Source organism: Bidens hawaiensis, unplaced genomic scaffold (genome assembly GCF_021521415.1).
Source record: "Bidens hawaiensis isolate Kalapana, Puna unplaced genomic scaffold, B.hawaiensis_p1.1 tig00000369_1, whole genome shotgun sequence".
NCBI lineage: Eukaryota > Viridiplantae > Streptophyta > Magnoliopsida > Asterales > Asteraceae > Bidens > Bidens hawaiensis.
The window spans coordinates 1,423,745-1,495,833 of NW_027491028.1; the positions used below are offsets into that span (position 1 = coordinate 1,423,745).

The window sequence follows — 72,089 nt, forward strand, 5'->3', positions numbered from 1 at the left end:
AAATGGTTAAAGTTAAGAACCCAAAATTTTCAATTTAAAAAAAAAAGGTAATGGGTTCAAGTTTCACTCGTGACAAAGAAAATAGGGGGTTCTAGAGTACATTAGTGGGTGGGTTGTGTTCGGTTTTTTTCTAAGAGTGAGATAGAGATGATCAGGCATGTTAGTGATCTGTCACTAATCCAAATGGACGTTAAAAAAAATAAATGTAAAAATATGAGAACGATTGTAAAATATAAGACAAATGGAACTATGGAAGTGAAGTTTTAAAAAATAATAATAAAATGAAAAAAGACAAATGGAGGTGGGTTTGGTTAGTGCACATGGCGGGTGCCACCGTGAAAACGGAGAATGATGAAGATTAAGGGCCGTGATTTGCGGTGTGATAAGTCCCCAAGTTTTTCATATCGGTGCACATGCAATAAAACAAAATTGCTTATTTTCTTCTACCTAAATTATTAAGATGACAAGCTTATAAAATCTCCTATTTTGTCTTCTTTTTATTTTATTATTATGTTTGATCCTCTTGTTATTGTTATTTTTTAAACAAAACAATATATCAAATATTTGTATCTATAATGTATTCATTTACATATATATTTTATTTTCTCTCGATCAAAATTGATAATTTCTAGTTTGACTAATGGCATAACTTGTTGTCAGTTTGTATTTTATTTCAATGTAAATTCTACTCTATAAAATATAAAATATCTATTTATTATAATAAAAGCCTACAACTTTTGCCACTTGTCAATACCATAGCCCTCCTCACCTTTTTTTCAACCAATTTTCATATATGATCCTTATCTTTTAAATAATTTCAATATATGACATTAAAATTATAGGTTTATTCCAACTAAATCCATTACTACATATAACATGTATTCTTCATATGGATTGACAAGAGATGATTAGTGAAATTTGAAGTGTTAACTAAAGTGTTTATTATGGTTTATATTCAAAATAATAAACAATAAATTAATATTCGATTCATAATATGTAGAATAAGAACAATCGACTTGGACTAAATTTTGATAATGTTAGCGGCTAAGGCTTAGCCTTTAGTACATAAATATACATATGATTTTAAAACTAAAAGTTTTCGGGTTGACCAGAAACCTAGAATTCAGACCCAAGAACCAACCTGAATTACTTCGGTTCAGGTTCGGGTTAATATTTTCTTGGGTTCGAGTTTCTCGGGTCATGTTATGTAACACCCCGGCCTCTCGTACCACCGATATTGTCCGTTCTGCCCACGAAGAGCTCACGGATTTGTTTTCGGTTGCCCAAAACGCGTTGGTGATTGAAGAGGCAGGACATTTACTTATGAACCAAGGATCTCTCTTGTCCACGGCCGATGTGGGATAGCCTAAAAGTGAGACGATGTTGTGTTTGTCAAGGGTGTTACAAACAACCCCCCTTTGGACTCATCGTCCTTGATGAGGCATGTCCTATCATCCCGAACGGCACAAGAGTGGCTCTGATACCACCTGTAACACCCCGGCCTCTCGTACCACCAATATTGTCCGCTCTGCCCACGAAGAGCTCACGGATTTGTTTTTGGTTGCCCAAAACGCATTGGTGATTGAAGAGGCAGGACATTTACTTATGAACCAAGGATCTCTCTTATCCACGCCCGATGTGGGATAGCTTAAAAGTGGGACGATGTTGTGTTTGTCAAGAGTGTTACATGTTAGTTTGAGATTTGTGTATTAATTAGCTCTTTACAATCACAAATGTAGTTGAAAAGGAAGTTTTGACCTGTTTGTAACATATTTGTTTAATCTTAGTTATGTAATTTATGTAATTTTTAATCTAATTGTAATTGTAATAACAATATATGATCAATTTGTTGACTATATTTCACTTAATGATCAAAGTTTAAAATTTTCAATAATTATGCGTGTAATACACGGGCCTCAAACTAGTATTCAAATATTATGAAGAGTTCGGTTTATTTATATATAAATTTAGTTAGAATATCATGTTTTTTTTCTTAAGTGAATTTTTCATATGTATTTTTGCTGTAAAAGCTTGTAATCTACGGTAAAGGTTTGAAGAAACCATGAGTCTTTTGTATAAATATGCTAAAAGGTTATTGTCTCAAATAATACATGTACCGGATCTAGAACACATGGTGTGCGGTTTGACCACGGGACAAGCAATCTAAACAAACTCATCAAGAATGTGGGTCGGAAGTTACCTTCACCATAGTACCATACTGTATACTATTCTACATGTGCGAAGCACATCGTGCTCGAACATCAGTATAAATATCATGAAATCAAGAAACACATCAAATTACTCTCTCTCTCTCTCTCTCTCAAATACTTACTCTTATGTTTGAGGTTGAGTACATTAGTACAAGAAGAAATACCCTATCATGTGTCGAGGCTAACATTGTTTCATTTACATGAGTATATATGAGTATAATTATATGGCTTTTGATCATTAGTTACAACTCGTAATTTTGAAAAGTAAGGTGATTCATGCATTTGCTCTTCCTGCTTACCGGTGCATTTGAAATACTTGGAACGAGGTGATTTTCAACCATAAAAAACCTTTTAACTATTCGCGTCATTGAGTAAAAAAATTTCAACTTCTTACGGATAAAAAATGGCCAATTTGGATTACTTAGATAAATAGATGTGGACTAGCTTTTGTTTGTAAATGTCTCGTTTCTTTTTTGATGTTTTGATTTGGGTTGGACTGTGGTATGTTTCTTTGCTATGCTCGGTTTAATCGAAATTTGTCTTTAAAAAAATACAAATATACGTATAATCCCAATGGCAATTTTGTCGCATATCTAAAAACATCTTAATAATATAATATTTTAACTTATACATAGTTTAATAACATGTGATTCACCTACAAAAATCCCAAATACCAAAATGTGTCAATAATAACTTACTAAATTTTTAATAATTTTACAGGTTAAGTTAAGGTCAAAGTCAAACTTTGGCCATGTGTTACTCCTTAACTATTTTCAACCTACGTTTCTTCTAGTCAAAACCACACCAATTCATTTATTATATTTCACCTAAATAATTAGTTAAATTTGCATAAACGTTAAGTGCAAGTCTGCAAGTATAGTTGGTATACGTAGTTGATGGTAGCTAAAAGTTATAGGTAGTTTATAAATAAAATGACTTTTTAACAGCGATCTTGAGTACTTTATACTATTTAAATAACTATAAATATATTAACATAAAAGGTTTTTATGTGGTGCTTATAGAGGTAAGGTACCAAAAAGACCCAAATACACTTAAGTATTACCCGCGGGTCAATAGGAAGCCTCCTACGAGACACCCGCAGGTTGTATGGATCACCCGCATAACTGTGTAAAGGAAGAACGTCTTCATACCACACGCGGAAGCATCCAGGCACCCTCAGACGTCATCCGCGTGATAACACATCTACCCGCCAAGATGACCGGAAAGCAATGCTAGCAGGACAACTATAAATAACTAACTACTTTCTAGAAGAATAACCACGATTGTTACTTGAAGAATACGTGACCCGTTAACCAATAAATGAAGGACACCTGGCCAGGTTGTTATAACCGTGCACATGGCCAGGGATCAACTCGTCCTACCATAAATACTGAAATACATAGTTATGTCTTTCCTAAATGGCGAGGTCCGAATCTCGTAGATGAAAAAAAAATGCCATTACTAAAATATATTAATTTATAAATTATAGCCAACAAATTAGGTTTGATAAACAGAGTAATTAGAAGTTTCAGTCTATAAAACTACATCCATTAGGTGAATCAATTGGGTAGTTTTAGTCGTCCAAATTTGTTAACTCTTTTCCATTATAACCTTATGAGTTCAATAAATAAAACTTTAAAATACATTTGTCTATGTAATTTCATATACAAGCTTAAGCTACAAAACAATTATTCATCATTGGATGTTGAAATACTACACACATGTGATTATATATATATTGGGATGGCTACATTGTCTCATACCATTGTCACATAGCACATTAGCAAAGGAATAAAACTGACTTTTAATCTTTTCATCAACTACCAAGAAAATTATCCCCACAACATATATACCATTTCATCATATTCACAAATCACAATGAGGAGAACAACCACCTTCCACTTTGAAGAGGATTATTATACCATTTTCATGTTTGAGTTCAATCGGAGCTCATTTGATACCTTTCTTATGACTTTCTAGTTTTAGAAGACTATGTATTTGAATCCAAATCCATGTATCAATTGTTTGAATCTGGTAACCTTTTTTCATAATAAACCCACTAGTTAGATATTTACGTGTGGAGGGTGGAAATGGATAGATTGCCTACGAGAAAAAGTGTGTGCCCTCTATGTGAGATGAGTGGGGAGACAGCGGACCATATTATGACAGGTTGTGGTGTCTCGTCGGTAGTTTGGGATCATATAAGTCGGTGGTGCAAGTTTCCCCCTATTTTCGGGTTCACGGTTAGAGACCTCCTTGAGCTCTACAAGATCATTAATGTTGTTACTATTAAAAAGGAGGCGTTACATGGGATTATCATTATCGCGTGTTGGAGAATTTGGAAGGCGAGAAACGAAAAAGTGTTTGAAGGGAAAGCTGTTAATGTGAAATAGATTATATGAGATATTAAGGCTAAAGGCTTCCTTTGGTTTAAGTATAGGTCTAAACATAATTCTTTAAATTGGTTGAATTGGTGTAAATTTGACTTTATGTAATCCATCGGTTTTAGGGGTTGCCCTCCGGCTTGTGGAGGCAGCCCGTGGGTGTTTTTGGTTTGTTGGCATTGTCTATAAGAGTTCACAGTTCAAAAAAAAGGTATTTAACTTTTAATAGCATTATTATTTGATTTTTAATAGATAAATTATAAATAGTTAACCATCATGGGATGATAATTACTAGACAGTACACACAATAAAAAGTATAGCCCCCCTCCGTGTAGCCCAAATTGTTAAGGACACGTAAGACTTGGAACAATAATAAAAACTATATCAAAAGATGTTTGTTGCTTTTCAAATCCTTAAGAATCAATAACCACTAGCAACGTAGTGGATTTGGATTTCATTGATTTGCTAATGTTATCTGGTTCTTGTCTTCATATAAAAAACTCCATATCAATCCCCAAATATATTCTACACCCACTTATAGAGTTATACTTCTTGAACATATGAATACTTTGGTTACTCAAAGCCTTCTCCAAATACATGTTTTCGTTTTTTACAATTCAGAATATTTTTTTCGGCAATACTTGTAACGCATGTCATCGATTTTTAGGTACAAAAAAGGTCTAACTTTTAAGATCTTATTAATTCATGTAATGTACTTTGGTTTTTGTAAATCGTATTTCACCATGCTAGTACTTTTTTAGTTATACTGGCATTTAAAAAAAATCAATTTGGTTTATTTCATAATGAGTTTTGGAAAGAAAACTAAAACATGCTTAAATGAGTCGCTAAAAGTAACATAATTTGACAACTGCCCGATAAAGACAGATAACAAGTTTAATTTTCTTGAACACACACAAACATATCTCTAGCCATCTAAATGAACCAAAATGAAGAATAAGTAAAGGGGAAAAAATTAATTCTCAATTTAAACTGGCAACTATCATATGTAGACATTAGCTTCGAGAAAGACACTTTCACGTACACATCCTAGGCTCTCCACGATTGGATCCCGTTCTATATGTCACTAACGAATTGACATCTAAGAAAAATGTGCTACGCATATGTAATTGAGCCGGGGGCAAAAAAGGCAAGTAGTGGAGAGCACATTCACCTCTCTAACCTGCAATTTTCCAATAATCAATACCATGTCTTGAATTGGCGTCAATATGAAATGTCCAACTTTGATTGTGATTCAATTTATTCAAACGAACTTCATCATGGAGTTAACATCTATTGATTTTTCAATCATGCATTGTCAAATCGATTGCACCCATAATTTCCTTGAGGCGACAACAAACTAGCTCCATTCATCCTTCGAAGACCTGAAAATGCATCCCTCAATCATGCTCTCCAATCAGATTCTTCCAGATGTTCAACACGTGAGAGTTTTCCTTTTTCCATCAACACTCCAATGGCCATCGCAACTGTTGGGAAAAATGGTTTAAACTTTAATCAATCTTAATGTTTTGATAATGACTTAATTAAGAAATTGTATGTCACACACATATCCCTTACCATTTGATTGATCAACATTAGTCACAATTAAGCAACGTAAAACTTAATCATGACTACACATATCCAAGATCAAGATTTTCAACTTTATGTCTACCAAGAGTTAAATCAAGATTTCTACACCAACATGAAGATGAAGAAATTACAAGATTGATCTATTAAAGACAAATTAACAACTTAGTTAAGATAGGTTGTTAGTTTTTTATGAACTTAGGTTAAGTTTATAAATAAATATATATTTAAACATAATTGTTTAAATATATTGAAGATTTAAAATTCAAATATTTGAAAGATTTATTCCACTCATAGTAAGTTTTTATATTCTTCATGTGTATGACAACCAAATCTACCAAAGAGGCAAGTCAAACTCAAAGTTGGAAAGCGTTGAACTTTTGATTAAGTTTATAAAGTATGTTTTACCAAATTGGTGAAATTCTTGGGTTGTGTTTTAAGAAGTGAGAAGTGATTTGGGAATGTTATCACATGTGTTGGTGAACATTAAAAGCCAAAATATCAAGAAAATGACCACACGCAAACGTTCATATTGTAAACCCAATGTGAAGTTGATTGGGTGTCCACGGTCGCTAGAAGCGACCGTTGGGCCACCTGTCCCTTAGCCTTGTCTCTCACATGATTGGCTATAAATAGAAGACTTATTAAACTAAGTCTTCACCCCTTTTCTCTACAAAAATTACATACACACTTCAATGTTGATCTCTTCCGCCATTCAAGTCTAACCGAGGTTTAATATATAGAGAGAAAATTAAAAGTGTATAGCAAAAATAAGAGCTTTTTAAAAGCTATCATCCAACCATATTACTTGTAATTTGAGGGGTCGACACTAGAGGTTGTCGTAGTGTTTTGACAAGTGAGGATTCATCATTAGTTGGTGATTTGAGAGGGGAGCACAATATCTTGATATAGTATTGTTTTGTATTGGGTTGGTATAGAGTTAATTAGTTGTTACGTGAAAGCTCACTATCTTGACATAATGAAATTCGAAGAAATTTTAAAGCTAAGTACTTTGTGCGTTTGGTGAAGAAGGTGATCACTTCCTTTGAAAAGTGATACGTTTGTATTGGTGATCCTTACCATTAGGGAGACGACTAGTGAAGAAAACTCTTGATTAAGGATAAGCGAGATGACACAAGGTGAATTAGTTAACATCCACTTAAACCTCTATTAATCTAGTTGTGTTATCTCTAACTCTTAACTCTTCACTTATGTATGTTCATTATTATAATTTGTGAAGAGAGTTTAACACAGTCATTAGCTTGTTAAAATCATATTAAAAGATAAGAAAAACTATTCACCCCTTAGTTTTCTACAGCAACGATGCTACCCCTTGAATCATCTGCGGTGTTAGACAATTCTTAGTCGATTCCATCTTGAACAATCTAAGGGACACTTCTTTAGGGGTATGAATTTTGAACCAAACATCTTTTCATAAAGTCCTCTTTCCGAAACTCACTTTTCTCTTGAGCATTCTTGACGCGTGCAAATATATATATAGGGTCTGGATCCTAAGATAACTTTTTAAAATTGGAAACTTTAAGAAACCATATTTTACACAAAAAACCCTTAAAAATATTTAAAAAATTATAAAACAAAACAAATGAAAATTTCTAAACAGTAAAAAAAACCAATACGTTTATCTAGCATCCTAGTTTCATAAATAAAAATTAAAAAACACCCTCTCGGTTTTGCTAAATTATATATAAATGATAAAAACGAACAAAGTAATCTTGATTTGAGTTTTTTATTAACTAAACAACATATAATGAAATAAAGCAAGAATAAAAAAAACAATCAAATCAACAAAACGACCTAGACTGTGAATCCACTCTACTAATATGATAAAATAACATGGAATGACAAAACGTCATGATTAAAAAATAAGTGTTAGATTAAGGCGATCTAATACTAACAAATGATCATCAAGACGGGTATTCATTCAAGATAATAAATATAAACTAAATTGTTTGTCAAAACAACCAAATATCATAATCAAAGGAAATCTAGCATAAAAAAACATTCCAACCACCTAAAATCATGTTAAACTTGATAAACTCATTAAATCAATATTAACATATGATTCTTTCAACTGGCAAGCAATCACTATTTCATGAAACATATTAACACTCTTCAATTATCCACTATCAAGTAAAAGGTTCCATACTTGTTGACATTTAAACAACCAAATTAGTTTTCACTAGATATTCTTAACATAGAGATGTAAAAAAATCAAACACAAGCATTCAAAGGTTACAAACAAACACCTAACACATAGTTTTCCAACATAAATGGTCAAGCATTTGTAAAATTGGTAAAGTCGTTCAAATCTAACAAGCATAAGAACCATTGATATCAACTCATAAGTTTTCTATAATCTTGAAAGACCATCAAATTACCAAAATCATGCATTATTAATATATCACATTAGCAAGAACATCAATATTGTCTAGATAGTAAGATTAATTAGCCCATGAGGCTTGACACACCTCAAAATAAGTTTACAAAACATGTTATTAACCATAGAAATGCATACCAAAATCAAGCAAGAATTGAATGATGGATCTTGTGTTGTTGGAAGCCTCCAAGAATCCTATAAAAATTATTCACTTGGTTGATAGAGAATCCCTAAAACTCCACACTTGAAAATGAAGGAAAGTGGAGGTTTATAAGTTGTATGGACAAAGTGAACTAACATGCATATAAGATGCATGGCCATGCAACTGATTTTAGAAAGTCAGTGTTATGCTTTCGTTTGACCAAAATCGCAATTGCCATATTCGGTTAAAGTCCAAACCACTTTCTAAGAAGGTTGGCACGGTTATGCACTTCTGTTATGATTCTCGCACTAGCTCGGCACTGGCACGTGCACTGCCATGCATATCAGGTGCACGATTGTGCAGGTGTCTAGCATGGTCATGCATTCTCAACTTTTTGATATGCATTGCTAGTATGGGCCCATGCACTAGCATGTCTTGGTTTGTGCACGGTCTGCACCTCTCTGGCATGGTCATGCACATATAATATTGGCATGCACTTCCATTGCATGGTGGTGCAACCTGGGCGGAATCAGATTTTTGCCACGAAACGTCATCTTTTCGTTATGTCTTGTCGAGTGGACATTTGGGCCTGCAAATTCGTAAATAAATTAAATAAGAACAAAATACAACGAATTTGTATGGAAATTTCTATAAATATGGGACTATTTTTTATGAATAAAGTTGCACACTTTGTGTCACATCAATTCTACTAACTTCTACTAACTTGCCTCCGAAAGGCTTTCTCGTTCTATAGATATCACTCTATGTTTCTATAACTGCTTCTCAATCTTACTATGGTTGTGAATTTTCATGTTATGAAAGAGTTATCCTTGGTTCTCAGCCTCCATCGCCATTTGGCAAGAATTACAAAGTTCATACCTTAAGGCTCTTGAATCCCAAGTACTAACCCACACATATCCTTTCGAATGACCAACTTGTTTCAAGCCACAAAATGTATCTTCTTTTATATCTCATTACATCCCACAAGAAGTTCCTTTTGATACGATCCAAGGCATCTAAAGCCTTTTTACGAACTTTAAATATTGAGATCTGGTATATGAGGAAATTATCAAAAACCGATTTAACTATTATTATCCACCCCCATCCCCCTCCCCCCCCCCCCCCCCCCCCTAAAAAAAGGAAAGAAAAAAAAAACCCTATTCTTAGCTTTCCATAAGCTGAGCTTTGGACCTCCCAATTATAGGCTTTAGTTGTTTGAAGTTTCATATTAACTTCTATATGCAACTACGGATAAAAAAAGGAAATTTGCCACGCCATAATATGCAAGATGTTAGCTATCCTACGGACTTTTGGCTATTCCAAATAGATCAAGTAGACATTACTAGTGTAGAAGTTGACTTTCAAGCATTAATATATGCAGAAGCACCCAAGGATTCTTGAGGATAATCATATTGTTAGCCTACCAATTCCCCAATAAACATGGCATTAACGACATACAACACATCGGAGAAGGCCATTGTTTGGCAAAGACACACCTTTGGAGACAAAGTTTTACTTGCATTATCGCATTCAAATCTTCCGTTATTAAGATAAATAAGAAAGTGAATAAATAACATGTCCCGTTTCCTTACCTCCTTTTGATGTTAAAATTCTTATAGGGACCCAAAGATCACAAACAACCAATCTTTTTATTCAATACAAACATTGTTTGCTTTTGACCTTCTTAACAATGACTGAAGAAAAAATAAACAAGCGCCATTAGCGTAATTTAGTATCAATCTGAATTAGATGATTAAATCATCTCCAATTGAGAGAAGAAAAAACTCAAAAAGAAAAAAAAACAAAGAAAGCCGGTAATTGCGGATGTGTGGGCGCTTTTGACTTTTCAACATAAGATGGTTTTCAGATGTAACCTTCAAATAAGTTAAATCATTTTTATATATTTTTAATTAAAAGCGTAAAAAGAAAATAAGGTAATGCGCATTCTAGCACCTTTTGTTTTGTTTTTCTTGGGGAAACCGTTGATTGCGGTTATTAAAATAATTGAACGTGGTCTACTTTTTTGACCATTTTCTTTTCTTTTTCCAAAGTCGATTTTCTAGTTCTGTCCCATATAATATAAAATATGCTAATATTATATTGCTTCCGTGACCCATTTTAATCATTACGATAACTGAAAAAAGTGAAGAAATTTTTGCCGGGATTCTAATTCGAACACCTAATTTTGAAACTATTGAAAATGATGAAACGATAAAGAAAATTTTATTGATATTGTAGTATTTGAAGGAAGTACCATGCTTGCAAAATCATTTTTTAGTTAAAATGTAAATATTACTATTTATTAAAATAAAGTTGTCAAAAATGTAAAAATTTATATGAATATGTACATTAAATATTTTGCTTAAGAACTTAAAAATATGTTACTTACGTTTAAGAATTAAGTATTTTTGTAAGGTCACATTATTAATCATAATAGCGAACATATATGATTAAAGTGGTCAATTTATAGGGAATGAAAGACGTACATGAGTGTATGAGACATTATAGGTATCATTTCATTATTGCATTTTTAATAAAGTAATTATATGCATACACACCATTAGTGTGGGGCTAACCTATTTAATAGAGGCACATACCTTTTACAGGAAATGTATTGGGTTCGGACCTGAGCAAGACGAGTAATTTAAGTCTTTATGATAAGGTGTAAAAAAGTATGAGTAATGTTTGTCATTCAGTCCATGACTTACGTGTTTAAATATTTGCAAATGCAAGTTAAAATTTCTTTTATATGGAAATAAATTTGATGTTAAAAGATGCAACAAAAATAAGTATATGCATACATGCCTGTCACATATCACTACTATAAAAAAAGGCCTTTAATGACCTGCTCACAATGACATGCATCAATTTATGACGTGTAAATGGGCCTGTAATAAAAAAAAACGTCATATTTTTAAAAAACTAGAGGATTTATGACTTTTATTTTCGTAAGTCATTAAATCAGTGTCATAATTTTAAAAAATAACAATGCATGTCATATTTGAGTGTCATCTTGCAATCTCAAATAAAATAACTTAATATCGTATGTCTCAAAAGTAGCGCCCAGATTAAATAGTCTCCATTCTCCCTTCTCATACTTCCTCCCTTCTCCCCCAAAATTGACGACCACCGCCGCCGCCGCTGAAGACGATGGTCCTCCACCACCACCGCCTATCTAAGACGACGGTCCTCCACCACCATCGCCTTGCTAAGACGACGGTGTTTCTCCTTCAAGACAGCGCAACACAAGCTAGGGTTTCGAGTTAATCTACAGTGAGGTATGTGCCTTCAAATGTTGTTAGGGTTAGGTTTACTGTTGTTAATTGGGTAGGGTTTCATCAGTTAATTAGTTGTTTTTGCTGAAATCAGTTAATCGGTTAGGTGTAATGCTGAAATCTGAATTTTTTTGTTGGTTTTTGTTGGTTTTTGAAACCTGAATGCTTGTTTTGCTGAAATCAGTTAATCGGTTAGGTTTATTTGCAGCCATAACTAACTAACATGCTAAAATCAGTAATACGGTTCTTGTTGACTTCGGGGTAAGTTGTTGATATCTTGCAATCCATGTTACAACTTGTATGACGACAAGAAAACCTTGTTAAACCTCATGTTGTATGGTATAGATTATTATTATTTTTTGTTTCATAGATGGCAGAACATAACTTATTAATGCAAGAAAACTTCTTCATAAATGATATACGTGCTACAGTCTGGTAATATATTTTTCGATAACATGTGTTGTAAATTAGTTATTTGCTTGTCCGGTTATTGATTGATAATCGTACAATCGGGAAAATTACCTTACCTTACCTTACCCACATTTATTTTACTTTCAGGATTGGTTTTTTCCGTCTGCGTTTCGACATGTGAGAATCAACATGTCTTATGCATTTTGTATCCTTTCCTTTGGGCATGTCCAATGAATCAAATAATCATGTAAGTGTAGACATATTATGGGTTTTTATTATTGACCACCAACTGTTTGTTGAAATGCTTCAATGAATTGAATTGAATTGTATTTCTAACTTATATATGTGTTCTAAGTGTTTGTTGAAATGCTCCAATGGGTTGTTTCTGTTTGAAAGTTTGTGTGTTTCTGGGTTAATTGATTGCATTTTCTGGTTTTATTTGAGTCTAATTTTGCAGGGAAACCATGTACATGCTCTTGAGGATTCTGTGTCCTTTAGGAGAAAGCCAAATCCCAGATTGAAGAAAGAATTTGTGATTCACAAGCAACTGTGTTCAATGAGGAACAGCAGATCATAACTCAAGATGCTGCTGATTATAGTTCAACTGTCAATTTTGTTGAACCCCTAATTGAAAAGACTGTAGGTGTTGATGATGTGAAGAACAAGGAATTGCTAAATAATACTCAGAATCTCGAAGATGATGTTTCTCCTTCTGTTTCAGAGGATAGTAGAACATCTCAAATGGGAAGACCATTGTTGAAGGTTATTACTCATAACACACATAATTTGATTCTTTATGAAACGATTAGTAAACTGATGTGTTTGATTCTGCTGCAGTCAAAATTAAACATTGACCATGAAGTTTTGCAGCCGAAGATCAGAAGGAAAACATGGTCACTCCAAGAACCAAAAACTCAAAACACAATCGAGTCCATTGATCAAAAGAAATCAGCCCCGAGATCTTTGTACACGTTGATGAAATCCGGTTCAGTTAAAGAACCTTGCAAGTTAAACACCCTGGTGGTTCGAAAGACTGAAAGCACAAAACTTGGTCCAAGTGCTCATTCCACGCCCAAACGCTCCGCAACGCCTATGAAAACGCCATCTAAGGTATTAATATTAATCCTGAATAATATTGTTATGATTTCTTTATTTACCTAAAACTTATGTTAATTAATATTGTGTTGCAGGTTACAAATGTGGCGAATAAGCAACAGTTAGCAATCCCTTCTGTAAAACAAAGGTAAATGATTCAAATCATATTGTGAAATTCATTGTTTTTATAAAAATTAACCTTTTTGGTTTTTGTACATTTAAAGGATGGAAACACCTGTTCATCCTTCAGCTGCTGGAAGCAAAACACCTGGTCAAAAATGGCCCTTTTTCTCAGATGTATAAGTTATATTATTCAATAATCATCCTTCAGTTCCAAAAGTGACGAAAACATTTTAATGAATATGGATATATTTATATTTTTTGTTGGTTGGGGGAGGCAAAACTGAGTACATGGATGCAGATTTTGATGTTGTTCGAGAAGAATGGTCGAGTTATGCATCACAGTTTATTTTCCGGCAGTCATATATGTATGCTTTTGAATATTTACAAATATTTTTGTTAACTTGGGGATATTTGTAATATTTTGACTTACGATGTGTAATATAGATATATAATTTTGATGTTATATTTGTGTAATTAATGTAAAAATTAGTAATTATGCAATATATATATATATATATATAATATTTTTTTTTAAAAGTATACGATGACACGCTTAAATGCTAGTCGTAAATTGGTGTCATAATGGTGAGTAAAGAAAGCATGTCATACATGTACGTCATAAAAGCGTGTCACAAACGGGTGTCATTAATGCGTGTCATTTAATATGACACACTGGAGCGTTTCATATTTTGTTTATGACTAGGGCTTCAACGACGCGCATTTGCGTGTCATCCATACCCATTAATGACACGCAATGCGTGTCATTAAAGACCTTTTTTCTAGTAGTGTATAAAGTATATTTGTATATATATTTTTCCAAAGCGTTCGAATATATGAGAAACCACACATGTATATGTGGATGGGTTTTGCAGTGGTAGTGTATGCGTCAATTTATGCGTACATGTAACATCCTCATCATGTGTAGAAGCATATTCTTGTTGATGGCAAGTTTTAGGTGGATACTTCATGAGTATGGATATCAAATACTTTTATTGAGCAGGACCATCTCAAAACAAACCATCATTAGCCTCGTCTTAACGAGGGAAGATTTCTCCATACAACTAGCTAAATGCAAAAGTATAATGAAAATATGAGTAAGTGTAGTGTGAGAGCACGTGACGTAACTCAACCCACTTTCCACCCTTTTTTTATTTAAAACTAACTTTAAAATACATGTAACACACGGAGTGATCTAAATAATAAATACAAATAAAACAATACGTAATGTATATGGAAAAATATATTACATTTATGCTTGTATCAATACTATGTGTACAGAAATTAATTTTATTTGTCACAAAATGTTTTTTTCAAAAAAAAATTAATTTAGTAAAATAAAAATAATAATGCACCTGCAAAAACATATTGAGAATGTTGTATATATTAGAAATTTCATTATCAGTATCATATATGTATAATTAAAAGGTTTTTGGTTATGAACCAATTTCGGAGAATACTTCTTATACAATAATAGCTTTGATTTACATCATGAAAAAGATTTTGGTAAGTTTGAGGGGGTTTCTCGACTTTTCCATAATGACAACATAAAAATAACACGTTAACCTGTTCAATTTTGTGAATGTTTTACTTCACTTGAGCGTAATTTTGTATGACATACTTCATATACAACATTACTATTCAAGAAAAAGTTAATGTTTACACAAATGTTTAAAATTTGATAAAATTTAGAAGTATTGATAGGTCTGGACTCTGGAGGTGGCATGTCGGCAGTGTTCGTCATTTTTTCTTAAATTTTAATAGTTGTAAGAAAAAAAATACTCAATTTGCCAAATCCTGAATCTTTTAATTATTTTCAAAAATGTCATTGAAAATAATTTTGAAACCCAATCACATTTAAAATTATAACTTTCATTTGTTTTACATATTCAAGTCAAAACTTTGAACCCGTAACAAGTGTGACGATAGATCTATTTGCATTCACAAACTTTTAAAAATATTCAGATTACCCATTTTTTACCCGTAACAATTTGAGCAAAATGTAGTTAAATTGTACTAAACAACCTATTTACCAACTTTTGACCCGTAACTATCAAATTTAAATTCCACAAAAAACCTAAAACGATCTTTGATAAAAAAAACCAAAAAACTATATATACTATCATTACATTTTAACATATATTTAGTTTACTAAATTAACCAAAAAAAATAAATAGATAAATGGATTGATTTATAATTTATAAATTTATATGACAATTTACAATAATAATAATAATAATAATAATAATAATAGATAAGTGGATTGATTTAAAAAAAGGATCACCTTTAAGCATATATTTATAATTTAATGATTAAAAAATTACTTTGTAAAATGATAGCATATTCGAGTTTTGTTTTTCTTTACAATCTTTTACGATATACGTAGTACAATATGTTAATGATAACATTTGAAATTATATTCTTTCAATCTTTGACAACATGTTGTTGATTTTTGGATTTCATCAAGTATTTTGGAATATATAATAAAATAATATGCTAATATTTATTTTTATAAAAATGTATAGATATAATATAAATAGAGTGTAAAAGAAAAGTGAATAATTATTGATCTATTACATATATTAGAGTTAATTAAAATCTTAGTTTTGGAGAGGGGAAATTGTCACACCCCAACCTAAGGCTAAAATGTCGGGGCGTGAGCTGATTGCTCACAGCTCTCAAGGTACTATCATGCAATAATTTAAAAGTGACAATATCTATTTAATTTAATTAAATATCCAAATAAATTCAAATACAAAGTACAACTCATTTAAACAAACAATGAATACAAATCTAAGTTTTGATTATAATTCTTCTAACTTAATTCTTCAAGAAGGGGGTGTTTGAGATTCCTTATTTTAATTCCTTATAACTTTTTATTAAGTTAATAAGTTATAAAAATGTAACTTATGGAACTTTTTTTCTCACAATATAAGCAATCCCAAACACCTTATTACTTCTCAAAAAGTTCATAAGATATAAGTTGATGAAAATAAGCAATCCCAAACACCCCCTAAGTCTTCACAAAATCTTTCAACCAGTTCAAACAATAACCTGCATATGCGTATAAAATAGAAAGGTTTGTCAACAACACATGTTAAGTGAGTAAAACACCAGTTTAAGACACTACAATAATAATATATAATAAATAAAGAAAGATGTAAATTGTTCATGTGAGATAAACAATTTAGTCATAGCATGTATACAAATTCAAACAAATATAAAGAAAGGGCTAAACCATTGCCATGCGTCGGGCATTAGTTACCAAGATGGGTTGTCGGTGAAACCATTGTCATGTCTCGGACGCCGGCCACTACGACTGTCGTATGATCATAATATAATGTGAATATGTTGGACCTCTCCGAAATGTATTCAAATAAAGCAAGTAATAGATAGCAAGTTAGGCATAAACTGATATACACACAGGGATTAACACAGTTGCGGTTTTGAATACTAGATAACAGATAAATACTGTAAATACGCATATGTCTCCAAAAGATTTAAAATAAGTAAAAAGGGGGAGTGATTACTCACTTTAGCAATTAAGCAAGAGATAAAGATTCGTTAAGATATCAAGGGAGATCAAGCTCTTTAGGAAATATCGACGAGATATCCTAATAAAGAATAATTGAGGAAATAAATATGGATTGTATAACGAAGCTATAACTAGATAGAGACTAGGAAATTGATGATCGAGTGTGTTCTTGCGAAAGTTATATATTACGTTAATTTATTATCAGTTTTATTATCACTTTTATTTAACATGGGTTTACCATAAATAATTTGATTTTAATTACTTAAAATACACAAAAATACTTAACCAATTATTTATAAGATTTTATAGTTTATATAAAGAGATTTGCTTTTTAGATATTTCATTAAAATGCATTTAATATAGTTATATATATATATATATATATATACTATTAATAAAAATTTCTTATTAAATTATTATTGTAATAATGATAGTAAAAATAAATAGTAATGTTTATATACAATATGATCTTTTGTAAAATACTTGAATCTATTTATTTAAACATTTTAATTAACAAGATTATATCAAATATGTTTCTTTTAAATTACAACTGTTTAACCATTTTTAATAACTATAACACACACATACACACACACTCACACACACACACACACACACACACACATATATATATATATCTACATATATATGGTTTAACCAAGATTCGGAAAATGATTAGTTAATGTGTTGATTTATAAAAATATTGAGTGTTTAATATATATATATATATATATATATATATATATAATTTAATTTAATGGATTTATAAAAACATAATGAATTTTAAAAAAATAATGTCCAAAAATTCAGGCTGGGGGTGGCTCGAACATGCGCCCCCAGCCAAGCAAACCCTTAACGCGCACACCTACGGTGTTGTTTTTCATAACAAGAAATAATAACAGATAACTAAACAGACGCAAGATCCAGTTCTTAACATAAACCCTAAAATCAACAATCCGCTTTAATGATTGTTAATAAATAAATCAATTAGGTAGAGGGTTAATGATGTGTGAATCAAGAAGAAGCTAACCATATATTTAATTACCTCAAACAACGATGAACAGAGGGTTAATTAGATGAAATCACAGACGGCGGGTCGAGTTCAAGAACAAACATGAGCAACTGATTAGAATGCAACTGAATGTGGGGGTTTTATTGGCGATCTTGGTATCATGGTGAAGCTGTGTCTAATTAGATTATAATGAACGTTAGATGGTATATTGATAAACGAGTTATGACAGCCTGAACATAAGATCAACACGTATATTATTTGATTTTGTTTTCTTAATTAACAGTGTCGGTAGGCCGAAATAGGCATGAGGATCATGAATCACATATAAATTCCAAGTTTACAACGATAATTAAGCTTCAAGCAACTAAACGGGTAACGGGTTTGGGTAATTGGGTAGACGGATTATGATATATTATTTGCAGATCAGCCCCTAAAGTATTGAGATGGATTCAAACAGTGAATAAAGTTTAGTTTAGGGTAAAAATTGTATGTAAATCAAATTTATTGTTATATATTTAATAAATATAATAACAATTAAAGATAAAATAATAAATACTTGATTAGCGTGATATTTTATTGATAAAATTTCCCGAACATCGAAATAGGTCGGGTAAACGGATAAAAATAATAACCTAAAATATGCTTATTATCGGGTAATCAAGTATGTTACAAATTATAAACCCGTGAAAAATTTCAAATGTAATTCCAAACCCATCTCATACCCTATTGGGATAGGTATTACCGTTCCATATATTTTAACTTTCGAATTTTCTCATTGGGTTCGAATTTATTACCACCCCTAAAAAACAATAAAAAAAGAATTAAGGTTAAATAAACATAAATAATATTATAAAATATAAAACAACTAACAACTAATAATTAACTAATTTTTATTCCATAACTATAGAATTACCATACCATTAAACAAGTTGTCTCACCTTTAACCAACTATTAACATTTATGAACCGTTACTCGTAGTACAATTGATAGTTGGTGAGAGTAAAATTCACAACTCGTCCACTCATCAAACTATTCTTTTATAGCACATTAAACCCTATAAATTATGATTATTCACTCTACTTTTCATTTCACCAATAACTAGTCAACGTTACAACAAATTCCATGACTCATACATGTATCATGTATGAAAACTTTTACTAATGCTTGGCCAAACGCTAGCATTCACTTAGTACTACGGTCTCCACCCACACCATTGACAACGCACCTTCCTCCTCGGCCATCCATGATTCGCGTCTCTCGTTTGATACACGACGGTTAACGTTGTTGCTTCCGTTCGCCGGGTTGTTTGGGTTCATAGTTATAATCGGGTTGTTTGGGTTCATAGTTATAGAGAGAAAAAAAATATATGCATTTTTTTAGAGTTTAAATTGATACATATATTAAAAAAACATGGTATGTAATTTAAAAAATAAATAAAATAAACGGTAATAATACCGTACAACGATAAGAAAACTAACACCACGAGTGAGCTCACGAACCCACTTGATCAGTCTTGAAGAGGTAATACGTAATCACATATTTATGTTACCTTGTCATCTTTTTTTTATTTTGTAAATTCCATATAAGTATATAACAATGCATGTGACCATTTACTTGTCCCATATTGGGTTGTTATATTTCATCATACATTAGCAATTCATGAACTAAGATTATTCCAAGTCATGGCCAATCTTAAAGTGAAACAACACAATACTTGTGAGTTTCACACATAGATAGTGTGATCTCAAGACCCTCGAACCGAACACCAAATCTCTTTCCTCAAACATGTGGGTTTTATTCCAATAAATAAATAATTTATGGTTGTTATAATAACACTAATTTACAACTACCCTTCACATTGACTCATCTCCTTTTTGTTTGGCTTGGATCCGTAATTAATGGTAGGTAACCCAATTTAGCTTGACAATTCCCTATAACTTTCTCCAAGAATAATATCTACTATATCAATATTCTTCTATCTTCACAAAATGCGTAAACAGTTTTTTTAACAGCTAATATTCAATTTTTACGGGATTTAAACCCTCGACTCCCAAATAAAAACAAAAAATAATATCTATTCCACCACCAGATATCATATCATTAGACCAAATACACCATTTTATACGTAAACACAAAATATATATTTAAAATTCGTTTTGTATTATAAAAATGAGAAAAAACCGCCGAATTTTTGAGTAAATGAAAGCCAACAAGCTCACATGCGTTACTCTTTTTCGCTCACCTGTTCATACTAGAAAAAACCATTAATTCTTCAATTTTCCCAATAATAAGATTTTTATAAATATTTAATAAACAAAATATTTAATTTAAAGCAAATGCATTAATTAGTCCTATTTCCATTCATCTCCTCCATATATATACACAAACCCATTGTTCCATCTTCTTCAGTTCTTCACAAACTCTCTCTCATAACTTCCTCTCTCTATCTAAAACCTGGTGAATTACACCAGCATTGCATTGCCCAAACAAACAATACCCCACTTCAGTTTGGTTTTTGTTTAAATGGGGAAAGTGGTTGCATTCTCAAAAATGGCAGTTACTCTGTTCTTGCTTCTTGGAGTTGTATCTTTGGCTTTAGCAGGTGGACATGACTATGGTGCTGCTTTAACCAAAAGCATTTTGTTCTTTGAAGCTCAAAGATCTGGTTATCTTCCTGGGAATCAAAGAGTTAAATGGAGAGGCAATTCTGGACTCTATGATGGCAAAGCCAATGGGGTAATAATAATAATAATTTATTTTTTTAACATATAATTTCAAATTAATATAGAAAAGTAGTATTTACGTTAACACAGAAAGCAACAAGTTGCGCTGCTAGCTCTCTTTGAATTGTAAATTAATAATAATAATAATAATTTATTATTATTATTATTATTATTATTATTATTATTATAATAAAAATAAGAAATTTAATTTTTAGTCAAAGTTGAACTTGGGTTTTTGAGATTTTTGAAAATTTCAAATTGGGTATTTATTTTTTTTAATTTAAAAATTTGAAATTTTGAAGGTGGATTTGGTCGGAGGGTATTATGACGCGGGTGATAATGTGAAATTTGGGCTACCAATGGCGTTTACGGTAACAATGATGTCATGGAGTATATTGGAATATGGGAATCAGATGAGTGGGAGTGGTGAGCTTGGTCATGCTATGGATGCTGTCAAGTGGGGAACTGATTATCTAATTAAAGCTCATCCTCAACCTCATGTTTTGTACGGAGAGGTAAACTAGTACCAATGTTTGATTTTGTGTTTTTTGTTTTGTTGCGACAATGTTGTTGAGTGTTTTTGTTTGGTTTCATGTTTTGATTGGTGTGTTGTTAATGTAGGTGGGAGATGGTAACACGGATCATTTTTGTTGGCAAAGGCCGGAGGATATGACCACGTCTCGATATGCCTACAGAATTGACCAAAATAACCCTGGATCCGACCTTGCTGGAGAAACTGCGGCTGCTATGGCGGCGGCTTCAATCGTGTTTCGCCGTTCTAACCCGGCTTATTCTCGAGAGCTTCTCACACATGCTAGCCAGGTCTTTTACCACTTTAAGCTTTAGTCATATAATATTAATTTCATATAAAAAAGTAGGGGTTAGACAAGTTAAGATGACATGAGTTTGTGCTTGTTTTGCGCTGAACTCAGCTTGTTTATATTATTAGAGCTCGAGCTTGAGTTTTAGTCCGCGTTTAGTTTATTTTGAGCTCTGTTTTAGACTTAAATTTATTTGTGAAAAAAGTTACATGCTAGAATTGATTAGTTTATTGTTTTTTTTTTAATTTTTGTTTATTTTTTAGGTGAGTTTATAGTTATAATTATTTTAATACTTACATTGTTTGTTATTTTGGTCAATACTTTCTTTCAGTAAAATACAAAATACATAATTAAAATGACGTTATATAAAAATGTAAGTTAGAGGTCTGTTTAAACTAGCTAGCCTAGTTGAACTTATTAAGTAAAATTTGACGTGGCTTAATTTTTCATGTGGCTAGTGCGTAAGTTAGCAAAAGACAGGCATGCGTTAGTTAGCAAAGTAGTTGGTGTGAAAACAGTTACTGTTATTAACTTTATTACTAGGCAGCTTTTGGCTGTTTTAAGTTAGCAGAGGTAGCTTGGTGTGTAGGTGTCCACTGTTCTATAACGTGCCTTTCATAGAATATATCATTTATTTCTCATTTAATGCATATAATATTTATTTTATTAACATTATTACCTCCCTTTAAATAGAAATATAATTTTAAGCTATGGAGTTGATATCCAACATTTAATGCATCGGTTACAAACCCACAAATAATTAAATAAAAAATATATTTATATAATTAAAAAAATTGCATGTTAATTTATTCGGCGCACATGTTGGGTCATAAAAGTGTTGGTATAATTGCTATCCAACACGACACATTTATCACTTATTGTCGGTGGTAGTACTGTACAACACAACACTGCATCAAGTTCTTTTTTTTTTAATTTTTCCTATTTTACCCTTGCAACTTGTCACTAATTACATCTCTTTTTGTTTTCAGTTGTTTGATTTTGCCGACAAATACAGGGGCAAATATGACAGTAGCATCACCGTGGCTCAAAAGTACTACCGATCTGTCAGTGGTTACGCTGTATGTGATGATCACAATCTTTCTTAACTATAACTACCAAACTTAACTGTTTCACTTTGGAAATTACCATTTTACCCTTTGACAATGTAAATATTGGATTTGGGCAGGATGAGTTGCTTTGGGCAGCTGCTTGGATGTACAAGGCAACTGGCCAAGAGTACTACTTGGATTATCTTGGTCAAAATGGGGATGCCCTTGGTGGGACCGGGTGGGCCATGACCGAGTTCGGTTGGGATGTTAAGTATGCCGGTGTTCAGACTCTTGTTGCCAAGGTATTGTTTGTTACGGCGGTGTAAATAAACTTACTCGAGCTTGAGATTGCATAACTTGAACTTGTGACATCTAACTTAAAAAAAGCTTAAGTTTAAGACATATGTTCACGAGTAGCTTTTGAAACTCAAGCTCGACTCTCAACAAATTTTTAATTATTAATATTTATTTCATTTATTTATTTACATTTTGTAATTGCTTTATAATTTTAATTAACGCTTTTATATCGAATATATTTAAGTGTATTGAGTATTTTAGTTATCATAAATATGTGAAGTTTTATTTTATGTATCAAATAAATTATATAAATGATAGGCGTGTTTAGGATTTGCGATCATAGTGAAGCTTGATATGTAAAGCTTCAGGTCGAGCTTGTTTATGAAATAAGCTCCAATACATGCTAGAATATAAATTCGAGCTCATTTAAGTTCAACGTGTTTACTCCCTCGTTGATTATTGAAATGTTCATAAAATTATTCTTGCATTTCTGTAACATAATAAAAAAGGGTATATTAACGATTTGTTATATGATTGATTTGATGCAGTTTCTGATGAGTGGCAAAGCCAACAGCCACGCTCAAGTGTTCGGAAAGTACCAAGAGAAAGCCGAGTCTTTCATGTGTTCATGTCTTGGCAAAAGTAGTCAAAATGTTCAAAAGACTCCTGGTGGTTTAATTTACAAACAAAGATGGAACAACTTACAGTTTGTCACAAGTGCATCTTTCCTACTAACAGTCTACTCTGATTACTTAACATCGGCTCGAAAAGACCTACATTGTGCTTCAGGCAGTGTCGCCCCATCAGAGCTACTAGCATTCGCCAAGTCACAAGTAAAAATATTCACCTTTTTTTTTTTAATAATCTGAATCATTATGATTAAAAAGTGTCTAAAAGTTTGTAACTTTTTTAGGTGGATTACATTCTTGGTGACAATCCAAGGGCGACAAGTTACATGGTTGGATATGGGAATAACTACCCGCAACAAGTTCACCATAGAGGGTCATCTATTGTGTCGGTCAAGGTTGACCCGTCGTTTGTTAGTTGCAGAGGTGGTTATGCAACATGGTTCAGTAGAAAAGCAAGTGACCCGAATCTTTTGACGGGTGCCATTGTTGGTGGGCCTGATGCTTATGACAATTTTGCTGACCATAGAGATAATTATGAGCAGACCGAGCCTGCTACTTATAACAACGCACCGCTTCTTGGTATTTTGGCTAGGTTTCATGGTGGTCATGGTGGTTACAACCAGCTGCTTCCGGGTAGGTTAAAGTTCGGTGTGCTTGATGTTATTGTTCTGGGTTCTTTTGATTAAACGCATTCGGTTTTGTTTGCAGTTGAAGTTCCTCTTGCTAAGCCTGTTGCTGCTCAACCAAAGGTTAATCCAGTTAAAGAATCACCTTTTGCAGGTAAATTTTGAATCTTTTTTATGGAATTTTATTTAAGAATCTATTTTTATTTTCTCTGATTAATTTTAGATGAAATTCTTGGTTTTTTTTTTTACCATTTTTTATAAATTCTGATTCAAGATTTTATGTTATTTTTCTTTATAGCTCCAATTGGCATTGAACAAAAGGCTACAACTTCATGGGTTGCAAATGGGAAAACATACTATAGATACTCGGCTATTGTGACCAACAAGTCAGGGAAAACGATCAAGAACCTTAACTTATTCGTCTCTAAACTCTACGGTCCACTATGGGGTCTAACCAAAAGCCCAAGCGGTTCATACGGGTTCCCAACATGGGTCAGCTCATTAGCAGCTGGCAAAAGCATGGAGTTTGTGTACATCCATTCTGCTTCGCCCGCACAAGTTTCCATCTCTGGCTACACACTGGCATAGTTCAAGCGCGAATGTGGCCATTAAAGGAATTAATTTGAGGTAGATTTTTTAGGTGTTAAAGATTGATGAAGCCATACAAGAAGCTGCTAAGGGGAGTGGTTTTATAGTTGTGATTTTTAGGTAATTTAAAGTTTTTAAGGCGTGTGAAAGAATGGAGGAAGAAAGGAGTGAAGAGAGGAGTTTAAAGAAGTGCTCATCCTCTTTCTCATCCTCTTGATTAGCATAGGGTATGAATGATATAGGCTAGAGTTGTCTGTTTTCACTTCAAGTTAGCTTTTTTAAGTTATCTTCACTTGTTTTTGGTGTGTGTTTGTGGTGAAAATTTGGAACATTTCAAGTTCTAATATGCACATGGATTATGCAACACAATTTGTGTTCTTGTTCTTTATTTGTTAATCGTTATCACTTTAATTGATGATAAAGTCTACACATAATAAGAAAGACATAGCAAACAGAAGAGTGACTTGGATTATTGATGGCATTCATGATTCTTCTTGTGTTCAGTAAATTGTAATTAAAAACATAATCATATAAAAACATAAATCTTTGTGATCAAGATGGGGTTATAGATGAAGAAAGCTGATTTAAGCTGAACATCTCTTGTTTTTTCACTATTCATATGAGATTATAGCAAAGCTTAAATGAACTCAAGTACCCAACACTGATTAATATAAGTCTGATGTCTGTTGGTTTAACTTAAACAACTTATCAACTGCTGGCTTATGTTTACAAAAAGAAAAAAAAACAAAAAACATGTAGTTATTTTAGGTACAAAAATAAAATAAAAATACATAATTTTATTTGACATTAAAATATTGTTACATGTAACACATGAACTGTACAATCGCGCAGAGAAAAAAATATGGGATTCAAAACAAAATGAAGGTAAAACATTAGTTATGCAGAGAGGAGAAGATACATCTATGTCGCAATTCACTTTTTGTTAATAGTCTTGTACATGTCATCAATTACATTCTGCAAAAAAGGCGAGATATATTCATCAGAAACCGATACAACAACAGTAATAAAAAAATAAAAATAAAAATAATAATAATTGTACCTGGTAATATTTGAGCATCTGGGGCCTTTTCTTCTTGAATGTGGGGGTCAAAAGGTCACGTTCCATGTCGAAAGGGACCGGGTCAAGATGAACAGCTTTCACAAGCTCAAAACTTTTCAACTGCAAGACAAGTTCACACTTAATATATAGAAGCATTGATATAATACTCTAGTCTTAAAAACAAAAGAAAAATAACCTTTCTCTCTTTTCCAATTCTAGTGAGCTCGCCCAGTATGTACTCTTTAATCTTGGGGTTTTCACATAAAGAATCAAAATCCCCAGAAATATTATGTGATTGTGCATAATGTTCTATCGCTTGTTTATTCGGGTTCACAACACCAACAAGCCAAGACTCGAAGCTGTTCCCGTATACCCATACCTGAAATAGTAAGTAAAGATTTATGAGTATCGCTTGCACAACCCGTACCGGGCCCAATATATTATAGTTTCTAATTAAACCCTTAGGCTTTTTGAACCTAAGGGCTAGGACCGGGCTTTTTGAACCCAGGCCCAGTTAGAATACTATCATAATTTCAAAATGTATACCGCATCAATGTCGGGAACAAGTCCATAAACATTCTCTAGATTTTCAACTGCAACATATTCTCCTTGTGAGAGCTTGAAAATGTTTTTCTTACGGTCAATAATTTTCATGCTTCCATCCGGTTGCCACTCACCAATATCACCTGAAACATGATATACGCATGTACATGTAAGTTTAAATAAGTGAGATGTATTTATGTATTAAGAGCAAAATATATTAATGCACACCTGTATGGAACCAGCCATCAACTAAAACCTCTTTTGTAAGATCATCGCGCTTGTGGTACCCTGAAAACAAAACGTCCCCTCGGATGCATACTTCTCCCTGTGGTTTGCTTGAAAGTGCATCATAATTCATCTCGGGAACCGACACCAAACGAGCATCCAAATTAGGGACTGGTGGGCCCACTGTACCCAACATATCCATTTCGTTTGGCATCGAGACAAATGATCCACCACAGGTTTCTGTCAAGCCTGCATTGCAGTTAAAACATATTAAAAAACTGAAACGAACAGGTCAAAATAAGTCAAACCTGTCAAAAGTTGACCAAAGTGTACCATATCCTTGAAGAACATGAGCACATGTAACTACTTTCAGGTAAGCTTCTACATGTGGAGCTAATGGAGCACCGCCCGATAGAATAATGCGTACTCTCCCTCCAAGCCCCTGCTTAACCTGCAGAAATTAAATAAAAATGATATAATGAGTCATGATATTATCACCTTATAATTAGAACAGGGGAAAAAAACAGAAGAACAAATATGTATCACCTTACTAAAGACGATTTTATCACTTATAGGAGATGCCTTTGAGTGTTCTTTCCCTGCTTTCATATTATGTGACTTGCTGGAGAAGTTACATCATGCAAACACAGATGAATATAGAAAATGATGTTAAAATTTAGTTCATATATTATAGTTATGCTTACTGTGAATATGCCAGATTAAATAACTTGCGTTTGATTAAACCGCCAGCAGAAATCTTCTGTTGCAGACCTAACAAATTAAGGAAACTTATTAATTATCAGTAACATGAATATTATACAAAGGAGCCGTGTGACTAACAGCAAAATACCTGAATAAATTCTATCCAAAACCCGAGGAACAGCACAGAAAATAGTCGGTTTCAGCTCCGCAATGTCTTCAATCAGCAATTTAACATCCTGTATAGATAACCATCAAAACTATGATATGTATTATGTAAAATACAGCTACTAGAAATAAAAAAAGATTTAATAATCAGCTTACCCCTCGCCAAAATCCTATAGATGCTCCATGGTTGATAAAACACTCCTCAATCAATCGATCAAATATGTGTGCAAGAGGTAGAAACGAGAGATAAACATCTTGTGTATTCAACTGAAAAGTTAATATAAATCATAAGTATGAAAACAGCTTGAAACTAATAATCAATATTCCATCAAACAAACGGGTGAGAACTCACTGATACATTTGCACTATCGAGCAGACGATTAACACCCGCAATAAGTGTTACCATGCAGTTATTTGAAATCCGAACACCCTTCGGATCACCAGTTGTTCCACTAGTGTACATTATTGTGCATATGTCACTTTTCTTCTTAAGTGGCAACTCAAAGTTTTTATCACCCTGCAAATGATAAATTAGAATTAACTAAAGAAGAGTCCATTTTAACAAATATAAATAAGGTAATAATAAAAAAACATACCAATGACAAAAACTCATTCCATGAATGAATTGCCATACCAAACTTTTCAACTTGTTCTCTTTGTTCATGAGTAACTTTCCCAAAACTCACAATTGCTATAAGAAAGAGATGCATATAATATTAGTATGTATAAAATGCATATATATCTATATGTTTAAGAATTAAGAATTTACTAAATTAGACATGATGAGTAACTTACTTTTCAGATGGTCTCTAGCTTTGGGAATTACTTTTAACAACTGAACAATCAACAAAAGTTTATTAATAATCCAATTCAAAATCAAAAGTTTTTAGAAGTTTTTATTTTCTATGCATAGCAGTTAAATATGAGCATGATATCAATTACCTAGGGGTGTAAATGAGCCAAGCCGCCTGTAAGCTACTCGAGATAGGCTCATTAAAAACTTAAATTAAGCCGAGCTTAATCCAGCTCAAGCTCGAGCCCGAGCTAGAATATTTATTAAGGCTCATTTAATAAACGAGCTTGAGCCCTAGCTTAACATATCAAACTCAACCCGGCTCGCAAGCCTAAACTAGCTTTTTATTTAATATATTTTTATAATAACTTTTTCTATTTTTAAACATATGATAAAAACATTAAAATAATATATTTTATATATAAATATTATAATTTAAATATATTTGTAAATAATTCTAAATAAATAAAATAATAAAATAATTAATAAACAATAAACGAACTGAGTTCGAGCTTGGCAAACCACTCATGAGCCAAGCTCGATCCCGAGCCCTCTTAAATTAAAACGAGCTGAGCTCAAGCTTGGGCGCGGCTCGTTTACACCCCTGCTAAAATACCTCAGGGATCTTTTTCTCTTCTGCAAAAGCAATTGTAACCTCAGCGTGACAAATAACAAATTCTATTGCATCAGCACCTAAATGTACAAAAATGGTTAAAGTTAATTGTACATATTAAATAGCTAGAAATAAACAAATTACACATATATACAGGAATAACATTAAATACACTTACCTAAGGTATCGTATAAAGGTACACAGTACAACCCATGTGCATTACATGCCTGGATTAAATTGTGAATGTTAAAACAGTAATCTGTTAGCCATGAAAATAAACTATAACTAACATCTAGAACCGAATGTACATGTGATAATAATAATAATAATAATAATAATAATAATAATAATAATAATAATAATAATAATAGTTTAAGGATGCAGTAATTATTACCTCCATGCTCATAACCCATTCTGCACAATTGGCACCATAAATCCCGCAGCGTCCTTCCTACATCAACAATAAGTTTCAGTAAGCAGGAATCCTTATAAATTAATTGAATGATTAAGTATATTGATTATGTTATAATAAGTGTTATCAGCAGATCACTCACAGGTTCAACACCGCACGCACGGATAGCATTTCCAACGCGTATCACCTTGTCATATACTTGTTTGTAAGTCAACCATACATATTTTCCATGCTGTAAGGTTAACAAGGGTACATGTTAGGAAAAGCCAGCACAAAGTCAATGAGAGCAAAGGACATTAAAAAGTTAAAACCAATATACCTTTCCGTTCACAAATTCACGGGTACCAAGCATTGGGTTATTCGGGTATTTCTCAACTGACAAGCTGCAAAGGTACCAAAGCATTTTAGAAGCTGCCACAACAGTATAATAAATATAAAGGAACACAAATAGAAAATCAAATTCCAATCTTTATAACTTTAACACAAATGAAGCAAAACATCCACAGTATTTTTTTTTTCAGAAAATATTCTAAAAAAGCACATGATCAGTAATACTTTTAATAAATGGTGAGTTCAACTTTGATTACATATGTTATCTACATGAATGCATCTTCTTAATATAAGCAAAAAAAAAAAAAAAAAAACTTAGAAACAATATGATTTTGTCGCGTGTTCTTATATATCAAATTGTTTATTAATATTAGCATATAGTCATAAAATAATAAGCAGCCAGATGAAAGAGCATATAGCATGGATTCATGTGATGAGGATCATGTTAGATAACTTTACAGCTATGAAAATCAACTTCAACTGCTTGTAACTAATTGAATTTTCCCTGTAGACTTATAAATATTTATTTGTGTAAATCAGCCTTTTAAGTTTAACGGCCAAAATATGATCATAGCAATAGCATCAAATAAGCAGAATGAAAGTCAACTAAAAAAAGAAAGTCAAACATGATTAAAATCGTTACAGCCACACCTTAATTTACTGTAATTCACAAACTCCGTTAACCAAAAGTTAAATAAACATTAAAAACACGTATCAGTTATGACAAAACTAAATAAAAGATGTAAAGAAGCACTGACCGGAAAATATCCCAGCATGACTCTAAACCTGGAACCGGAGACGGAAACCCGTCCTTAGCAAAGACGCTTCGGTAAACCGGTCCAATTGACGGACGTCCGTCTTTCGCCGGAACAGCTGGCTCCACCTGAACTATGAACTTCTTCGGAGGCATTTTACGATGGATATATATATTTTACGTGTAACAGCTTATTAAGTTGATGTGTATGTATGTATATTATATATTGAGGCGTGTAGAGAGAGAGAGAGAGAGAGAGAGAGGTTGTATTGTAGGTATTTAATGTAATAACCGGCGACGGCGACGGCGACGGCGGCGGAGAGAGAAGCGATTGATTGGTGGCGGAGGAGATGTTGTTGGTGTTTTTATAGTAGCGTGTGACGCTGGCCTGGCTTGGTTGACTGTAGAACAATTTTATAAGCCTCCATGTTTTACTTTTTATTATTATTATTATTATTATTTTATTATTATTATAGAAAATTAATGTTTTAGTTCCCGTAGTTTTTAAGCAGAGTCACTTTTAATTCCTCCGTCAATTTCAAGTTATTTTTTCCATCAAAATATGCATGCATTTACAATTTTGTCCCTGTTCAATAAAGTATACCATGTTTGTGAACTTTTAATCTTTTTCTTAGTTACTAACTGTGGGGCGTGAATCTTTCAGGAACCGAGTTTTGGTCTTCGTTTTGTACAAGAAAGAAGCATCCCGAGTGGAGAATATGCTACAAAGAAGGTGACTTCAAAAATTTTTGAACACCAGTTTCTTTTTAATAGTTGATATCAAGTTATCAATAATCTAAATCTTGAATTTACAGGGGTTGGAAGGTTGTTTCCATTAGTGGTGACAAACAACAAAAGGCAGGAACAGAGGCACTTCAATTATTCAAGGACGGTACTTCACCTCTATTGGTAAGTGAATTGTAAATTGTTTAATATTTGGATCAAAATATTCAAACCATGATTATTCATCACTTTTATCTGTTTGTGCAAATAGCAACAGATGTGGTTGTGCGAGGGCTGGATATTCCCGATGTATAAGTTGTAATAAGTTACAAGCTTCCCATTAACCACAGAGGATTATGTTCACAGAATTGGAAGAACTTCCCCTGAAAAAGATTAAGCGGGGGCAAAATTGTAAATGCAGGCATTTTTGGATGGAAAAAATAACTTGAAATTGACGGAGGGACTAAAAGTGACCCCGCTTAAAAACCACAGGGAGTAAAACAGTTCAAGTTTTTATTCAGGGACTAAAAGTGACTTCGCTTAAAAACCATGGGGACTAAAACAGTAATTTTCTCTTATTATTATATTCAAATTGACTTTGAAATTATATAAACGGAACCAACGTATTTCAGAAGATTTTTATTCTAATTAATAATTAATAAAGAGACAATGCACGCAGATTTAAGTTACTAACTAATTAATCCACAACTTTTGATTGATATAGAGAAATAAAATTGAAGAAACACTAAGTGAACCTTGGGTAGATTATAGATAATCTGGGGGTTAAGTAATGTTTCCCACGAGGATGAGGTCTAGCAGAGAAGGTTGTTCTTCAGGGGACCTGCAAAACAGACACCGTAAGCTCGTCACTGAGAAGGGGGGGGGGTTCCTCCTTGTGACCACCCTCCGGCGTGAGAATCAGACTAGATTGCTCTGAATATAAGTGTATATTAAGAGATTGCTAGATAAGATTGAGATATCAGATGATGTCCTTACCATTCCAAAGTGTTGGAGTATTTATAGCCGAAGGTAGGTTTCCTAGAAGGTACAGCCGGCTGAATAGTATTCCTGTTCCACCAACAGTGGACTACGCACAGGCCATGCTGGTTGGTGGATAGGCTACGGCCAACAGTAAAGGTCGGCTGTACACTGTTCCTTTAATGCCGGCTACGCACTGTTCCACCAACTGTAGGCTGCGCACGTCCCATCGTAAGGGTTGGTGAGTAGGCAGCGGCTAATAGGTGACAAACGGTACTAGAGGGTGCTCCTCCTCGTATTGTTGTCGGTGAGCTGTCACCCTGTGATTGGTTCATGGGCTGCTCTGGTCAAATTGTCTGTTCCGCCCATACCTTAGTAGGTATAGTACGAAAGATCTTCCAGAAGCATACGGACTGGCTCATTTAGGCGGGAGTATTCCCGCCTTGCTCATTCCTTCATGTGACTACTGAAGTAGCGAATGCCTTGTGCGTGTAGCCTTGCTGTTAGTGCGGGTAGCCTTCCCTGATGGCTTGTATCCGCAGCTGCGGGAACAGGCGGGGTACTTCACCATTGGGAGGCTTTCCCTGCGGGTACAGCTGGCGTACTGCGCGTAAGGTTCTTTGAGCATGGTGGGTCCTGCTGGAGCAGTTGGTCATTGCGCAGACGTCCCTGTTCAAGGTGAGTCTTGCGGGTCCAACTGGGCTCTGCTGGGACCTACCTCTTCAAGTCCCCCCAGTCCAATGTTCTTCTCATGAATTATTAATAAGTGAGGTGAACTTTTGGACTTAGCAAGGGGTTTTGAAAAGGGTTTAGTTTTTAGGTTTTCCGTGGTGATTCTTCCCGCGGTTTTCCTGATGTCACGCAGAAATTCCCGACTTTTCTGCTTGATCTTTGGGTGTGAAGCGGGTAGGCAGTGGCGGACCCAGGATTTTTTGCCAATGGGGTCCCATATTTTCGGTGTTCAAATTTTTCGGGTCGGTCGTTGTTCAGGTCGGGTCGAGGCGAAGAACATAATAAAAAACAATATCATAATAAAACTTTCTTTTCAATCATCACTACCTGAACGGGTCAAAATGGGTCGGGTTGACACATAAACACTTTGTTTTCCCTTTCTTAAACATTTTTGAGATAGAACCTAGATCCACCCTTTCATAAGCATGTGTTGAAAACCATTAACTTAAACTAGTGAAAAATAAAACTGATATTTTAAAGTGCTTGAATGTTTCTAAAGAAAACCATGCATAAAGTTGAAAACAATGATATGTATTTTAGAGGTGTTTGAATGTTTCCAAAGTTATCATTGCAACATTAGCAATCAAATGATTGATTAACACTAAAAATTAACACAAAAAACCAAAAACTGAGCCTTGTAAGACTTGAACCCATGACCTTTCAAAGATAAAACAAGGGACTTTCCACCAAACCACATCAACATTAATAGTATGGGTTCCAAGTATTAAATCTTATGGGGTCCTCAAAAAATTTAATATACCGCTTCTAATAAATTTTTAAAAAACATTGGTGTCCCGGGACCCCGATCCACACTATGTGGGTCCGGCGAATACTCACATTTTCAGGCAAGCATTCTCCCGAAATCGTTTTCTTCTTTCTTTTGCAAGATGTCGTCTCGTGATCTTGAATCTACAGCCGATGACAAGAGTACTGCTGGCGAGTGCCAGTGTGCTCTGCCTGGCGATCTGTACCAGTACGTCGTCAGGAAGTTCATGCTCGAGTCTCTCGAGCCTGAGTTTCCTGAACCCCATCAGACTGTGTACGATGCCCCCAGAGGCAAGATCGGGGTATATGCTGCATTCTTTGTTTATGGGAATCTTAGGTTCCCATTGACAAAGTTTGTTTACCGTGTCCTTGAGAGGCACGGTGTTCATTTGACCGAGTTGCACCCCATGGCGATCGCCAAGATTCGCCACTTCGAGTGGGTGTGCCGGATTCTGGGCATTGAGCCCTATGTTGACCGCCTGATGACCTTCTACACCTGGAGGTGCATCCAGGGGTGGTATACGTTGATAACCCGGATAAAGGGTTTGAAGATTTGCGCAACCGAGCGCAGTCTTCGCGCGTGGAAGCGGGAGTTCTTCTTCATATCCGCTCGCGCCATCCCCCTTGCCATGAAGTTTAAGAACGGGCAAGCTCTTCCCAGCCTTCACGCCTCCAACTACGAGGAGGCGGAATGGTTTTCGAGGATTTCCCGGGTCCAATCTCCGGTTTACCGGTTTGCGGAGTCCGGGATGGTGATGTTGGGGATGAGCCGGGTGTGGAAGGCGGCGGATGCGTAAAAAATCCCAATCGTCCTTGAATACGGTTCGAACTCTGTTCCTTACGGTATGCTTTGTTTCCTTTTTTTTGATTTTGAATTTCTTCTAACTTCTTTCCTGTTTATTTCAGAGGGGAACGACTTGCAGTCGCTCCTGAACCCGCGGGAGGCTGACGGTCCCGCTCGGATGGGTACTCGCGCTCTAGACGAGAACGAGTTGCCCATCCTAGAACAAACTGCGGATCGGTTCGTGGAGGTCTACCCGCTAGGCCACGAGATCCTGAGCGCCAGGCGGCCAGGTAAGGCGCTATTCAACCCTCGACCCCTCAATGTTGAAACCTCTGCTGGAATTCCTCTAATCGTATGTTCTGATGAGGAATCCGCAGATGGTCCTCCGTTGGTGCGGAAGAAGAAGGCTGCCGGCGGGAAGGGAAAGGAGAAGGTGGCCTCCACTGCCGATCCGGCGCCTCGGTCTGATTCGGAGACCGAGAGCGAAGAGGTGGCGGGGAATCCCGGTGGTGATAAGACCACCGCTCCGGAGGCTGCGACTGTCACCTCCGGAGAGCCCAAGAAGACGACGGTAACCGGCACAAAGAGGCCGGCTCCATCGGGTTCGTCCCCGCCTCTCCGTACCTTTAGGCTCAAGAAAACCCGTAAGTACAAACTTCTTGTCTTTTAACTTCATAGCTTAATATCATTTAACACTTATCTTCTTTACGCAGGCGTGGATGTTGACGCATTCCAGGGTGGAGCGCAGATGAGTACCTCTCCGCCAATGAGGTAGGCTTGGTCAGCCTACCTGAGGCGTCGACCCAGGCGCCTGCGCCTGCTTCCGCTGGTTCAGTTGCTCACTCCTTTGTGCCGACTGTTCCAGCTGAGATGACGTCACCGCCGGCTGTGAGTGCGATTTTTACAGCATCTTTCACCGAGCCGGCGATTACTATTGCTGCGGATTCCGCGGCGGCGACCGCGGCGGCTGCTACCATGCCCCCGTCATCGGCAACGACGGCCGATCCATCAGGTACGCATGGGGCTTCTCGCCAATCTCTGCCACCTTCCCATCTGCCTGACCTCTTGGATGGATTTCCCTTGGGTTCAGGTGATGGGTTCGGCGGCTATCGGCCTGTTATTGACCCTACAGGTGCGTAGGGTTCTTTTGGCCCTTTTCATATTTTTTTATCATCTTTTCCTAACTGCTTTATGTTTTTTGCAGTGTCGGATTCCAATGAAGTGTATGTTCCACGATGGAACATTCGCCGAGGAACAACCCTTCGCACCCCTGTGGAGTGCGTGGAATGGGCTCGTCACGCTGCTCCCAGTGGTGCGTTGGGGGAAGCCATGGCTAGCTACCAGGAGGGTAGGCTAACCAATGAGCTTCGGGTTCTCCTGGCCCGGATGCAGCCACGCGTCGAGCTGCTTTGTCGTGAAAACGACAAGTTAAAAGCAGCTCGCCTTAAAGAAGTGGCTCAGGCGCGGGCTGTCCGGGAGGAGAACCAAAGGCTTTCCGCAGTGGCTGCGGAAAAGGAGAAGGCCTTCAAGGCCCTCGAGGTTGAAGTTCAGGCTCGACTCGAGGCCCGTTCCAAGGCTGCCCAAGCTGTTAATGAACAGCTTCGGCTGGCTAAGGAATCTGCAAGGAACGCAACCGAGAGGGCCACCAAGGCTGAAGCTGTTGGTGAGCCTCTACGCGTGGAGAATGAAGAGCTTAAAGCCAAATTAGAGGCTCTCCAGCAGGCTCATGATGCCTTGGCGATGGAAGACGCCAAAAAGCTCCAGGAGATCTTGGACTAGAGGGGGGTGCGTGACCATACTGAGCGGAAGCTAAAGGGCGTCGAAGAGGCTGCGGCTAAAGAAGTGTTGCTTGCCAACCTCAACAAGAGTGAAGCCGAACGCGCCCGTAACGAAGCTCAAGCTGCCCTCCAAGAAGCTCTGGTTGCCAAGGAATGGCTTCTTCGAGAAGCGTTGTCTCAGGTATGTTTAGCTTCATGTCTTCACGCTTTTCTTTGTAAATAGAAAAGGTTCTGATACTTGTATTTTTTCTTTGTAGGTTGTGCATCGGGTCTTCTCAGAGACGTCTTATGATGATGCTATGAGCGCAGCCCTCAACGCTTCTCATGAGGATGGGGAAAAGGCCGGCTTCCTGCTTGGTCTAGGGTTCGTTGAGAAAGGCATCCCGCCTTCCAACTTCCCTTTGTATGATGTGGATACTGAAGCTGTTTATGACCAAGCAGTGAACCAGTATGCCGCCTTCCCGCATCCGGTGGTGGATAAGGTGAACGAAGTCGCTGCTGCTGATGATGGGCTGGCTATTCTTAAAGCCTTCCTTGAACCACCACGCTCTACTGATGGAGCGGGTCCAAGTGGAGGTGGTCCTGAAGCTTGATTCTGAAGATCCCTTTCCACCATTAGCGTAGATTTTTGCTTTTGTATAGCTTTGTAATATTTGAATTTGATGAAATAAAGATTGTGTTAGTTCTTTGCCTTGTTTATTTTACGCATGTTTTGATCTAACTTAGCAATTTCTTTAGTACTTAGATAAGTTAACTTTTTAACGTGGTAAATTATAAGTTTGTTTCGCTTCCTCTTTCATGATTGTGTGGGTATGACCGTCACTTACACTTAGTAGGATGGCTTAACTTTACTTATATCTGACCTGCGTGGAAGTTTTCCTCATCTTTTCCTTTGAAATTTTCTAAGTGTTCAGAATAAGTTAACCTTTGAACGTGGTAGATGATAGGTTGAAGTTTTGCTTCCTTGTTCGTGATTGTGCGGGTAAGACCGTCACTTGCACTTACAAGGATGGCTAAACTTTACTTACATCTGACCTGCGTGTAGGTTTTCCTTAAAACTTGAGATTTTTAGCGTTGTGTTTATGCGGGTTTTGCCGCCTTCCACACGTAACGACTTACTTCTTCCCCCATTTATGCGGTGAATACCGGCACATCAGTGTGGGAAGTTCATAAGTATAAAGGTAAGGCTATCAACACATTGTGAAAGGAGAATCATTTCCATTAGAAGTGGCTCTAGGCCTTTTCTTTACAAGTTTGGAATTGATCTACATATAACATTTGCGTAATTGAGCTCCATTCCATGTTCTTGGGATGGGAGTGCCATCGAGCCTTTCGAGCCGGTATGCGCCCTTTCCCAGGACTTCTTTGATAATGTATGGCCCTTCCCAGACCGGGGCCAGCTTTCCCGGGCGTTCTTGGTTCGAAGCCTCGTTGTTACGCAGTATGTAGTCTCCTACATTGAAGTTGCAGAGTTTTACCCGCGTGTTGTAGTACTTTTGCATTTGTCGCTTGTAGTTCTCTTCACGCACTGCGGCTAAGTCTCTGCGTTCCTCAGTTAGCATAAGGTCTAACCGTCTTTCCGCATCATTGTCTTCTGGCTGAATCAAGACCCTTGGTGAGGGTAAACCAATTTCGACCGGGACCATGGCTTCAGTGCCATAAGTGAGACTGAACGGGGTTTCTCCCGTACTGGCATTCTTCAGCGTTCTGTTTGCCCAAAGGACGTGCGGAAGCTCGTCCACCCAGCTGGATCCGTGTTTCAAGAGTCTTTTCTTTATGCCTTCGACGATGCTCTTATTTGCTCTTTCCACCTCACCATTACCTTGCGGGTGTGCCACTGAGGTAAAGGTGTGGGTGATTTGAAGTTCTTTCAGCCACTGTTGTAGCTTCTTGTCAGCAAAGTTGGTGCCGTTATCGCTCACCAAATTCTGTGGAAGTCCAAAACGACAAATAATAAATTCCCAAATAAATTTTTTAATATGTTTTGCGGTTGTTTGGGCTAAGGGTTTTGCTTCTATCCACTTGGTGAAGTAGTCGATGGCTACCACTAGGAACTGAACAATTCCTGCTGCTGTAGGAAATGGGCCTGTCACATCGATGGCCCACTTCTGAAATGGCCATGAAGAAGTGACTGGAACAAGTTCATTCTTCGGGCGGTGCGTGTTGGGTGCGTAAAGCTGGCAAGACCTGCATTTTCTGATGTATGCCAGTGCATCCGTATGCATCCCTGGCCAAAAGTATCCCGCGTTTTTTAGCTTAGCTACAACAGCGCGGGGACCTGCGTGTACTCCACAGATGCCTTCGTGTACTTCCCTTAGGAGGTAGTCAGCATCTTGGTTGTCCACGCATCTTAAGAGTGGGCCAAGAAAGTTACGTCTGTAAAGGATGTCATCGATGAGTTGATAATTCAGTGCTTTACAGCGTAGTTTTCTTGCCTGTGGTTTTGACTCTGGTAGTGTTCCTGCCGCAAGGTATTTTATTATTGGTGTCATCCACGTTTCCGTGCCGGTTTGGATGACACAAATTTCCTTGTGCGGGACCGAAGGTGCCTCGAGGAGTTCAATGCGGATATCCTTTCCTAAGTGGGTGAAGGCTAATGATGCAAGCTTGCTTAACGCATCCGCAGATTTGTTTTCACTTCGCTTGACGTGTATGACTTTGCAGCCGTTGAAATCGCGCATAAGGGATTTTGCTTGTGCGAGGTACAGGGCCATTGTGTCGTTCACGGCCGTGTACGTCCCGTTGATTTGATTGGCTACCAACATGGAATCCACGTGGGCTTCCAAGTTTTTCACCCCCATCTTACGCGCAATTCTCAGCCCAGCCAAGAATGCCTCATGCTCGGCTTCGTTATTCGTACTTGGAAAATCAAGTCGAATAGCGTAAGTGTATTCTTGGCCTGCTGGGTTGGTTAGTTTCAGCCCTGCGCCTGAACCCTCGTTACTGGCTGCTCCATCAGTGTAGAGTCGCCAGACATCATTGATGTTTTGTGCTGGAGAGGGTTGAGCCTCTTCCTGGCACTCTTTTTCCCGCGATGCAGGCACTTCTGCAATAAAGTCGGCCAGAACCTGACCTTTTTTGGCTGGTCTTGGCTTATACTTTATCGCGTATTCTCCCAACTCAATTGCCCATTTGGCTAGGCGTCCCGATAACTCGGGTTTGCCTAGAACGTTTGCAAGTTTGAAGTTAGAGAGAATGGTGATTGGGTGACCCTGGAAATATCGTCTTAACCTGCGTGAAGCGTGTATAAGTGCTAAGACTAATTTTTCGAGGGTAGAGTACCGGGTTTCTACGTCTGTTAGGATACGGCTGACATAATAGATTGGCATCTGGATTCCTTTTCGCTCTACTAGCAGGACTGCCCCGGTTGCTCTATCTGTTGCGGAAAGGTATAGGATTAACTCCTCTCCCGCTTTTGGTGCCGTGAGCGTTGGGAGTTCGATCAAGCGTGACCGAATCTCCTGAAAAGATGCTTCCGCTTCTGGTGTCCAGCGGAAGTGCGTTTTCTTTAAACAGTTTCTCAGCGTTGACACGAAGGGAAACGACTTATCTGCGTGGTTTGCCAAAAAGCGATTAAGTGCCACTAGTCGTCCATTCAGTGTCTGGGCCTGTTTGATGGTAGTAGGTGATTCCATTTTGATAATGGCTTCGACCTTTGCAGGGTTCGCTCTGAAGCCATCTTTAGTGACGATGACCCCCAAGAACTTCCCTTCTTCCATTCCAAAGGCACACTTGCTCGGGTTGAGCTTCATGTTTATCTTCCTGAGCGTGTTGAAAGTCTCTTCGATGTCTTTCAACATCGCTTCTGGGTCAGGGCTTTTGATGACCAAGTCATCCATGTAGACTTCCAAGTTCCTCCCAATTTGGGCATGAAACTGGTTGTCCATCAGGCGTTGGTATGTGGACCCGGCATTCTTAAGTCCGAATGGCATCATTTGGTAACAAAATGTGCCATCGGGCGTCCGAAAAGCGGTTTTGTCCTGATCATCAACGGCCATGTGTATTTGATGGTACCCCTTATACGCGACCAGGAAGCATTTAAGGCGGAACGGTGCCAACGAATCCACCTTAAGATCAATTTCGGGTAACGGATAACAATCTTTGGGGCATGCTTTGTTCAAGTCCTTGAAATCTATGCACATGCGCCATTGTTTGTTATTCTTCGGTACCATAACGGGATTTGCAACCCAAGTTTGATATCTACTAACGCGTACGATGCCTGCGTCAAGGAGTTCCTTGACTTGGGTTCTACACGCGTTAGTTTGTTCTGGCCCGATTACTCTGCGCTTTTGTACGATCGGCGTAACAGCCGGATCGCATTTGAGCTTATGCTCTGCCTTACTTCGGGGTACACCAGTCATGTCAGCTGGTGTCCACGCGAAGATGTCAGCGTTTTTTTGTAATAAGCGCTTGAGTAGGGTGCGTGTGGGATCAACAATTGTCGGGCCAATGGTGACGGCCTGGTCAGGGTACTTGCCATTGAAGGCCCATCTTTCTGGTTCAGTGATGGTTGGTTTAGCCATATTTGGTTTGGGTTTAGATGAGACAGATGCGATGCATACCTGGGGAATGCCGGTGATCATCGCTACACCCTCAGCTGTTGGCCATCCCATCATGCCGTGGACTGAGGATACCACGGCGTTGAATCTTGCCATCCCGTCTCTCCCGAAGAGAATGTCGTATGTGTGGTGTGGCTTCCTCATCACTACAAAGTCCACATCTTCTGTGCGGGAGTGTTTCCCATCCGTAAGAGTGACGGGGAACGATAGGATACCCAGGGGGGTGTTTGTGCTGCCATCAAACCCTTCCATCGAGGCGCAGATCGTTTCCAGGCGTTCCTTGTCTTCGTCATCTAGCTTGTCAAAGAACTGCCTGTACATCACCGTTGACGAGGCGCCGTTGTCAGCAAGAGTGCGAGAAGTGATGTAGTGCCCCAGCTGGCTTTTGATGACGATAGGGCCTTCTTTGCTGGGTCCTCCTGGCACTCGCGGGAAGCGCACCTCAGCTTCCTTCCACGCACATGGTTTTGTCGTTCGCCTTTTTCTTCCTCTGATCTTACCATGAACTATGTTGATGCTGATGTCAACGGGCTTTCGTCCGTTGCCTCGGTACCGGTTGTCGTTTCTTCCTCCCTTCTTGATTGATGCCACCAGGTGTGCCAGTCTTCCATCCTTGACGAATGCTTCAATAATATCCTTCAAGGATGTACACTCTTCCGTACTATGACCTTTTGTCCCGTGGAAGTCACAGGATTTACTCTGATCCGCATTAGGTCGCTGCCGGATCATTGGAGCCTTTGGCCATGGTAGCTTTTCAGTGGCAAATATCTCCGTGACGCTTTTGGTGAGTGGCGTCCACCGGTGCTTTTGGCTTGAAGGGTGTGTGTGATTTCTTCCACCAACAAGAGGGTGAGAGCTGGATGAGGTGTCAAAGTTTACCCTTGACTGCCAGATACCTAGCTTCCTCTTTTTGTTCTGCCGGGCGATCCGAACATTGTTCTCTCTTGTCCTCTGCGTGTAGAGGTGTGTACTCTGGGGAAGATCCCTTCCCAGTTGCTTCTCCGTCTCGGCAAAGCGCTTTGCCGCCGTCATGATGGCATCCCATGTTGATGGAATGCCATCTTTACCCGTCAATGTGCGGATAAGCTCTGGGTATTCGGCGCTTTGGATGAAAGCGGCGCGAACAAGATCTTCACTTATGTTACCGAGACTTAGCTTTTTGGAGTTGAAGCGGGTGATGAAGTCTAGTAAAGATTCATCCTCCTCTCTAACGCAGTTGAGGATCGTCCACTGTTCTTCAGTATATTTCCTCTGCTGGCTGAAGTGCTGGCTGAACTTATTCTGAAAGTTCGCCCAATCATAAATGTGGTGGACCGGTAAACGGTCGAACCATGCCCTGGCCGCTCCAACCAGAGTCATCTGGAACATATAACACCACGTGGGTTTCGTCCAGTTACTGACGGTTGCCCCCGCAATGAATCTGTCCAAGTGGTCGTCCGGGTCGGATAGACCATCATAAGTGCCAATGTTGGACATTTGTTTGGCACTTCTCGGGGCGATTGCTTCCGCAATGTCCCCTGCGAACTTTGACTTTCCTGCATTTGTAGCAGTTGGTCTAAAGGTTTTGGAGAAGTCACGCGGGTTTCTCTCCGCATTTGTTGGTTAATATGAGTGAATAAAGTGAATTATTATTATTCAGTTATTTTGTTTGGTTAATATGTCTCGAATATTTCAGGTTTGCCCATATAATTCGTTTGTCATCCCAACATGTATGCGACAAATGCAAAGACGGTTGATCATCAACCACCACAATGTTGGTGATGGCAAATGGGAGGTAGCAACAAAGATGATTATTGTGACCAACAGATGGTGAGGGTAGTCATGTTCGCGTTATTCGATAGTTGTGTCGGGTGAGAATGAGTTTTGATATTATTTTAAAACCAGGTTTTATGCTCATGAAGTGCCATTTTCATAATAAGCGTTGAGTTTTTGGGTATTAGAGTACATTATGATCTTTGTGGGTTAAAAGGCATCCATGGAAATGTTTATTACATGAAATGTGATGAGTTTCTCTGTAAAATATTCAACTAAATTTTTAACAATTCTACAAATTTAAATATTATAAATTTGTAACAAACCCATCATACTTTTATACTTCTTAAGATTATATAAACTATTAATATTAATATATTTTGAACAAATGGATTTAAAAAAATCATCCATGTGTCAATATCGAAACTTCCGGAATACCCATTTTAAATGTGTGTTGAATTTTCTTATAGATTCAAATTGTGTTTACCATTCTTGGTTGAAGATAAGATGTCTTCTTTATACCCAAATCTGGGTGACTATATTTTTAGAAATCACAATTTTATATTATTTTTTCTATTATATGCAAGGGTGAAGTTATTTTATAAACGTAAGACCGTTCGTAGTCGTGATGTTATGTAGGCGTTTTGGAGCATAACGCGGGGGGCACACCACCCCCGCCGGCGTTTTGGGATTTTTTTACCGAGCGTTTTATATATAACGCAAGATCTGGCTCAAAAATCAAGAAAAACTATCCGTTGGGGTGGGGGATTACCGTTGGAAGCCGTGGAAGGGTTGCGGCGGTGAGTAACTTCGGCGGTGAGTAACTCCGGCAACGGCTACGGCGGAGGAGGAGACGTTGGAAGGAAACCTTGTTTTCTGATTTGGCTTCGAGCTTGCGGCGGAGGAGGTGGTGGAAGTATACCTTGTTTTCTGATTTGGCTTCAAGCTTGTGGAGGAGGAGGATTGGCTGCACGTGAGTATTTGAGTTCTGATTTGGTTTTGGAATAAAATGGAACAGTTTGGTTGGTGTGTGTGTTCCGAGGAGGATGTTAACAAAAAGAAATATTGGGTTGATGTCTTGGTGCGTGTTGGGTTGGTGTTTTGGTAGTTAACGAAAACCCGATCGAATGCCAATTTTGTTTTTGTTTTGATACCGTAACAAACGTGTCAGAGACCGATCGAATATCAATTTTGCTTCTGTTTTGTTTTGTTTTAGTTTCGGTACCGCAATGAAACCGCTTGATTTGAATAGACTCACTGTCTTGACGCTCAGTTGAAACCGATTATTTTTATTTATGAGTTTAAATGTAGTTTTTTAATTTTATATTTAATTAATTAAATGATTTATTATTTAAAAAAACAAATAAAATTAATAGTGACTGGGTGTTACGTGGCGCATAACGCTGGTGTGGAGAGTTATGACTATACCCTATTTTTTTAAAAAACCATAACTCTGACTGGGCGCCACGTGACGCATAATGCCTGGATGTGGAGAGTTATGACTACACATGGTCTAATAAAATAAAAAGTGTGGGAAGACATAAATAATTGACATGTGTCAAATGCAGATGAAAGGAAAAAGAGTATAAATGTAATTGTACACATTTACTCTCTCCACATGCAAGACACATGTTAATACCCCCATCATTTTAGAACGTTTATAACTTTTTCTTATGATATTTTTTTTAAAAAAAATTCATCATAATAACAAGCGTTTTTTTTTTATCTTTAATATGAGTATGATTTTTGTTATATAAAATTTAAAACAAAAATCACGTCATTGTGTTTTTTCGCACACCATTGTGTCTTTTCGCTTATCATTGTGTCTTTTTTCGTCATTGTGTCTTTTGCACACCATTGTATCTTTTCGCTTATCATTGTATCATTTCGCACACCATTGTGTCTTTTCGCTTATCATTGTGTTTTTTTCGTCATTGTGTCTTTTCGCACACCATTGTGTCTTTTCGCTTATAATTGTGTCTTTTTTCGTCATTGTGTCTTTTCGCACATCATTGTGTCTTTGCTTATTATTGTGTTTTTTTCGTCATTGTATCTTTTTTCGTCATTGTGTCTTTTCGCACATCATTGTGTCTTTTCGCTTATCATCGTGTTTTTTTGTCATTGTGTCTTTTCGCTTATAATTGTGTCTTTTTTCTCTATTGTGTCTTTTCACACACCATTGTGTATTTTCGCACACCATTGTGTCTTTTCGCTTATAATTGTGTCTTTTTTCGTCATTGTGTCTTTTCACACACCATTGTGTCTTTTCGCACACCATTGTGTCTTTTCGCTTATCATTGTGTCTTTTTTCGTCATTGTGTCTTTTCGCACACCATTGTTTCTTTTCGCTTATCATTGTGTCTTTTTTCGTCATTGTGTCTTTTCGCACACCATTGTGTCTTTTTTCGCCACTGTGTCTTTTCGCACACCACTGTGTCTTTTCGCACACCATTGTGTTTTTTCGCTTATCATTGTGTCTTTTTTCATCATTCTGTTTTTTTCGTCATTGTGCCTTTCAACTCATCATTATGTTTTTTTAAATACTAATAACACCATTGTGTAATAATAATATGTAAAAATAATGATAAAATAACAACAAATTATCTAATACATAAAACACAATGATTAATACATGTTACACAATGGTCTAAAACGTAAGACACAATGGTGAATATATATAACACAATGACTTGAAACGTAAAACACAATGGAAACAACATATTACACAATGACACAATGAACAACAAAAAAATACAATTAAAAAACCCATTAATTTTTTTTATTTTTATATAACAATATGATACTCATATTAAAGATAAAAAAACGCTTATTATTATGGTGAATTTTTTTTTAAAAAATAATGTCGTATGAAAAAGTTATCCACATTTTAAAATGATAGGGGAATTGACATGTGCCTTGCATGTGGAGAGAGAAAGTCAACAAAGGTGGGTTATTACCTTCATGCCCTTTCCATCAATTTTTATTTATTAAATTAATCTCAGCCATTTAAATATAAGATCAATGGACTGAATTCTTTCTCACCCTTCTCATTTTTGTTGTCCTTTGTATTTTAACTTTACCTTTATATGCAATACTATAATATTATGAGGTTGTTTTCATTAAATAAATTTTAACTAAATTAAATAATTTAAATTCGACACTAATGGGTAAAACTGTAAAAATATAGATTAAAATGAAAGACTTTTTAAATTAATGATTTATAATATGTATCAGTTAGACTAGATGTTGTGACGGTGCAGGGGTGAACCCGGGTAGGGGCTGTATAGGGGGCAGTAAAGGAGGGTGAGGGTGGGTCATGTCTGCATTGTCTCTCATTCACACTGATACACACACATATAGGTGTTATAGATAGAGGCTTTGAAATCACGTTTCCTACGTGGCTGTGAAGTAGAGGGGCGATGAAGCCCCTCCATAACACACAGTCCTTCGTAATCAAGCTTGTGTGCAATAATCCATTATAACTTAATGACGCGTTACAAACACGTATTAAAGGTGTTAAGTGTGTATGAAAAATGGAGGAACATGAATAAAATGGACTAATAAAGGATTGACACCTCAAATCAAACTAATAACTTTTAAGATTGTACGTCATTGTGATGGAGTTTATAGAGATTTGATAGGAGTGTATGGAGATGATGAATAATATGGAGAGTTATTTTTTTTATTTAATTCAATCGCAAAATACATTGATCCCACTTTCTTTCTCTATTTCTCTCTCTCCCTTTGGGTTCTCAAAACTGAAATTGTTTAGAGAATGACCAACCGGATTTGATAGGGGTGCTTAAAGATGGAAACCGAGAGAACCTAAATGGGGTATGTTAGGGCATGAAATTTCCGCTAAGGATCCTTTATCCTTGAGTAACTTATGGATAGAATATTCTTGAGATATGTTCCAAATTGCAAATGTCACATCCCAACCTACGGCGGAAATGCCGGGGCGCGAACTGATTGTCACAGCTCTCAAGGTATTATTATGCAATATTAAATGTGACAATATCTATTAAATTTAATTAAATATTCAGGTACATCAAACATATAAATAAACAAGTACAACAAACATCAACATTAAATTCTTGTGTCTTCTTCTCTAACATGCATCCTAAGTTGCTTTAAACAATCTTAATAATCACACAACACGATAACCTGCATATGCGTTAAAAATACAAATATGTTTTGTCAACACAAGGTTGAGTGAGTAAATCACCAGATTTGAGACACTATATAATAATATGTAAAAGTGCAAACTGATCCTGTGAGATATACAGATAAGCCATAGCACATAACAGTCAAACAACTATAAAGAAAGCAAAACATAAAGAAATCAACCATAAATAAAGGGCTCAACCAATCCATATAAATGGACATTGGTTACCAAGCAATGACTAAACCGTGCCATAAAAATGGACATCGGTTGCCGAAATAAGCAAGTAGCATTCAAACAACGCAAGTAAGCAAATTGCAAGTTAGGCAAACTGATAAACACACAAGGATAAACAGTTGCGGTTGAGTACTATATAATATAAAAATATATATGAACGCATATGTCCCCAAAACGGTTAAAAATGAGTAAAATAAGGGGAGTGAAATACTCACCTTAGTAAATGAGCGAGAGTAAAAGTAAGCACTAAGAATGATGGTATAATAGATGTCACGCTTGCCGAGACTTAGCAAGACAGTCCTTAAAACTGCTGATATGGTGGTTAATTTTGCTCGCGAGTGGCTGGCTATAGCAAGAACAAGAACAAATACGAGATTGCTGATATAATTCAATTAACTATAGGGGTATTGTAGGCGCTAGTATATAGATGCTATATGAGCGTTTAATTGAATTATGATGATAGTTATAATATATAACGAAGAACGTGATAAGTCGGCTAAACAAACTTGGAATTTCGAATCAGTTTGATCTAATTTATTTAATTATAACGTCGGTCACGCCGATTTTGGAATGTATAACATATTAAAAGATTCAATTACTATGATTTTGACGAGAATTGAGGACCAAGAAATCAAACGAGTTATCGGGTTAAGGATATGAACATGGGTTACGGGTCGGGTTTGCTGGGTAAAAGGGTTAAATGGATATTACATGTATAATTTGCAAAAAGGTCCTCAAAGATTAGAGGTGGAATAAAATATAGGTAATAGTTTAGTTTGGGGTTATAATTGCCATATTTTGAAAGTTATAAATATATCATATATAATTAATTAAATATTAATATAATAATAATGTATCTTCTCGATAAACGCGATATTTGCAAATGAAATAACCCGAAAATTGAAGCGGGTCGGGTTAGATAGTAGTTTAAAAGTCTGAGTTGTTACAGCAAAGGATTAAGGATTCTTGGTATTATATGTTTACTAATGATTGTGTTTGAATGGTGTTGTGTTTGTTAGATGTAAAGGCCTGACGACTTGGTCCTCCTATTTTAGCGCTACTGGACGACTCCCGCACGTGGTAAAAGAGATGGAACGACTAGTGGGAAGAGTGGCGTGATTGTAGGAGATATAGTTAGTTTTTATTTTTATATAACGAGTTATGATCAACTAGGTTTATGATCACTCACTAGCTCACATTCCTAAACACTAGCTCAGAATTCTCTGTAAACAGCAACACACACACTTAGATTCTTTGTATTCGTTGATCATAAACTCCGCATTTGTAATCCGATTTTCACATTAATAAAGTGGTCATAGACGATTTGTCATCACCCGGGGTTTTTGTGCCGGCGATCCGAAAAAGATCAAGGGCTTTTCCTCGCAACAAATCCTTGTGTTCGTTGTTTTGGTCAAAAATCAGCTAAGGATAATGGAACCAAATTAGTTTTGTAAGGTTTAGTGCTAAGGTGAAAATAACGAATATATGAACAAAATGGATATGAACACCATGATTTTTTGCGAGGAATCAAGATCAAAGGAAAAAAACCCCGGGTGATGACAAATCGTCTATCACCACTTTATTAATATCAAAATCGGTTACAATGGGTGGAGTTTATGATCAACGAATACAATTAAGCTATGTGTGTGTGTGTGATTACAGAGAATTATGAGCTAGTGTATGCGAGTGTAAGCTAATCAATATGTGTCTTCCTAGTTGATCAATAACTCGTGCATATACAAAATCATAACTAACTATCTTTCCTATAATTACGCCATCTTCTCCACTAGCCGTTTCTTCTCTCTTAACCACATGCGGGAGTCGTCCACTAGCGCAAGAATAGGATGACTTAGTCTTCCGGCCGTTATATCTATCAAACACAATACCATTCAAACACAATTATTAATAAACAGATAATACCAAGAATCCTTGATCCTTTATAAGCTGGAACATATCACAAGGATAAGTGATCCATAAACTATTCATGGATAGAGGATCCTTAACATAATTTCTATGCCCCAACAATTGCTCCCAAAATGGTGGGTGTTTATGCAATACAACTGTCATTTGAAATTTGAATCCTACAAAAGATAAATCGATTAGACGGTTGTCAGTAATAATTATCATCTAAAACCCTTAACCATCGCCGCCTATATATGTGATGCCTTCAATTCTTTATAACCATATATCTTGGCAACTCTTCAGGTATCCTTCATCCTCTTTTTTCTTTATATTATTATTCTGAAACATGTCTGTCGCTTCTTTTTCTTCTTCTCCCTCCAAACACTCCGACCAATCCAGTGACTCTGAGTTGACGGAGATGCAACCTCAGAACCTCGTCGCCAATCCATCTATGGAGATCTGTAAGTTCACCGACCCCGAGATCGACGAATTCCAGCCACTGTTTCTACAGGAAACCGTTTTCCGACCATACAATTCTGCAATCCGGTGTGACGTTTATTCACAGACTTGGGTCTGTTTTCCGGCTTGCCCTTTCCTCATTGGCTATACATACCCGTTTCCTCCTTTCACTCAAAGTTTCTTCGAATCTACCGGCATGTCTTATATTCAGGTCATGCCCATGATTTGGAGGGTTTTAGGCACCATTGAAAGAATCATTGAGGAAGAGAAGATCGATTTTGGCGTCCAAGAGCTGTCTCATCTTTATACCCTAACTACCCACGGTTCGAACCGGTTTTTGCTGAAGTTTAAGCCTGGTCAACCAAATCCGATTTCAAAAGTAACCTTGAACGATTCTTACTGGAGGAATCAATTCTTTTTTGTGAACCGAAACTCCATACATGGTAGGGCTGATTTACCTCTAACTTGGGTTAAAAAGGGTAGGATCCCGGATCCTTAACAGAGAAACAATCCGTGATAACCGATCTAACTCTCAATCTTTTTTCTTGTTTGCAGTTGAGAACTTTGCTTCCTTGGCCAAGCTACCTGGAACAGAAGAAAAAGCAAAGAGATTTCTTGCTCTAGATTCCGAAGTCAGAACCTTCCAAGCCAGATTCATTGAGGCTTTCTGTGACATCTCTTCAGACTCCGACATGTCAAGTAAGATTTCTATATATAAATTAAATAAAATAGAATACTTATCTGTTGATTTGTTCCTACAGGTGCTTAGATGTAACACCCTTGGCAAACACAACATCGTCCCACTCTTAGGCTATCCCACATCGGCCGTGGACAAGAGAGATCCTTGGTTCATAAGTAATGTCCTGCCTCTTCAATCATCAACGCGTTTTGGGCTTAGTTGGTTGTGGAGCACATGAAAACTCCACGGTTAAGCGTGCTTAGGTGGAAGTAGTACTAGGGTGGGTGACCTCCTGGGAAGTCTCCATCTGGGCAACCAAAAACAAATCCGTGAGCTCTTCGTGGGCAGAGTGGACAATATTGGTGGTGCGAGGGGCCGGATGTTACAGGTGGTATCAAAACCACTCTTGTGCCGTTCGGGACACGCCTCATCGAGGACGATGAGTCCAAAGGGGGGTTGTTTGAAACACCCTTGGCAAACACAACATCGTCCCACTCTTAGGCTATCCCATATCAGCCGTGGACAAGAGAGATCCTTGGTTCATAAGTAAATGTCCTGCCTCTTCAATCATCAACGCGTTTTGGGTTTAGTTGGCTGTGGAGCACATGAAAACTCCACGGTTAAGCGTGCTTAGATGGAAGTAGTACTAGGGTGGGTGAGCTCCTGGGAAGTCTCCATCTGGGCAACCAAAAACAAATCCGTGAGCTCTTCGTGGGCAGAGCGGACAATATTGGTGGTGCGAGGGGCCGGATGTTACATCAGAAATCTTAGAAGTCCGCCAGCAAGTTTTCCTTGGAGGATATCGACAACATGATCACTCCTCAAACTATCAAGAAGGAAGCTTTGAAGGCAGCTACCATTTCCGAGCCAAGGACCACAACTATCAGGGCTAAGTCAACAGCTTCCAAGAGAAAGAGATCTTCAGAGACCGAGACCCACTTCGACATGATCCTCACTAGTGCTGCAGGCCAGGATCAAGATGGCGACGAAAGCCGGTGATCCTACTTTTGACAAAGCTGCTTGGGATTTGAAGAAATGGAAAGTGGCTCTGGTGGCTCTTGGTGGTGAAGAGGATGTGGAGATGATGGATGGAAATGAAACTTGAACCAGTGGAGCAAAGAAGGTGGTGGACACTGAAGAAGGAAAAGGGTGCAGCAGACGGTGAAGAGGTTGCTTGAACGGGTGATTAAGGAGATCAAAGACAAGGCCAGAACCTGTTTTTTATTTTGCTTTAGTTATGTTTTCATGGTATGGTTTGTAATGGATAATAGTAATTACGTTGAAGGATCAATGATCCTTAAGACAATTTCAAGGGGTAGAAAAGGTGGATGGATCCTTTGTTTGTGGGGATGAAGCCTTTGGTGCCCCTGACTTTTAGTTTCCTGCACTCAGTTAAACTGTTAGTAACAACTTACTTTAACCCGGATGGATGGTCCATGTTTTATATGGTGAAGTCCGGGTTAACTTTTGGTAACTTTAAGTAAGTGTTTAGTAATATTATCTTTTGATTATTTGCTTGTTACTTGTTACATTGAAAGTTTGTTTGATATAGCTCTATTGAAAGTTTTAAGATATAATTTTGGGTAAAAATTTCAGGATAGGATATCCTTGTAAAAATAATTTAAAGATTTCAAATCCTTAAGAAAAAAGGTCTATAAGGATCTTAGACAGACAAATGTAAAGTGGCAAATAGAAACCATACCATAAAGTCTAATTAAACCTAAGTTACCATAAGTAGTGACACTTTCATGATCCTTATAGAAATAAGTTAAGGATTTTGAATCCACAAGTCTTGATTCTCGTCATTCAACTTAGAACATCTGTTGCAAAGAACTTATAAGATTAATTAGGGTTGGACCCATCAAACTGGGGACAAGCCCGTGCAACGGGGGACAAGCCCAAAAACTGGGGACAAGCCCATACTGGGGACAAGCCCAAAAACTGGGGACAAGCCCAAACTGGGGACAAGCCCAAAAACTGGGGACAAGCCCAAACTGGGACAAGCCCAAAAACTGGGGAGAAGCCCTAACTGGGGACCGACCCAAAGATATGGATGTTAACTGGGGACTCGCCCAACCCAGGATTTAGCCCAAACATGAGATAACATGAAAATGTTATAAACCGGTGGTATGGTACGTCTACCATAAATCGTAAGGATCCTCCATATAGCCGAAGAAAACGAAATTGTCAGCCACTAAGCGTGTACTGGTCCCGCTGCCCCGGACTATACGTTGGATAGCGTGCGCTCCAGGCGAGAGTGTAGAAACTCTAATTTATAAGAAAAGTGAAAACCTTTAAACCTTGGAAGGTATGGCCATCGGGTGTCACACCTTAATCGTGGGCTAGGCCAGAGGAAACAGCAGTGTACCTTAAGCGTAAGGGAGATGTGGCCAACCTCTTGATCATTGGACCTTTTACTAGTATCCTGTATTGTTATTTAAAAATTGGAAAAAATAAACGTTAAGAATATGTTATCCTTAAACTAATAAAAAATATTACATGAATAAGTGATCAGATAGATATTACAAATTTTAGGATCTTAGATCCTGTAAAGATACTCGATCTTCAAAGGATACTTGATCCTCAAAGATATTTGATCCTGATCAGAAAAAGTATTTCTTGAGGTGGATAGCATTCCATGCTCCTGGTAACCTGTTGCCTTCCATAGTGAGCAAATGATATTCCCCATTCCTTGCTTCCTACTCGATTAGATAAGGACCTTCCCACTTGGGTGCTAGCTTTCCATCAGCCAGATTGGTTGTATTCTGGAAGGCTTTCCTCAAGACCAAATCTCCTTCTTGAAATCTTCTAATCCTTATATTTTTGTTGTATGCCCCAGCTACCTTTTGTTGATGTGCTGCCATTCTGATCTTGGCTAGGTCTCTAAGTTATTCAACAGTATCCAAGTCTTCAAGAAGGATTTCTTCATTGGCTTCAGGATCACGGACGCTTGTTCTGGCAGTGGGAACTACCATCTCTGTAGGGATTACAGCTTCTGACCCAAACACCAATGAGAAAGGTTTTTGACCAGTTTCATTATTTGGTGTTGTCCTGTCTGCCCAAAGAACATAGGGAAGTTCTTCTGCCCATTTGTCTTTCTTGGATCCTAGCTTCTTCTTCAAGTTGTTGATGATTATCTTGTTGCTTGATTCTGCTTGGCCATTAGCTTGAGGATGCACTGGAGTAGAGGTAATCATCTTGATGCCCCAACTGTCACAAAAGTTAGTGGTTCTTTTCCCGATAAACTGGGAACCATTGTCACAAATAATTTCTGAAGGTATACCGAACCTAGTAATAATATTTCTTTTAATGAAAGATATCACCTCTTTTTCGCGGACTTGAACAAAAGCTTCTGCTTCTATCCATTTTGAAAAGTAATCAGTCATTGCAAGCATGAATACTTTTCCACCTGGTGCCTTTGGTAGCTTGCCAACAATATCCATTCCCCATTTCATGAAAGGCCAAGAAGAGGATATAAGATACATTGGTTATGCTGGCTGATGAAGGATGTTTGCATGCCTTTGACAAGCATCACACTTCTTTGAGTATTCCATGGCGTCTCTCTTCATGGTTGGCCAGAAGTAACCTTTCTCAGAATTCTAGAGAATTGGGCTCTGCCTTCAGTGTGGTTACCACAGTCACCTTCATGAAAGTCTTTAAGTGCCTCTTGAATTTCAGGATCCTCGATACACCTCAAGTATGGACCCGCAAGAGATTTACTATACAAAATATCATGTAATAAAATGTATTGTGATACCTTGAGTTTGAAAGACTTCGGATTCTCTGTGGCTGGAATTTCTCCATTTTGGATGTATTTTTTGATTGGAAGGATCCCGGATCCTTTGTTGTTTGAGGATGACAGATCCCAAAATACGATTTGTTTGTCAGTTGTTATCTCCCCAACTTCTTGTTCTCCTATTGCTGGCGAGAGTATATGGATGATTGGGATCTTCGTGTCTTCTGGAATCTTCAAAGATGAGGCTAAATATGCAAAAGCATCTGCCCCAGTGTTTTCTTCCCTTGGTACCGGATCAATACTAAACAATTCGAAGAATTTTTCTAATTCCTTCACAACATCTAAATATTTGATTAGTTTTTCACCTTTAACAGCATATGAGCCATTAAAGTGGTTAGCTATCAACAATGAATCTATATATACTTGGAGATACCTGATCCTCACGCGTTTAGCTAATTGCAAACTTGTGATCAGAGCTTCATATTCTGCCTCATTATTTGTCGCTTGGAACTCACAGGCTATAGATTGGGGTAATATGTCCCCCCTATGGCGATTTCAGTAGGACACCCAATCCATTGGAAGCTCCATCTGTAAAGAGGACCCAAGGATCCTTGGTTTCTTCTAGTTGCTGGACCTCTAAATCAGCTTCCTTTTGCATGTCACTGCTGAAATCAGCCACAAAGTCTGCTAGTGCTTGCGATTTAATAGCTGTTCTGGGCTCATGCTGAATATCATAGGCACTCAGCTTCACAGCCCGCTTAGCCATCCTTCCTGACAATTCTGGTTTTCTAAGCACATTCTTAGCAGGATAATTAGTTCTCAAAATAATAGTATGCGTTTCAAAGTAATGTCTCAATTTAGTAGAAGCCGTTATAAGTGCAAGAATTAATTTTTCTAAATAAGAATACCTGGCTTCCGCATCTAAAAGACTTTTACTTACATAATAAAAGGGATGCTGTTCACCTTCGCGGTCCTTTACTAGGACATCACTTACAGCATTTCCTGAAACAACTAGGTACATATATAAGGATTCTCCATCCATAGGTTTCATTAAAGCTGGTGCTGAGGATAACTAATCCTTTCATTAAAGCTAATCAAGAAAACGTTTAATAAGGGTTTTTCCTTGCAACATATCACAAGCATGATTTTCCTTTGATCTAATCAAGATCAAGGGGTTTTTCCTCGCAACAAATCACGGTGTTCATCTCCATTTTGTTCATATATTCGTTATTGTCACCTTAGCACTAAACCTCAAAAAACTAATTTTGTTCCATTATCCTTAGCCGATTTTTGACCAAAACAATTTGGCGCCCACCGTGGGGCAATTGGTGCAATAATCCAGAAAATACCCTATCAATTTTAAACATTTTCTATCAATGTCACTCTCAATGGCCTCTCAACAATCTTCTGCTTCATCAACCATACCATCATCCGTTTCTCACTTATTAAGGACCTTACCACCGATGCCTCCCCGCTAGCAGAACCTCCAAGGACTACCGCGGCAGGAAACAAGACTCAATTACCAGTCTTCCAGAGCTCGAAAACCTCTGCTAGCACTTCGGTGGTCAACACTAACAATGATGTTTCTGCTATGTTTTCACAAGTTAAAGCACACATGGATCAGCAAAGCAAGACTAAAAAAAGGATCCTTCGAGAGATAGAAGACTTGAAGAAGACTAAGAGGCCGGCAGAGGATCAAACTCCTCTGATGCCCAGGATGTTGGATTTTAACACTCCAGTATCCTTGGCTCAACCTACTCAAGGATCATCCATCCTTTAACCGGGAGCCAAGAATCTACAGACTCACGGACCCTCAATTTTCCAGCAAGGATCATCTATCCTTAACCCGTGGTTCATGGGTCAACAGGTTCAAGGATCCTCAACTTTTCAAAAAGGATCATCCATCCTTCAATCAGGATTAATGGGTCAGCAGACACAAGGATCCTCAATCTTTCAGCAAGGATCATCGATCCTTCAACCAGGATCCTCTGGGTTATGCTACCAAGGATCCTATAACTTCTAGCCTCAAGGATCCCTCCTCCAGAATTAAGGATCCTCTGGAATCCAGCATCAGAGATCTTCAGAGGTTCATGAAGGAGATATTATCCCAATGCAGACTATCGCTACTGGTGGACCAACTCCTGTAGCAGACACTTCTTACCTCAGCCACTCTTCTGGAATTTCAACATTCACGCAGCAAAGAGGTAACGTGTATGATCCTATACCTTTTGATGCTAATCGTGGTTCCATTCAGGATGCAGGTATTAACCAAGCTATGGCTAAGGAATTGCAAAAGCTTAAGGATATGATATCCAGCGTACCATGGGTGGTCCGACCAATCTCTGAAATACCTGAAGGGAGTCACAAGTTATCCAGATTTGCTCCACCTATCTGTGATGCTGAAATCCCAAAGCGGTTTCAGTCCCCCAACATGAAGACTTATGATGGGACCACTGATCCTGAGGAGCACGTCGCTCAATACCGGGAAAGGATGGAAATAAATCCAATTCCTGAGAGGCTCAAGGAGGCTTATCTGTGCAAGGGTTTTGGATCCACACTAACAGGTGCTGCGCTCAAATGGTTGCTAAGTCTCCCTCCTTACTATGTTACTTCATTTTCTCATTTAGTTAACTTGTTCAACAGTCAATTTTCTTGTAGTAGGAAATTTGAGAAGTTAACTAGTGATTTATATCGAGTTATCCAACCTTATGATGAATCCCTTAGGGATTTTGTTACAAGGTTTGGCAGGGAAGCCTTGGAAATCCCCAATCTTGATATGGCTACTGCTGTTGAAGAATTCAAGATGGGACTTCAGAGGGGCTCCCCCTTTTATGATGATCTTGTGATGACTCCTTGCAGGTATTTAGAAGAAGTGAGGAACAGAGCACTAAGGTTCATACGACTGGAAGATGACAAAAGGATCCAAGAATGGTTGGGGGCTCATACGAAGCAAGAATCTCCTGACAAGAAACAAGGATCCTCGTTCAGAAACAATAACTCGAAGTCATACTCCAAATTCAACAATCAAAATGTCTGAGCGGTTGAAGAAGGAGATGATGATGAAGATTACCCAAGCATCTCAGAATACTGCTTCTCTGTGGATACTCATGGCTTGATTTGTGCCATGAAGGATCTAGGAGAGAAGGCAAGGTGGCCCCGAAAGAACAAGAAGTCAACGGCCTTAAGAGTTAAATCCAAATAGTGCGCTTTCCGTGAGGATTTTGGCCACATGACGGACGATTTCATCGGTTTGAGGAGGGAAATTGGTTACCTCCTAAGAAAGGGCCACTCTAAGGAACTGTTGGGAAGAAAAAAGTCAAGGATCCAAGATCCTGAAGAGGTTCCTCAAAAAGCAATTCTGCCCCCACCAGATGCTCAAGTGATCAACTTCATTTCCGGTGGCTCAGACATATGTGGAACTTCCTTCTCCGCAGCTAAGAGGCTCGCCAAGGAGACCAAGTTGGATAACGGGGAACGACCGGTTATATCCACCACTTTGACGACTGACAAACGGATCTTCTTCGATGAAGAAGATAAATCAAACATCCAGGATCCACATCATGAAGGTTTGATTGTTACTTTGTTTATTGCTAACCATTATGTACGCATGATCCTAGTCGATGGTGGAAGCTCGGTCAATATCATCCAACACGATGTGCTTCAGAAGATGAATATACCAGACTCGGAGATCATCCCAAGGACATCGGTGCTGGTCGGTTCAGTGGCAAAACCAAGAAAACATTGGGGGACATCAAACTCCCAATATACATCGAAGGGTTAAATTCTTACCAAAAATTCTGTGTTATTGATAACCTATCTTGTTGCAATGTTATTTTTGGCAGGCCTTGGCTACATGGGATGAAGGTAGAGGCCTCTACTTACCATTAATGCATCAAACTACCAACTCCTTAGGGAGTCGTAAGGATAGATGGTGACCAAGTTGAAGCCAAGAATTACTATTCTCCATCAATAAAGCCAGCTGCTAAACAGACGATAGCATAGCAACCACAGCAACATCCTAGGGACGTGCTGGAAGCTCGATAACGAGACATAAAAGATGTATCCTTGGATCCCGAGGATCCAGATGTGAAAGTGTTCCTAGGATCCAGGATTCCTAGTGAGATGGAGGAGGATATAATATCCTTCCTAAAGCGAAGAAAGTCCACGTTTGCCTTCAAACATTCAGACATGACAGGTATTTCTAAGAAGGTAATTACTCATAAGTTAGGCCTTGATTTATCTGTTAAACCCGTCCATCAGAAGCGAAGAAAATTCGCTCCTGCGAGGAACGCGATCATACAAGAAGAAGTTGAAAAACTTCTTAAGGCCGGTATGATCAGAGAGGTTAAATATCCTCGATGGTTAGCTAATATGGTTATTGTTTCTAAAAAGAATGGAAAGTGGAGGGTGTGTGTCGATTTCACTGATTTAAACAAGGCATGCCCCAAGGATCCTTTCCCGTTACCACATGTAGACTCCATGGTGGATGCGACGGCAGGACATGAGATGCTTACCTTTATGGATGTTTCCTCTGGATTTCAACAAATTCAGATGGAACCATCTGATCAAGAGGATACAGCATTCATGACTCCTACCGGCATATATTGTTATATTGCTATGCCGTTCGGACTAAGAAATGCAGGGGCAACATATCAAAGATTAGTCCACATGATGTCCAGGATCAGTTAGGCAAGACTATGGAGGTCTACATAGATGACATGGTGGTGAAATCAGAAAGGGCAGAGGAATACCTCAATGATCTAGAAGAAGCTTTTAATATCCTAGATCAGTACAATATGAAGTTGAACCCATCAAAATGCCATTTTGGTGTCCAAGCTGGGAAGTTCCTATGATACATGGTGACCAAAAGAGGAATAGAAGCGAGCCCCGAACAGATAGAAGCCATCATCAATCTAAAATCCTCTGTGAATGCTAAAGATGTCCAGAGACTGACGAGAAGTATAGCTGCGCTCAATAGATTCATTTCCAGATCCTCCGAGAAGTGCAAAGATTTCTACGACATCCTTTGGAAAAACAAGAAGTTCAAATGGACGGAGATGCATGAAGCTTCCCTAAAAGCCTTAAAGGATTACTTATCGTCAGCACCAGCTTTAATGAAACCTATGGATGGAGAATCCTTATATCTTTACCTAGCTGTTTCAGGAAATGCAGTAAGTGACTTCCTAGTAAAGGATCACGAAGCTGAACAACATCCAATTTATTATGTAAGTAAAAGTCTTTTGGATGCGGAAGCCATGTATTCTCATTTAGAAAAATTAATTCTTTCACTTATAATGGCTTCTACTAAATTGAGACATTACTTTGAAACGCATACTATTATTTTGAGAACTAATTATCCTGCTAAGAATGTGCTTAGAAAACCAGAATTGTCAGGAAGGATGGCTAAGCGGGCTGTGAAGCTGAGTGCCTATGATATTCAGCATGAGCCCAGAACAGCTATTAAATCGCAAGCACTAGCAGACTTTGTGGCTGATTTCAGCAATGACATGCAAAAGGAAGCTGATTTAGAGGTCCAGCAACTAGAAGAAACCAAGGATCCTTGGGTCCTCTTTACAGATGGAGCTTCCAATGTAAGAGGAACAGGATTGGGTGTCCTACTGAAATCGCCATAGGGGGACATATTACCCCAGTCTATGGCCTGTGAGTTCCAAGCGACAAATAATGAGGCAGAATATGAAGCTCTGATCGCAGGTTTGCAATTAGCTAAACGCATGAGGATCAGGTATCTCCAAGTATATATAGATTCATTGTTGATAGCTAACCACTTTAATGGCTCATATGCTGTTAAAGGTGAAAAACTAATCAAATATTTAGATGTTGTGAAGGAATAAGAAAAATTCTTCGAATTGTTTAGTATTGATCAGGTACCAAGGGAAGAAAACACTGGGGCAGATGCTTTTGCAAATTTAGCCTCATCTTTGAAGATTCCAGAAGACACGAAGATCCCAATCATCCATATACTCTCTCCAGCAATAGGAGAACAAGAAGTTGGGGAGATAACAACTGACAAACAAATCGTATTTTGGGATCCATCATCCTCAAATAACAAAGGATCCGGGATCCTCCCAATCAAAAAATACATCCAAAATGGAGAAATTCCAGCCACAGAGAATCCGAAGTCTTTCAAACTCAAGGTATCACAATACATTTTGTTACATGATATTTTGTATAGTAAATCTCTTGCAGGTCCATACTTGAGGTGTATCGAGGATCCTGAAATTCAAGAGGCACTTAAAGACTTTCATGAAGGTGACTGTGGTAACCACACTGAAGGCAGAGCCCTATTCTCTAGAATTCTGAGAAAGGTTACTTCTAGCCAACCATGAAGAGAGACGACATGGAATACTCAAAGAAGTGTGATGCTTGTCAAAAGCATGCAAACATCCTTCATCAGCCAGCATAACCAATGTATCTTATATCCTCTTCTTGGCCTTTCATGAAATGGGGAATGGATATTGTTGGCAAGCTACCAAAGGCACCAGGTGGAAAAGTATTCATGCTTGCAATGACTGATTACTTTTCAAAATGGATAGAAGCAGAAGCTTTTGTTCAAGTCAGCGAAAAAAGGTGATATCTTTCATTAAAAGAAATATTATTACTAGGTTCGGTATACCTTCAGAAATTATTTGTGACAATGGTTCCCACTTTATCGGGAAAAGAACCACTAACTTTTGTGACAGTTGGGGCATCAAGATGATTACCTCTACTCCAGTGCATCCTCAAGCTAATGGCCAAGCAGAATCAAGCAACAAGATAATCATCAAAAACTTGAAGAAGAAGCTAGGATCCAAGAAAGGCTAATGGGCAGAAGAACTTCCCCATGTTCTTTGGGCAGACAGGACAACACCAAAGAATGCAACTGGTCAAACACCTTTCTCATTGGTGTTTGGGTCAGAAGCTGTAATCCCTACAGAGATGGTAGTTCCCACTGACAGAACAAGAATCCGTGATCCTGAAGCCAATGAAGAAATCCTTCTTGAAGACTTGGAAACTGTTGAAGAACTCAGAGACCTAGCCAAGATTAGAATGGCAGCATATCAACAAAAAGGTAGCCGGGGCATACAACAAAAGTATAAGGATTAGAAGATTTCAAGAAGGAGATTTGGTATTGAGGAAAGCCTTCCAGAATACAACCAATCCGGCTGATGGAAAGCTAGCACCCAAGTGGGAAGGTCCTAATCTAATCGAGTCGGAAGCAGGGAAAGGGGCATATCATTTGCTCACTATGGAAGGCAACAGGTTACCAAGAGCATGGAATGCTATCCACCTCAAGAAATACTTTTTCTGATCAGGTTCAAATATCCTTTGAGGATCAAGTATCCTTTGAAGATCGAGTATCTTTATAGGATCTTGGATCCTGAAATTAGTAATATCTATCTGATCACTTATTCATGTAAGATTTTTTTTAGTTTAAGGATAACATATTCTTAGCGTTTATTTTTTCCAAGTTTTAAATAACAATACATGATACTAGTAAAAGGTCCAATGATCATGAGGTTGGCCACCTCTCCCTTACGCTTAAGGTACACTACGGTTTCCTCTGGCCTAGCCCACGATTAAGGTGTGACCCCTGATGGTCATACCTTCCAAGGTTTAAAGTTTTTCACCTTTCTTATAAATTAGAGTTTCTACACTCTCGCATGGAGCGCACGTTATCCAACATATAGTCCGGGGCAACGGGACCAGTACACGCTTAGTGGCTGGCAATTTCGTTGTCTTCGGCTATATGGAGGATCCTACGATTTATGGTAGACGTACCATACCAACGGTTTATAAGATTTTCATGTTATCTTATGTTTGGGCTAAATCCCGGGTTAGGCGAGTCCCCAGTTAACATCCGTATCTTTGGGCCGATCCTCAGTTAGGGCTTGTCAACAGTTTGGGCTTGTCCCCAGTTTGGGCTTGTCCCCAGTTGCACGGGCTTGTCCCCCGTTGCACGGGCTTGTACCCAGTTTGATGGGTCCAACCCTAATTAATCTTATAAGTTCTTTGCAACAGATGTTCTAAGTTGAATGACGAGAATCAAGACTTGTGGATTCAAAATCCTTAACTTATTTCTACAAGGATCATGAAAGGGTCATTACTTATGGTAACTTAGGTCTAATTAGACCTTATAGTATGGTTTCTATATGCCACTTTACTTTTGTCTGTCTAAGATCCTTATAGACCTTTTTTGCTTAAGGATTTGAAATCTTTAAATTATTTTTACAAAGATATCCAATCCTGAAATTTTTTCCCAAAATTATTTCTTAAAACTTTCAATAGAGCTATATCAAACAAACTTTCAATGTAACAAGTAACAAGCAAATATTCAAAAGATAATATTTACTAAACACTTACTTAAATTTACCAAAAGTTAACCCGGACTTCACCATTTAAAGCATGGACCATCCATCCGGGTTAAAGTAAGTTGTTACTAACAGTTTAACTGAGTGCAGGAAACTAAAAGTCAGGGGCACCAAAGGCTTCATCCCCACAAACAGAGGATCCATCCACCTTTTCTACCCCTTGAAATTGTCTTAAGGATCACTGATCCTTCAACCTAATTACTATTATCCATTACAAACTATTATCCATGAAAACATAACTAAAGCAAAATGAAAAACGGGCTCTGGCCTTGTCTTTGATATCCTTCATCGCCCGTTCAAGTAGCCTCTTCACCGTCTGCTGCACCCTTTCCTTCTTCAGTCTCCACCACCTCCTTTGCTCCACTGGTTCCGACTTTATTTCCATCCGTCATCTCCACATCCTCTTCACCACCAAGAGCCACCAGAGCTACTTTCCATTTCTTCACATCCCAAGCAGCTTCGTCAAAAGTAGGATCACTGGCTTCCGTCGCCATTGTTAGGACTGATATTTTCTCTGCTGAGGATCTGTTATCCTTGAAGATTTGTCTGGATCCATTATCCTCCCGAAGAGTTCCAGAACCATGTAGACGATCAAGGATCCTTACAGGTTTGTATTGTTAACAATTGTTTTGTATGTGTAGGGTAATGTTCAACAGAAGCAACGGCTACGTGACCTAGTCCACCTTAAATATCGTGACTTGGAAGCTACCAGCACGTGGTTAATGGACGTTGGAAGACTAGTGGGATAGTGGCGAATAGATATGACATGTTTTTGTATTTATTTTTGATATATACCGAGATAAGATCGATTAGAAAAACACATTGTATGACACACACTCAGATCAGAACTCATTATTCTCTCTATACACGTTAGCAATCATTGTAACATTGATCTAGTCTCCACAACACTTGTAACCCATTTTTTGATATTAATAAACCTGTGATCGACGAGTTGTCATCACCCGGGGTTTTTTTCCTTTGATCTGAACAAGGTCAAAAGGTTTTTCCTCACAACAAAAAACCGTTTTTACTCCATTTTCAATCATATAATCGTTATTATTAGCATAGCAATATACCTCACTTTAACAGATTTGGATACATTATCCTTAGCAGATTTTTGTCCAAAACAATTTGGCGCCCACCGTGGGGCAATTGGTGTTATAATCCATATTATTCCCATCATTTTCAACCTTTTCATACCCATATTACTGTCAATGGCCTCTCAATCAACCTCTGCTTCATCAACTATGCCGTCTACGGTTCCTCTCTCATCAAGGACGTTGCCACCGATGCCTCCACCAATCATGGGAGCACCTCGGCCTGTTGCTACTGGAAACAAGACACAACTGCCAGTCTTCCAGAGCTCGAGAACCACTGCTACCACCTAGTGGTTAGTACTAACAATGATGTCTCATATATGTTTTCGCAGGTTAAAGCATACATGGAGCAGCAGAACAAGACCAACCAGAGGATCCTTCGTGAGATAGAAGATCTCAAGAAAACTAAGAGGCCAGCGGAAGATCTCACTCCCCTGATACCCAGGATGTTGGATATTACCAGTCCAGGATCCATGGCTCAGTTCACTCAAGGATCATCTATCCTTCAACAAGGGTCCATGGGTCAACAGACTCAAGGATCCTCACTGTTTCAGCCAGGATCAATAATCCTTCAACAAGGGTCCATGGGTCAGCAAACTCAAGGATCCTCACACTTCCGACAAGGATCACCCATCCTTCAACCAGGATCCTCTAGATTATATCTTCAAGGATCATATAATTCCCAACCTCAAGGATCCTTCTATCAGAATCAAGGATCCTCAGGAGTCCAACATCAACGATCCTCCGAAGTCCATGAAGGAGATTTCATTCCCATGCAGACTATCGCATCGGGTGGTCCAACTCCTATCGCTTAATCTTCTTATCCCAGATACTCATCCGAGATGCCAACCTTCGCCCAGTAAAGAGGTAATTTGTATGATACTTTATCCTTAGATGCTAACCATGGTTCCATGCAGGATGCAGGTATCAACCAAGCTATGGCCAAGGAGCTACAGAAGCTCAAGGATATGATATCCAGTGTTTCCGGGGTGATACGATCAATCCCCGAGATACCTGAGGGAAGCCACTAATTATCCAGATTTGCTCCGCCTATCTGTGATGCTGAAATCCCGAAGCGATTCCAAACCCCCAACATGAAGACTTGTGATGGAACCACTGATCTTGAAAAACATATGGCACAATATAGAGAAAGGATGGAGATCAACCCCATTCCTGAGAGACTCAAGGAAGCCTGCTTGTGTAAAGGATTTGGATCCACATTGACAGGACCAGCATTAAAATGGCTGCTAGGTCTTCCTCCCTTTTCAATTACTTCTTTTTCACATTTAGTTAACTTGTTCAACAATCAATTTTCCTGTAGCAGGAAATTTGGGAAGTTAACTAGTGATTTATACCGAGTTGTCCAACCAAGTGATGAATCCCTTAGGGATTTCGTCACGAGGTTCGGCAGGGAAGCTCTGGTAATCCCTAATCTTGACATGGCTACTGCTGTTGAAGCCTTAAATATGGGACTTCAAAGGGGCTCCCCCTTTTATGATGATCTTGTGATGACACTCTGCAGGTCTCTAGATGAAGTAAGGAACAGAGCACTAAGGTTTATACGGCTGGAAGATGACAAAAGGATCCAAGAAAGATTGGGGGCTCAAACAAAACAGGAATCCCTTGACAAGAATAAAGGATCCTCATAAAGGAACAACTACTCAAAGCCGTACACCAAGTTCAACAATCAAAATGTACGAGCAGTAGAAGAAGGAGACGATGATGAAGACTATCCCTGCATCTCCGAGTATTGTTTCTCCGTAGATACCCATGGCTTGATCTGTGCCATGAAGGATCTAGGGGAGAAAGCAAGGTGGCCCCGTAAGAATGAGAAGAAGACCACCTTCAAAGACAAGTTCAAGTGGTGTGCCTTCCACGAAGATTTTGGCCACATGACAGACGAATGCATTGGTTTAAGGAGGGAAATTGGATACCTCCTGAGCAAGGGCCACTTCAAAGAGCTCTTGGGAAGGAAGAAATCCATGATCCAGGATCCTGAAGATCTTCCACAAAAAGCAACACCACCACCACCAGATGCTCACGTGATCAACTTCGTTTCCAGAGAATATGACATATTTCAAACTTCTTGTCCCGCAGAAGAATTCGAGTTGGATGATGAAATAAGATCACTCATCCCCACTACTCGAGTGACTAATGAGAGAATCTTCTTCGACTCGAGTATCTAGGATCCTCATCAGGATGAGCTAAATGTGCGGACGGTCAATGTTGGGTCAAGGTTTTGTGGTTTGTACTTAATATTGCAATTTTGGGCTTTGGGTTTGGGTTGTATGTGAGCCGAGAACACTTATGTGTTCTCGGTGGGCTTTTGGTGGTTGGGCCGGCCATAGTTGGTTGTTATCCCTACATATAGAGATGTGATGTATAGGGTTTTAAGGTTGTTCATTCCTAGCATTTTGTGATCAAGTATTGTAAGTGCTTAAGCACCTGACGTATTCAATAATATACGTGTGTTTTGAAGCAACCTTGTGTTATTTACTAGTTCTTGTTCGTGTTCTTGAATCACCGAGTGTTGGTATTCCGCACAAATACTCGTTTAGTTGATATCATATTGTAGTGATCCAGATTCGGGACTTACAATTGGTATCAGAGCCTTAGACGAATTCAGGCTCGTTATTGTGATATCAGCGATTCAAGGATCAGCTGTTATGGTGGTCATAGTGTTTTTTCCGGCGAGTTTGTAATAAGAGAAAAAGAAGAAAGAAACTATTTTTGTGAGCAGATTAACTTTTGGTTTGGAAACAAATCAGAATCCCACTTTCTCGGGAGTTTGTTACAAGTTAGTTGAAGAACTTTTTGGTTTTCGGCCACTGTTGGTTTTCGGCAACTATCAGTTCTCAGCTCACATAGTTTTCGGCCACATTAGTTCTCGGCTACTGCTAGTTCTCGGCTGATTATTGTTCTCGGTGACTGAGTGTTCTCGGCCAAGAGTGGTTTTCGGTCAAATAATTGGTCAACAAATCGAATTCTCGGTCAATCTTTGGTCAACTCCATAGTTTTCGGACAAAGCTTATAATACCTGAGTTCTCGGTCAAAAGTTTGGTCAATTTTTCAGTTCTCGGTCAATGTGTCTCTGTATACTCAGTCCAATCTGTTTGTTTGGGCTTGTTTTCTTGGACTTAGCTATTGGACTTATTTTTAATTGGACCTAAAACAATCAGTAACCTAATTGCAATGGCCCAGTTAACTAATGGCAACAACTCTATCAACTCGTCGCTTCACCAAGAACTTGATTCCATCATGGGCATTGCTACTCATTTACCCCGCTTATTGTCCCACGAGGGGTTCAGTGAATGGAAATTCCGTTTCGAACACTATGCCAAAATGAAAGATGCGAAAATTTGGAGAAGCATTGTGAGGGGACCTCAAAGGATCACTTATCAAAGGGAGAATTCAGACGAGGTTCTTGTAAAGCCGGTTGCTGACTACGATGATGATGATTTTGCTAAGGTTGAAGAAGATGAGAAAGCTCTCTCAACCCTAACCATGGCACTTTTACCCGAGATTGCCCTTCAGTTTAGAGAACTCTGAATAGCTAAGGAATTGTGGGCCGCACTGATAGAGATTTATGAAGGAAATGAGGATATGAAGAGAAGTCACCAAGATCTGTTGCGACAAAAGTTTAATATGTTCAATTATGTCTTGGGAGAGACATTGGAATCCCAACTTCAAAGGTTCATATCTCTCGTAACTGAAATGAGAACTGCAGGAATCTTTCTTCAAACCTCAGAAATTAACAACAAGTTGGTGAACTCTCTGCCGAAAAATTGGGACATGAATGTTGCGGTTATCAAAAAGACCAAGGATCTGAACCGAATGAGCATGACTGAAATGATATCCACCATTAAAGCCTGTGATATGGACGATAAACAGCGGGCAATAAATCACGCTAGTTCTTATAGTGCTGTGGGATATAATGTTGCTTCTAACAGTGCTCTTATGTCTCAAGATAGCTTTTCATTATTCAAGCCTATTCAACAAACACCACAGAGAAACTTTCAGATGTTTTCGTCCACTCTAGGTCATTCATCATCATCTAGCTCGCCCAATCCAGCACCTGTTCTTTTCACAAAATCTAGTCAGTCTACAAATGATTCTGGTAAAACCACTCCCAGTCCAAACTCCAGCCAGATTCCCATTATACCTAAAGAAACTCAAGAGAATATCGCTCTAATGGCAGGATTTATGAATTGTTATCATGCCTTTCTGGCCGGAGACTTGGTTCAACCGGTAGTTACTGCTGAGCTAGATCAGATTCATCCCGATGATGTTGAAGAAATGGACATCTCGTGGCAAATTGCCATGGCCGTTTTTCGTGCAAAGAAGTTTACTAAGAGAACGGGTAGAAATAATTGGAACATGCCTAATAACCAAAAGGTGGGTTTTAACAAAGAGACCCTCAGATGCTACAACTGTCACGAGCCGGGCCATTTTGCTTGTGAATGCACTAATCCAGCTAAAGATGGAAATACAGAAAGGGCATTGGTTCCAGTTGGAAATGCTCGGGGTGAGGTTGGAGGCAGTTCGGGTAATGGTGAAAGAGGTATGGTTTCTCAAACGTTCTCTTGGGAAGTCAGATGGTTACGCTAAACATTGGAAATCAGACTGCAAATTTCGCAACTGTTGAAGATCTTGAAGAAGAAAACACTGCTGAGGAGAAGGTCAAGGAGCTCTAGTTTGCATACATGACGCTCACTTCTCCAGATTCATCTGAGGTACGTTTTCAACCATGTTCCTTAAATTGTGGTGAGAAAATAGAAATGTATAAACTTCATAATGACAGTCTAAGTAGAGATATGGAAAGAATAAAATCAGAGAGTTTTAAACTTAAGAAAAATGAAAAGGGATCTTTAGACAAAATTGAATATATTAACAAAGACATTAAGAAAATTAAGTCTGATTTTAGCATAAAGAGCTGTCACCATCGTGATGCTAAACAAGAAATCGCTGATCTGACTGCTACTGGAAGCTTCTAAGTTAGAAATCTTAAATCTAACTAGCAAGTTTGAAAGGGCTGAACTTGATTTTAAAAAATTCGATGGTTCCAGTAAAGTGGTTTATTCAATGATTGAAAGTCAGTTGTGGTGGAAAGAAAATGAAGGTGAGGGCATAGTATATAGTCAGGTTCCACCACCATATAATCACAATTATGTTCCTACTCCTGTCACCAAAGAACAGGAAGAAAAGATAAAGGGTATGAAGTATGGTAAACAAGACAAAGGTGATGGAACCAGCTCTGCTGATGCTGGTTCGTCTATTTTAAATATGAATGATTCTAATGTATCTACTTCATGTGTAGAAGGAATAATTGTGAAGGAATGGACTGATGAGGATGACGACCCGTGTTTTGATTTTGATAATAATGCTGTTTCTGATAATTCTTTAGAACTTCCTGTTTTGAATTCTGTTATTCCGACTGTTTGTGTGGGCTCTGTTTCAAAGAGCAAGGATTCTTGTGTGGTTGATTCGGTTGAGATTTTAAACTCTAATAATGTGGTTCCTAATAAAAACAAAACTTCAAAATTTCAAAAACATCAAAAAAATATGTAGCACCAAAGTTTGTTAAGGAGGGATGCTCTAATGACAAACAAGGTGATAAGTTTAAAAAGGGGAATATCGCAAATCTAAGCAGACTGGTCCACACAACCAGTCCAGACAAGGAGCTGCCCAGAATGAGTTTTTCATAAAACGTCAAACATGTTTTAACTGTGGCACTCCTGGTCATATTGCCAGAAACTGTTCACATCGTCTGTACATTCCCTACTACGGATTTTATCAAAGGAATATGCCATATGTGCCTCGTAATGCGTACAGACAAGGATTCAGGCATTATCCAGCTAGTTCCTTTGACGATGATTGGAATCAAAACAAATCTGGCAGGTTTAGTCCTCATCAGACCAAACCTAACAGGTCCAAAAGAATGGTCAGAAAAGATGCCTCAAATTCAAATTCTAGTATAAATACTAAGACTAAGTCCAAGCAGGAGAAAAGGGTGGATTCGTCTCTTCCCACGTCCAAATCACCGGAGGTTACGACAACCATTCGTACATACAACTCCAAGTCACACAGACATAGATGGTTGCCTAAATCACCGGCAAAAGATTCAACAAAATCTATTTTTGATGATCAAAAGGATATGTCATGGCAATCTGTGACAACTATAGAAGAATCAGGGTTACCCAGTGTGAATATGGACTGGGTACCAAAAACTAACTAATCCCGCGTTTTGTGCAGGGACAGCTATGGAGGAATATCATCAGACCTTGGTATGTTGATAGTGGCTGTTCCAGGTACATGATAGGAGACATTACCCAGCTGCACGACATTCAAACATTTAATGGTGGGTACGTGTCTTTTGCGGGAGGAGAAAAGGGAAAGATCACTCAGAAGGGTACTGCAAGTAACGGTGTTTTAAAGTTTGAAAACGTTAATTTTGTTCCAGAATTGAAGCATAGTCTTTTGAGCGTGTCACAAATTTGTGACAAAGATTTTTCAACTCATTTTACTAAAAAGGAGTGCTTAATTCTGTAACCTGGTATAATCATACCAGAAGATTGGATTCTTGTTCGATCACAACGAAAAGATAATGCTTATGTGATCGACATGAACAAAAATGTTCCTGACGAAATAACATGCTTGTTTTCAAAAGTGTTGGAACATAATGCGATGCTTTGGCATCATCGGCTTGGTCAAGCTAATACTAAAAACTTGAATCGTCTTGCTAAAACAATTTAGTTCGTGGTTTACCAATCAAGGATTTTGTGACCGTTGAAAAATGTGTGGCTTGTGCTTTGGGCAAACATCATCGAAAAACTCACAAGCCAAAATTGATTAATACCATCTCCTCTGTTTTTCAACTACTTCATATGGACTTGTTCGGGCCAGTTCATGTTTTAAGTTTGTCTCGTAGCTCTTATTGTCTTGTTATTACTGATGACTACTCGTGTTTTACATGGGTATTTTTCTTGTCAAATAAGAGTGAAACTGCAGATCTGATAAAGAGGTTTGTGGTGTTAATGGAGAATCAACTGAACCTGAAACTGAAAGGAATCCGTTGTGATAATGGAACAGAGTTCAAGAATGCGACCTTGAATCATTTCTGCTCAGAAAAGGGAGTGCTTCGTCAGTACAGCGCCCCACGAACTCCTCAATAAAATGGTGTGGCTGAAAGAAGAAACCGAACCCTTATCGAAGCTGCAAGAACAATGTTGTGTGATTCCAAATTGCCACTGTTCTTTTGGGCAGAAGCGGTTAACACGACATGCTATGTTCAGAATCGAGTAATAATCAACAAGTCCAGGATGAAGACTCCCTATGAGATTGTCTTTGGTCATCAACCCACGGTTGCACACTTCAGAGCGTTCGGTTGTCTGTGTACTTTGCTAAATCTCGAAACCACTCCAAAGTTCGGGGCTGCAGTCGATGAGTGTTATTTTGTCAGGTATGCGGAAAATACAACTTACAGGGTTTACAACAAGTCCACCAAACAAATTTTAGATTCTTTTGAGGTTTGTTGGCTGGAAGAAAATGAGACTGATGCTCGTGTTGGTCCCGATTGGTTATTTGATTATAATGAACTTTTCAAACCATTCAATGTATTTCCAGTCATCAACTCCGAACTTCCATGTAATCCCACAGTGGAAGTTGCAAAGGAAATTCCACAGACTGTGTCTCATATTTCTCCACTGATTGATGATGATGATGCAGAATTGAATGTGGTTTCACCTGCTACTGACAGTCAGTCCAACAAAACTCCAGAACCAGAATGCTTGCCAAATACGAGTGAAAATGCAACAAATGTTGAGGGGGAGAGTTCTATTCGTCAGATTTTCGGGAGCACCTTATTTCCGATGACATTCCAAATGAATATGTAGCCGGTACCTCATACTCTCACAGCACGACAACATCTGGATGGAAAAATCCTCTTGTTGATGATATCGAGAACTTGTCAAATCTGCAACACACCGGTGATGTCTCTGAACAGTTAATTTCATCAAGAATTCAGAAAGATCATCCGATCGAAAATGTCATAGTTCCAGTTGAAGCGGTTGTGTCCACCAGAAGCCAAACAGGACACATAAATAGTTGTATGTTCTCGTGTTTCATCTCTCAAATTGAACCTAAAAATGTAGAAATGGCTCTTCAAGAACCAAGTTGGGTTGACGCGATGCATGAAGACTTGAATCAGTTTGATAAGTTGAAAGTCTGGAGATTGGTTAAACTGCCAGAGGGAAAGAAAGCTCTCGACACTAGGTGGGTTTTCAGAAATAAGCAAGATGACACAGGAGTTATTGTTCGTAATAAGGCTCGACTGGTAGTTCGAGGTTTTCGTCAGATTGAGGGATTATATTACACTGAAGTCTATGCCCCTGTGGCTAGACTTGAGGCTATTAGAATTTTCCTGGCATATGCTTCATTCATGGGCTTCACTATGTATCAGATGGATGTCAAAATTGCGTTTTTGTATGGAGAAGTTAAAGAGGAGATTTATGTTGATCAGCCACCTAGTTTTGTTAATTCCAAGAAACCAGATCACGTCTACAGACTAGACAAGGCCTTGTACGGGTTACATCAAGCTCCTCGAGCGTGGTATGCTACGTTGATCAAGCATCTTCTTGATCATGGGTACAAGCGTGGAACCATCGATCAAACCTTGTTCTGGAAAACCGTTGGAAAAGATTTGATTCTCATCCAGATTTATGTTGATGACATTATTTTTGGTTCCACCAGTGCTGATTTGTGTAAAGAATTTGAAAGTGTTATGAAGAAAAGCTTTGAGATGAGCTCGTTGGGTGAAATGATAACATTTCTGGGTTTATAGGTTCGCCAAAGTCCGACAGGAATTTTGTTGCATCAAGGAAAG

General features: G+C 37.9%; 4 protein-coding genes across 4 annotated transcripts; 3 read left to right on the forward strand and 1 right to left on the reverse strand.

Moving 5' to 3' along the window:
- Positions 1-4,300: 4,300 nt before the first annotated feature.
- On the forward strand, positions 4,301-4,603 carry LOC143622733 (uncharacterized). The gene has a single exon (XM_077093796.1). It carries the CDS (start codon positions 4,301-4,303, stop codon positions 4,601-4,603), a length of 303 nt encoding a protein of 100 aa, XP_076949911.1.
- Positions 4,604-12,778: 8,175 nt separating this feature from the next.
- Positions 12,779-13,802, forward strand: LOC143622742 (uncharacterized). The gene is made up of 5 exons (XM_077093807.1): positions 12,779-12,799; positions 12,903-13,166; positions 13,242-13,514; positions 13,595-13,647; positions 13,724-13,802. Exons 1-5 carry the CDS (start codon positions 12,779-12,781, stop codon positions 13,800-13,802), a joined length of 690 nt encoding a protein of 229 aa, XP_076949922.1.
- Positions 13,803-20,513: 6,711 nt separating this feature from the next.
- Positions 20,514-25,277, forward strand: LOC143624221 (endoglucanase 6-like). The gene is made up of 9 exons (XM_077094943.1): positions 20,514-20,902; positions 21,192-21,404; positions 21,511-21,711; positions 22,700-22,789; positions 22,897-23,061; positions 23,605-23,889; positions 23,970-24,318; positions 24,394-24,465; positions 24,610-25,277. Exons 1-9 carry the CDS (start codon positions 20,690-20,692, stop codon positions 24,897-24,899), a joined length of 1,878 nt encoding a protein of 625 aa, XP_076951058.1. The 5' UTR covers positions 20,514-20,689; the 3' UTR covers positions 24,900-25,277.
- A 457-nt stretch (positions 25,278-25,734) lies between these two features.
- On the reverse strand, positions 25,735-30,793 carry LOC143624231 (long chain acyl-CoA synthetase 4-like). The gene is made up of 19 exons (XM_077094953.1): positions 30,501-30,793; positions 29,732-29,795; positions 29,555-29,644; positions 29,395-29,451; positions 29,179-29,227; positions 29,004-29,080; positions 28,390-28,429; positions 28,191-28,285; positions 27,947-28,111; positions 27,751-27,861; positions 27,578-27,665; positions 27,432-27,498; positions 27,274-27,349; positions 27,061-27,178; positions 26,731-26,976; positions 26,506-26,645; positions 26,156-26,338; positions 25,960-26,079; positions 25,735-25,874 (listed from the first exon to the last, which is right to left on the reverse strand). Exons 1-19 carry the CDS (start codon positions 30,650-30,652, stop codon positions 25,833-25,835), a joined length of 1,980 nt encoding a protein of 659 aa, XP_076951068.1. The 5' UTR covers positions 30,653-30,793; the 3' UTR covers positions 25,735-25,832.
- Between the last annotated feature and the right edge of the window lie 41,296 nt (positions 30,794-72,089).

Coding starts and splice junctions, on each gene's coding strand:
- LOC143622733 (XM_077093796.1), top strand. CDS start 4,301: ATGGATAGATTGCCTACGAGAAAAAGTGTGTGCCCTCTATGTGAGATG.
- LOC143622742 (XM_077093807.1), top strand. CDS start 12,779: ATGGGTTGTTTCTGTTTGAAA. Junction 13,515..13,594: donor CTATGAAAACGCCATCTAAG/GTATTAATATTA, acceptor ATTGTGTTGCAG/GTTACAAATGTGGCGAATAA. Junction 13,648..13,723: donor ATCCCTTCTGTAAAACAAAG/GTAAATGATTCA, acceptor GTACATTTAAAG/GATGGAAACACCTGTTCATC.
- LOC143624221 (XM_077094943.1), top strand. CDS start 20,690: ATGGGGAAAGTGGTTGCATTCTCAAAAATGGCAGTTACTCTGTTCTTG. Junction 22,790..22,896: donor GATCTGTCAGTGGTTACGCT/GTATGTGATGAT, acceptor GGATTTGGGCAG/GATGAGTTGCTTTGGGCAGC. Junction 23,062..23,604: donor TTCAGACTCTTGTTGCCAAG/GTATTGTTTGTT, acceptor GATTTGATGCAG/TTTCTGATGAGTGGCAAAGC.
- LOC143624231 (XM_077094953.1), bottom strand. CDS start 30,652: ATGCCTCCGAAGAAGTTCATAGTTCAGGTGGAGCCAGCTGTTCCGGCG. Junction 29,228..29,394: donor AATGGGTTATGAGCATGGAG/GTAATAATTACT, acceptor AATTTAATCCAG/GCATGTAATGCACATGGGTT. Junction 29,081..29,178: donor ACCTTTATACGATACCTTAG/GTAAGTGTATTT, acceptor TTGTACATTTAG/GTGCTGATGCAATAGAATTT.